Source organism: Tamandua tetradactyla, chromosome 6, assembly GCF_023851605.1.
Source record: "Tamandua tetradactyla isolate mTamTet1 chromosome 6, mTamTet1.pri, whole genome shotgun sequence".
Taxonomy (NCBI): domain Eukaryota; kingdom Metazoa; phylum Chordata; class Mammalia; order Pilosa; family Myrmecophagidae; genus Tamandua; species Tamandua tetradactyla.
The window spans coordinates 107,770,389-107,842,477 of NC_135332.1; the positions used below are offsets into that span (position 1 = coordinate 107,770,389).

General features: G+C 40.6%; 1 pseudogene; it reads left to right on the forward strand.

The window, feature by feature from the left end:
• The first annotated feature begins 17,697 nt into the window (after positions 1–17,697).
• LOC143686792 (52 kDa repressor of the inhibitor of the protein kinase-like) lies at positions 17,698–56,462 on the forward strand (annotated as a pseudogene).
• Positions 56,463–72,089: the final 15,627 nt, after the last annotated feature.

Consider the following 72,089-nt stretch of genomic DNA (forward strand, 5'->3'; position numbering starts at 1 on the left):
CAGTTAGAGTTAGAAAATACGGAGCAGGAGGCAGGCTGGCGGCTCTACGGAATATCACTGAAGGAAATACAAAGATAATCGAGGCGTTAAAGATATTGAAGTTGATGTTCTCCCAGACAAGGGTCTCGGCAAAAAGAAAAATATTTCCGAATTCTTCCTGCAGCAGTAGCCTTGGGTGGGGCGAGGGAGGAGGTGGGTGGTAAGTGTGAGTAAGGGAAGGTCTGTCTCTACTGTCACCCTCGGCCCCCTTCGCTGAGAAAGAACAATGGCTGGGCCTGGGGTTCTTTCAGAAGGAAAAACTGCGGGAAGGCAGAGTTGCTCTTTGTGCCCCAGCCCCTTCAGAGGAGGGAGAGCCATACACACGACCCCCTCCACCCCCTACCCCCTGCTATCCGGCGGTGTCCCCGAGGTCTGAACCCCAAAGAGACTCTGAAAGCTAGAAAGGCGCTGGCCCTGTCGCTCAAGGCCGCTCAGCCACCAGAAGAAGCCCGAGCAAAACAGAGCACCCTCAGAATTCACCAGGGAAGGAGGGCCGGCTGAAAACCCACAGGTTCTCACATGGCACGTCTGCCCCCCACCCCACCCCAACCTCTGATCACGGTTGGTTCTGCTTACCTGTGTATTTCAGATTAAGGATGTGTTTATTTATTTATTTATTTATTTAAGCCTTCAGCTCTTCCCATACCACAAAAAGACTTAATTCCTTCCCAAGGCTAAGGGTTGATAAAAGGCCTCATTGGAAAGCAATTGGGGATCATATGACTGTGACCTTGACGTGTGAAAGGGGGGAGGGGCAGGCAGATTTGGGCTGAAACCCTAGGCCTGTCCTTTTCTGGGGCGGCCTAGGCCTTCACTAAGGATGCTGACAAGAAAAGGTGGGGGGAGGGGGTGGTATTTTCAAAGGTTATCATTAGCAGTTCATTTGCTAAAGTTGGGAACTTGGTATTTTTATATTAGGTGAAATACATGATTTAATTATACTCCAAAAACAAATTAAGGACAGGCCTTCTACACAAATTGGAGGCAGCTAAATGCTCTTTTGTGCCTGCAGCCCTCGGTTGTTAAAGAGGCTGCTGATGCATGAGAAGTAAGTGACTGATTTAACTCATTGGGATGCAGGAAGCGACCTGCCCTCTTTTGAAAAAAAGCAAGAGAGAGAGAGAGAGAGAGAGAGAGAGAGAGAGACTTCGAGCTAGAGAAGAGAGGGAGGGGAGAGGAGGGCGAAGAAGAAGAGAGAAAGAGAGAGAGAGAGAGAACACGCTGGGGGAGGGAGACAGGGAGCGAGACCAAACCCCCTGCTTTACAGCGTTGAAAGCTTCTGAATTTCAAGCAGAAAGTAGAAGGAGCCCCACACGCAAAGCGCTTCTTTCCTTGGGCTGCATGTGCAGAGCCGAGACAATGAAAATCTCCATCCCCCTCCCCCACCCCCGCTAGGCTACAAGATTTTTGTTTTCGTTCCTTCTCAACGCTGGAGGATGTGCAAAATCAAATATATAGAGATGTATAGATTTTTTTTTTTAATGAGGGGGGAGGCCAAGACGCGGATTACCCAAACGCGCACGGGCTGTAAGTACCATCTTTTCCTGGGTAGCGGGGCTCTGTGTCGCCCGAGTGACTGGGAGTGTTCGCTTTGTGAGTCGGGTGGCTGGTTGTGTTTTGGTATTTTTATTCACAGAGGCTTCCTCGAAGCTTGCACTTTTTGCATGTGAGCGGCGGTGTTTCGCCGTTGTGGGCGTGCAGAAGTGGGGAATGGGGCGGCAGGACGTGGCTAGTCTAGGGGTTCCCGTCGCGAGCATCCTTCGGCTCCGCCCGCCCAGCTCGGATCTGCAAGGTTGGTTCTTGGCACTGGATAGAAATCAGGTCACGGACATAGCTAAACTCCAGCCTACTAGACGCGCTTAGCAGTCAGGATGAAATTGGAAGGAAGGGAGAGGACCTGAGCCCCCTCCGGCCTAGAAAGGAGCCCTGGGCGGCCGCGCGCGCGGTCCCTTAGTTTGTCGGGCTTAACCTAGCCAGGGTTAGCTGGCTCTCTAGCATCGCGCCTTCGGTGCGTTCTTTTATCTGTATCGAAAATGCAGGGCCTTCTTGTGACGATTGCTGAGTGAAAGAGGGAGAGAGAGTATGTGTCTCAGAGCTCCCAGGCGGGAGAAATTGCGGTTCTGGGAAGGTCTTTTCTGGCCTCTTGAAAATGTACAAGAATTCCGCGGGCCCACGCTTTCTTTGTGTGCCAGGCAGCGCCAAGCGCTTTGTGCATCATAAGGAGAAAATGGCGAGTCCTATTGTGCTAAGGCCATTTTCTTCCGGTACCAGGGCTTTCCCAAGTTCTAAATGCTTCTTTCGAAAGTAGCCTTCTAGCGCCCGAGAAAGTGTGATTTACAGATGCTGGGCCCCGTGGCCTGGTGTGGGTACTGACCTCAGTTTTGGCAAGAGTCTCTTTTCTTCTCATTGGGTTACTTGTATCGAAATACTGACTAGTTTGTCCAGGTCATTGCCCCCCAAAGATCCGCTTAGGTTCTTAGGGTTTCAGAAAATCAGCGTCTGTTTAAATTTGTCCATAAATGTTTATTTTTGTATTTCCCTCCCCTGGTAATCTGAAGGGAAAACCTCAAAGCTGAAAAACAATTCTGTCTAGAGGGAGGAGGGAGGTTTTTTCCCCTTTATCGTTTCACTCACTTAAGGAAACACCGTGAAAGGTTAAATGTTATTCTGGTGGGTCGGTGTTTTGTTTTTTAACAAAAGGTGAAACATTATTTTACACCGAAGACATTATTAAATAGCCTCAGTCACTCCAGCATATGCCTCCTTTGCTTCACTAAATAAGAATTATAGAGTGCTAGAGAAGAGATTCAGATTAATCCTCTTAGTGCTTGCATGTGTAACTATATATATATATATATATATATATATATATATCTGGTGTGTGTGTGTATTTGGAGAAGGTAAGAGAGTGTTTAGTTAATTTTTTCTTAATTTGTCATTTTTGTAAAAATGTGTACTTGTTAAGCCATCTGTAAGAGTGGACAAAAATAATGCAAGGATGTCTATGTTAATTTTTAAAGAAAAATTGAAAGTTGAAAAATACTGTGTCCTATTTGCTACAATTCTTTGGCCCTTTAAATTTGGTGGCAATTTTGTCAGCTCAAAAATATTGAAATGTGAAGCTTCCCCGTGCAGTTTCAGGACTCTTAATTTGATGACATTAAAGGGAAAAAATGAAATAACTGAGATGGAGGAGAGTACTTAAAGCATCTAGACTTTCCTACCTTTAATATCATCTTAAAATATTAGGGAATCCGATTTGTGCAGAAGCATAGAGATTTCCATTATTTTCAAAATGCACCACCAGCATCTCCCCTTCATGTAGATCAAGACCATGGACAGCGAACTAATATTAAATCATTAAGCAGAAAGGTATCTATTAAAATTTTGTGAAAGAATGGAGGTTTGCATTCCAAATATGTTGGAGAAGCAAAAGCAATCTTTATCTTAATTTTAGAGAAAGTAGGCTCTTCTAAAATGTGTGTCATTCCAAAATTATTCTACCAGATTTCAGAGAAATAATTTACCTGTTCAGTTTTTACCCTTTCTCAAATAGTACTTGTTTTCTATCCAATTAAAATAAAATTAAGTCTACCTCTGTTAGTAGTAAATAAAAAATTTAAATCCATCTTTTTAAGATGTGAGCTGTTGGAAGCAGAGCAAGAATAGAAAATTTTTCTTATTTTAGGCTGGCATTAGCTGAATGACACTAGAGCAAATTAAATTGATTTTTATCAATGGCTGAATTTCAAAATGCACAGAATTGAAAAAATTAAATGCCACTTTGATAGACAGGGATAATATGAATGGAGATATAATCTAGCTATGTCTTTACTCCTGTTCATTTGTTATGGTCAGTGCGATGTCGTGAGCAAACATTTATTTTTTTCCAAGAAAGTTGCTGATTTTTTCATATATGCTGATTTGATTTGGGGCACAGGATTGGTTCAGTGTGGCTCTGTGCTGGAGATCAATTGAGTTTGCTTTGAACATTGTTTGAATTGCCTTTATTCCTTGATTGAACTGAACTTCATTTAAAACATTTTATCTGTGGATTACATAACACCTGCAAAATTGCTTGTTTAAATTTCCAGTTTCATGTTATCATTTGGTTAATTTCATAACTTGACTTTAGTGTGACTTGTAAAGGCCTGGAAAAATCAAATAAATCAAAGATCATAGACAAGCTAGAGAAATTAAAATAGTCTAAATTTATGTTTAAATTTTAAAATGACCTCGATTTAAATAAAGATTGGGGATTATAAAGAAAACAGTTTTTAAAATCTTTATCCATCAAATTTTGGTATAGAATAAAACTGCCATTACCTGAATGGGTAGGTTCTAAACTAGATACTAGATATGTTTTGGACACACTTTTTTTTTTTTTTTTTTAACAACGCCTGCAAAGTACTTGCAGGCATTTTACTGCGTCCTGATCAGGACCACGGTGAGGTCCCCTGGTTCATGGAGTGAGGCCCAGGCTTTGGTCGGGACGCAGATTTCCATAGGGAAAGGGTCATTGTTTAGGAAGGCACATTCATCTGGGATGGCATTCCGGATAAGAGTAAGCCTAAACCTAAACCTAAACCTTGGCCTGGAGAAAGGATGGCCCTCGCGAGGGCAAGAGGAGCTGCTCATATAGCCCTGCTCATGCTGCTTGGACACATAATTAAGAGGCAGACCCTCATCTGAAACGTGAGCTCTGTCCGGCCTACGGTGCTTATTTTGCTGTTTCGTGGCCAACCAAGTGTGAGCAAATAGGAGACCTAGAGCTTGGATGCGGAGATCTAGATGAGGGGTCGAGAGAGTTGGCTCCATTTTAGGGAAAGGCAACCGAGAAGGGTGACTTTAGCTTGCCTTGAGGGAGCCTCGGAATTGAAGTGAGGACTGTGAGGGCAAAAGGCTGGAGAGGCTGGGGGCACAGCGGCGTAGGGGTTGTCTTTGGTCCACTATGGTGCCAGGTTGTTGCGGGCAAGGGCAGGGCTCGCCCTCTGCTGTGGCCAGGCGCAGCTCGTGGGGGATGCGCGCCTTCTGCGGCTCTTTGGTTTCAAGGACACAGCGAGCGGCTCAGGACTTTGGGAGCCAACATCTGTCTGACTGGTGACGTCAGCAGCCCGTGTAATCCTCTTGTGCTGAAGGCAGATGCCTTATTTGTTTGGCTGGAGCGAGCCATTAATCCCTAATTCTGGATCAGCAAGCGAGGGGGAAAGACCGGACCGCTCCGACCCACCCCCGACCCCCCCCCCACCTCCCACCCTAAAGCACCTTATACCACGGAAGCTTCTCATCCTCCTCTTTCCTCCACGAACGCGCTGAGCAGCAATTGAAAACGCTTTGCTCCTTTGCAGGTTTGAACAGGGATGGCAGGTCTTTCTCCTTCGGATTTCTAGGGCTATATGTGTATGTAGTTCTTTCTCTCATCGATTGTTTCGATTTTCTTGCAAAGACTCGCCGATCTTGCAGTTTGCGGGGTCCTAAACCACCAAGAGGTGGGGATTGGAGAATGCGAGTCCAGCGTGTGTTCCGAGGGAGGGGGTGAGAATACGAGGACCGCTGAAGCTGCAGGGGAAGACTGCGAACGCGATAGGACGGTTCCAGCTCTCGCAATCGCTTCTCTGGCTGCGGTGGTGTACGCGGGGTACGGCCCCCTCCTCGAGGTTTCCGCTGCCCGAACCTGCGCGCTCCGGCACCGCGCCGCCCGCCCGGCTGCGGGTCCCGGGCTCTGCGCGCCACGGGTCTTCTCCGCATCCAGCTGAAGCCTGGGGGTGGAGGTCGCGGCCCACCTGCTGGGGTCCTCTCCTCCCGTCACCTCGATTGCTTCCTTGGTTCCTCCCGCCTCCTGGCTTTTCTGCCTAGCCTCCCCCTCCTCCCTCCTGCCTCCCTTTCTAAATCTGTGCTTTGATTTTGTTTTTCAGGGACGCTTTCTGGGTCTCTGGGCAAGATCGGCTCTCGGCGCTCTCTCGGGCCATAGCCAGACCCTGCGCCACCCCGGGGCCGCGGAGGTGTAGGATCCGCGCTTCCTAGGACGCCCGAGCCGGAGCAGAGCTTTCCTTCCCGCCAGACCGCTCCTGAGGGGACGCCGCGAAAAGAGCTGCAGCGCTCGCCTCCTCCGGCCCACTGCGCGGAGAGCCCCGCCGGTAGAGGTCAACTCCCCTCACCCTTTCCTCTCCTGTTCGCCCTCCCTCCGCCCGGCCCCGGCTCTTCCAGCCCCCTGAATGTTGCCGCAGTCTGAGGAGTGCGCGTCCGCTGGGCTGTCCTGAGCAGTAATCCCCAGACCCGCCCGGACCCGAGATCCGCGCTCGCCAGCATTGGGGAAGCTTTAGCCAGCAGCCGCGGCCTTGTCTCTCGCAGCAAATCCATAGCCAGACCAGATGGGCCACCCAGCTCTCCCGGGACTAGGCAGGTGCGGTTGAGTTAATTTTTCCGCATTACAAAGAAAGATGACCCAGCCCGCCCTTCGACTCTCATCTCTTTTCCAAAATCCCCCCCACCAAAACCAAGGTAACGTTATCAGAAATCACAGAGACTAGGCATATCTGCGTGTTTACCTTACAAACACACACGCATCATTGTTTTCTTGTATCATCCCTTTTTGTATGCTAGATCTCACCCCCGACCGCAGCAAGCTATTGGTAAAGCTTTCTTCAGCAGTACGTGCAGTGGCGCGGTTTTTAGAAACCTGTCATTCCTTACAAGTGCATTAGAAGAGACGCAGGGCGAATCAACTCGGTTAATTACCTTCAGTAAAATAACAAGATTGCGAAATTAAATCTGTACCAGAGAGGTAATTAACTCCGATCCACGCCGTTATTTGAAAACTAGATTTATAGGCGTATGTATGTTTTTAGGTGTGCTGTAAATGTCATGCAGATATATGCATACGCATACGCAGACATATGCATCGTCTACGCTTCCACCGAGCAGACTAATTAACAGCGGCTCTGGCAGATGTGGCAGGAAGCGAACTCAGACAGCAGCCGGGTTTATGAGTTACACTCTGGAGGAGTCTTGGGGGGTCCAGAGCTCGCGAGAGAAGGAAGGGCAGGCAAAGAAGTGCTGTGGTCGCAGTAAGTCAGTTTTTCTCCGGATCAAGATTAAGACTCTGCCCTTCGTGTTCACAGCGGACCTTGATTTAATGTCATACAATTAAGGCACGCGGTGAATGCCAAGAGCGGAGCCTGCAGGCTGCGCTTGAAGGACACTAGAACGTCTCAGGGTCAGAAAGGGGAAAGGACAGTGGTAGAATGAAGCCTTCTTTTGTCGCCTAAAGACCTCTAAGCTGATACAGTCTTCCGAAAGCAAAAGGCTCATACTTTTCAGGAAAAACCGCGGAATCCGCAGGCAAATCCCTGAGGGGGATTTTAGGGGAATTTCAGTGACAGCTGCTGGGAGAACAGTAGTTCCCATGTGTGGAAATAATGCTAAAGAGTCGAGCTGTTTAGAAAGCAGTGATTCTCTCAAGAACAGGTAGTATGATTGTTTGCAATCCTGGACCAAGATGGGGAAACAGCGCCGAAGAAAGAAGAATAACATATTCAGTGGCGCTCTGACCGCATTGCCCGAGAGGCCTCGAATGGCTCAATCCCTGCAGGAAGCTCGGAGCAAACAGCCTCGCTCTCGTGACTTCTCCCTTTCTCTTCCTAGGCTCGGGTCGGCCTTGCCTGTCTGTAAGACACCAAGGAAGCTTCCTTGTTTCGGCAAAGTCGCAAAGGCCAAGTCGATCAAAAGAGTAGAACAAGGGAAAAAGGCCAGGTCGGAAACAGTAAGGACACGGGAAATTAATGTATTTAGAAGCCGGTGAGGTGGTCTGTGCTAAGGTAGTAGTTCCGTATCAGGGCTTTGGTGGCAGAAAATGAAAACCCCGGGCTAAGAAAGCGATCCTCGATGGATGGCTTTGTTCTGCCTCGGCCTGCACGGGCTGGAACAAAGGAAAGGAGCTAAGAGAGGATGCGCCAAAGTGGCCGCGCCCTCGGCGCCTGGCGCTGTCCGCGGTGCTGACCACGGCCCTGTTAGCTCCCTGTGATTAAACCAGAAAAGCAATAGGACCACCTCACCCCCACCTAAAAAAATAACGGGATATTAGGTAATTTGAGAACCAAAAATGAAAAGAACGTAAAAGCCGCATACAGCGAAACCTAATATTTTGCCGAAATAATCCACTCTTTAGCTGTTGTCACACTTGGCTGATACTCTTCCGTCCTCACGTAGGAAGGCACATAGTTACTATACGTATATTAGAAAACTATTTCAGTTTATTTAGACAGAAAACAGACTTGAAGCATTGGGTAGGCATTGTAAGAAGGAGAATGCGGAGAATGAGGGATTTCTTCCTAAAATCATCTTCCTTAAATTATGGAAACATAAGGTACTCGGCTCCAGACATTAACAGCGCTGGTTGTGGTCACCAAAGGGCCCCGTGACAGACTCAAATATGGGCCACAAAAAACTTACCAGGAAGGGATGGGACGGGCCCTACTAGGTGAGACAGGACAGAAGCCCACGCAACCTGCCTTCTCCCTCGCGGCTCACAGCCCGGCAGCCTCGGTAGGCGGATCCGGAGAGCCGCGCTTTGCGGAAGGCTCCGGGGCGCCGGAGCCTGCTCGGCTCTTCCCCGCCGGCGGGAGGCACTGCAGGGCCAGGCCGCCTGAAACCCGCACTGCGGAAAACCCACTGCAGCACCATCCTCTTCAAGGTTCCAGCAGTCGGGAAAAAGACAGAGTGATTTACTAAATCCCGGGCAAACAAAGATTCGCTTTGGGAGTCGTGGATGGGTCAGTACTGCTATATCCAAGGAATCTTTGAATCTCTCAACATATTTCATCGTCCTAACCTAGGTATTGAAAGCATTTAAGTAATGAATATCAGAATTTAAAATACCCTAACTAAATAATGAATCAAAGTGACAAAGGAGAGAGAGAAATGGGAAGTCAACTAATTAGTAGCCAGCCAGAGCTCTCGAGCGAAATGTCTACACGTTTCCCTGCGTTTGATTATAAATTCACAGACACAAAGGCTGTTAAAATTAAGAACAGATAAAATAACCTAGATTGGGCAATAGGCGCAGAACCACCGATTTTGATCCAGATACAGAAATGGATCATACATTGACAATGACCTGAAAGAGAATGTTTTCATCAAATTCATTCTTTTACACCTGCATGTTGGAGATCTATCAAATGACCCAGGAAATAACTCGGCAACGCGCAATATCCTCGGCTGGAGGAGACCGCCCCCTCTCCCAGGGCGGATTTTATTTGACCTCGGATTTTAGAACTCTGGGAGTTAAGTCTTCCATATCTGTTTTATGTTTACATTTAATTTTATGCCATTTAGAAGGGGCTCGGCTAAAGCACACTGGAAAGAAATGGCTACCTGTATTACAAAAGGAAGGATTGGGGAATATTCCTCTTGGAGTTGATTAAAGAAGTCATAGGAAACTGAAATGCGTGAAAAGCATTACACCTTATCACGGAGGGCTTGATTTCCTTCCAGTCCTCATCTCCTGCGTCCACACACTCATTTCACAAAGCAACAAGAGCCCATAGCTGCAAAACAGTCCTGCTTGAGTTGTTTATAATTCATATTACGTAATAGACTCACACCTAATCCCCTTCCCCCTAAACCTATCTGTTTAGGACAGTCGCAACTCGTTCTTCAGAAAGCTTAATCAGTTTTAAAAATACTTTCTAAATAGAGATGGAATACGTGATATGAAAGAGAGAGGGTAAAATTAGGAAATAGACAAGTTTGTGGTTACTGTGATTTAATCGAGTGTTCATCGATTGGTAATGCTTCTAGATTTTTAAGACTATTTCTCTTCTATTTCTTTTGCGCATAATCATCTGGTTTAATGCCCCTGTCGAATTTTCCTGCTATGAAATTTTATGTGCAGCAGTTGGAGAATTTCGGCGCATTGTGGAGTGCGGGCCCTTGACAATCACAACTTTCATTTAGTGGTCTGGAGGTAAAACTTCTCAGAATAATTTAGGAACAACTTGGCCGTTTGAGATACTCAACCACTGCCCTCCTGGGAAATAGTATGCTCCCTTGAAGGGAAGAAGATGCTAGCTCACAGCTCTGGAAGGAGTGTTGGGGGGAAGGGGGTGGGGAAGAGGGTATTCGGAGTCAACAATCCCAGAGCGCCCTCTTCTGTCCCCAGGAGGCAGGACAACAGTTACAAAAGCCAGATGGCCCGAGTCACAATAAGCGGAGGAAAACGCTAAACTCTTAAGAAACATTTAATCTGAGGAATTTAAAACCTGACATCATACCGTGCTTTTAAAATGGCCACCGGATATGTTTTGTGTTACTCTTTGGATGGTTTCCTTCTATTCTGAAGGGTAGTGAAAAATCAATGTTTTGAAGTTTTCAGTCCCTCAAGTTATTTCTGTAATCAAGTTACATATCTTCTGCGCCCTTTCTCCATTTTTATATGGAAATGCAAAACAGCAAATCGCAGAGAGAAACCTTTGTGTTGTATAGGTGAATAGAGAAGACTTTTCCTAATATCTCCAGATAGCTAAGATCAAGTAAAAAAGAAAATTCTTAATTAATTAAAATAAAGATAGGAGGCTTTATTTTAAATATGTCATTAAAAAAAACCAAGGTCCTGGTTACGGAATTGTTTTGTTGTTTTGTTTTGACGATTAACCCAGATTTTTCTCAGGCTTTGGGTGCTGGGAATAATGAAGTGAGCTAGAAACTTGAAAAGTTTGCTTATTACTAACATTACCCTATTTTCATCCTTGAAACCTTTCTAATGAAATAATATCCATACTCAACTTGCAAAAACTTCTTTAGAAAAGGTCCCACTCTAAGTTGAAGTGACCAAATATATTAGCAGCAGGGATCAACTCATAAGAAGTGCTATTTTCATTAAAAATTAATTTTTCAGCATGGAATTATCTATTCTCAAATGAAATAGAGGAGATTTTTTTAAAAGTTAAAAAATCATTTATTATTTTTAGGTTTTATAGGGTTTATGTTGATTAAATACATAGCTCTCTTAATTCAGAATTGTGGATTTCAAAATTACAGCCGATTCTAAATACACAAACACATCTTTGCCATGAAAAAATGTTGTAGAGTATACATCAGTGTTGATGTAATAAAATGCTTCTATTAATTATATGGCTATTAAATAAATCTTGTAAAAACAAAGTTCTGCTTATTTTACTGTGTCAGAATGAAATAGCTGCCTAATATCACATATTTTAAACCTAGCTTTTAAGTGAAAATTCTTACAAGAATATTAAACTAAAATTTAAAAATTGTATGATTTGACAATTTGCTATAATAGAAAACATGAACCTTGATTGAATATTAAGTTAAATATTTGACCAAATATGTGTAATTCCATAAAACCACAGGTACATTTTTTTTGGAAATCTCCTTCTCCAAGAATGAATTTACAGATTTATGCCATAATAAGTGAAATAAAGAAAACTGTTAGAGCTATTATGTTTACATTCCAAGCATTCTTTTGCAAAGTTTAAAATATTATTTTCCTTTTTACATAATTTAAATTCAGTTCTATATAAATTCTAATTTTACTCAGAAAAGAATAAACACTGACATAATTTTGCTGTATTCAAAATAGTTACTAAAATAAGTTTAAAAACCACTTCTAAGTATAATTAAATAAAACACATTATGCACACACACTTTTTTTCTATTTTAGAAACCGTTTGCTTTGTTCTTGAGAACCAAAACAAACAGACTGAAGAGAATCAACTAAAAAAGCTTCTGAGATGTCCAAGAGATGCCCCAAGGAGAAAAGCATGCACCGATAATTGCTATTCAAATTTGTGTGTAAAATTAACCTCTACTTTATATTTGTACAAAGGTAATATATTGTAGCTGAAATACTCTTAATTTCTTCTAACTACAGGGAACCTTTTGAAACATTCACTTCTATTCACATAGGAAATATATTTTTGGAAGCACCAACACAACAAAGCAACTAAAGACTGATTTTTTAAAAAGAGTTAATTTATCATACCTTTATGTCCAGTCTTAGATTAAATTAATATAGAATTTAAAATACCTGTGGACCACATAAAAAGCCCTGACTTCAGATTAAAAAGAGCAGGATTTCGCACTCTCGGTATCTTTTTATCCAGCATTCAGACTCTGCTATCATTTCAATTTCCATCAACTGCTGTGAAGTAACTAGCACAATATGAAAGTATGACTGAATAAGAATTGAAAATATAATGTTTTAAGATGGAATAAAATTGGGACATCAGAAAATTGGAATTATCTTTAAGATAAAAGGTCGAGAGTTGCAAAATGCAGGGAAAATATCTACATTGAAGAACAAAGAGCTAGGTAACGAAAGCAGCCCAGGTGTTGAAAGCAGAAGATACTACCAAAGCAAAAATAGGATGAAATGGAATGAAAATTTGTCTTTTGGATACATGTAGAAAGAATGAAGATGAGACCTGTTTTCAGTTTTGTTCTTAATATTTCGGTAGAAGATATTTATGTAGAAAAACCTTAAGGGATTATTAGATATGATCCCCAAGAGCTTTCTTTCTTCTCTGGGATATTTGTCCATCTTGAACTTGTTGAGTTAAAGAAAGACAGGAAAAAAACTGGAAATCAAAAATTACTTTATTATTCAACTCCTATCCTATGGATTGAATGGCAGAATTGGGTTTTTCCTTTCCTAGTTGTTGGTCAGACTTCTTTTAATCATAAAGAAGAGATTATTTTAATGTAATTATATACATGGTATAAATAATAGAATTAATATAATCCAATATTTGTTGAAGAAAAATACCTTCCTTTTGTCAATTGTAATTTGTGTAAACATGAAACAGCGATATATGAAAAAGAAACTTGGTTTAGCAAATCATTTCTTACTGACTTCAATGTCCCAATTAGTAGTCAATATGTTTAGACAGGCAGGATACTTCATTTGAACCCAATGACAATAGTTCCTGGAATTCACAATGCTTCATATTATTGGAAGAAGTGAGAAGACCAGGCTGAAGTGCTAAGCCCTAAAAACTGTGGACAAGATTAACTCAAGGATTACGAAGCATGGATTGCTATGAAATCATGAAGCAGAGAAAGGTGTTCTCTTGCGCAGAGCTGTGTGGGGTTGATTTTGCAGTTCACAGGAACTTCTTTCCCTGGACCTCCTTGGCCTGCCTCTACTCACAGTTCTGAGAACTAGGTTGCAGTAGTCTTCCATTTCAATTGTCCTGACAATATCAGATAATCAAATACAGCCTGGCTGCAAGAACTCTGAGGATAAATACTTTGATGCATGATTTTTACATTCTGGGTATACTTAAAAGAAAGGGATTCTGATTCTATGAGGGAGTTATGATTACCTACATTTTCAATTCAGGAAGCATACATATTTATAAATGCCCACCACGCATAAGGCAGTCGCGCTAGTTGAATATGGAAGGAGGGTTGTGGTGTGCTTATATACATACATATGTATGGAAAGAAAAGCTAATACTTAGGAATACTTATATTAGAGATGGCAGTTAACATTGAAAACATGATTGTGGAAAAAAAAAACCAAAATCGGGATTAGCTGTGACGTGGATCCATCTCTCCTGCAGTTATTGTTTCACTATCAGATAATTGACTTGCTGGGACAGGAGGCTTATGAATAAAAAATCATCAAAATTGGCCCATTCTTTCAGACCATTTCTCCACATTTATTGCTATAACTTTCTGCAGTAATTAATATTCTCTAAATTCATTAATGTATTTTCAGTGAGTGAAATCTTTTTACATTATCTTCCCCCTTCTCCTTCTCTACTTCTTTTTATCATAATTGAATGATAGAACCCAGTTAAGCATGCCATTAGACCAGTAACAGTGAAGATGTCATCAATCATAGATGTAAAACCCAAACTCATACCATAGAATCATACATTCAAATAGATGTGATTATCATTTCAACCTCCCCTTTTTTAAATGTTAAACACCTAAACTCTCTAAGATTTCCAAAGATTCATTCATCCATTCATTCATTTATTTAATATTTGAATTCTTACTAGGTGTCAAGCCCTGTTCTCTGTGTTGAGTACTCAGTGAAGAGTGAAAAAGCAGAATTTCTATTCTTAATAGAATATATTCTTAATAGAATTCTTACAGTTTTACCTGGTAGCCTTCCTAGCAGTAAATTCTTTATTTCAGGTAACTAACTTTCCTTCTGTAATTTAAGTCCTTTTACCTTAAGTGCACCTATGACAATAGCTAGAGTTATCTTCATGGTACGAGAAGATTTGTATTTTGCCTCTCTAAGGCTAAATAACACCGATAAATTCACATTTTCTTTGTAGATCCCATTTTCCTCTCCCTTTGGTAACAATGAATGCTTATCTTAATTTCAAATTTGGAGATCAATTGAATAAAACATTAATAAATTCAAGTTAATATATCAAGTATTAATTATAATATTGTATAACTATGTATAATAATACAGTATTACAATAGATTAATGATTAATATATTAATATAAGCTGCCCTAATGTCTATTTCTGTCTCAATTGTTGCTCACTTGTCATGCTCAGCATTTGTTTTTATTGATTATAAATATTTTATTTCAGTTTGTCACAGATTTTGACTTTCCATGTATTTTTTGGCCACACATATGTCCATTCAAAGTCTTTAAATTGGTCCTTGTTCCTTATTTACACATTTCTGACAAACTATAGCTTTTCTCCTGTTTTTTCCCCTTCTTGTTCATTTCTTTTCTTTCTCCTTTTTTTATGAGCCATTTCTTCAATTACATATATTCTTTTCAAGTTTACCCTATATATTTTAAATATTTTTATTATAAACAATGAACAAACACACAAACATTCTTGACATGGTTATAATCAGTGGTTCACAATATCATCACATAGTTGTGCATTCATCACCATGATCATTTTTTTGTACGTTTGCATCTCTCCATCAAAAGAAAGAAAAAAGAAAAAAAAACATACATGCCATACCTCTTACCACTCCCTTTCATTGACCACTAGTATTTCAATCTACTCAATGTCTTTTCTTTTTCTTTCATGGATAGGCACTGGGAATCGAACTCGGGTCTCTGGCATGCCTGCCGAGTCACTGTGGACTGCACTCTACTCAATTTATTTTAACCTTTGTTACCCCTATTTTTGTATATTTCTTATCCATATTTTTTACTCATCTGTCCATACCATTGATAAAAAGAGCATCAGACACATGTTTTTCACAATCACATAGTCACATTGCAAAAGTTGTATCATTATACAATCATCTTCAAGAAACATTGTTTACCCTGTATTTTTACAGAACCTGTAAATGTAACTAACTCAGATCAACGATATCATCACATTGGTTTTTCTTGGATTTATTTACTGTATATACCAAGTCTAATTTAGTTATTCAGGCAGGTGTAATAACTAGACCAACTTCCTCATTACCTCATTATGTGAAATGCTTAAAATAAACATCAAATCAACTAATCACTCAAAAGTCTATCAAAAGACACTCCCACAGATGCAATTTTCAAGCAGTCCTTTAATCCATATCACCAGTAGTACAGTTTTTAGATTTATGGCTCCAAGATCAAAGGTCATGAACATCTCCCAAGTTAATTGCTCAAAACTGTTCGCTACCACTTTACCAAGTCTGTGAAAATGGCCAGATTTTTCTGTCAGATTTGCCAAGGCAATGGCAGGTGTCATTTGTTGTTAAGGTGGTGGTCAGACATTTTCCCAATAAGTCCTGTACTCAACTCATTGAAAGCTCTGAGGATAGGGAATTCTACAGCTTTGGAGAGCAATTGGTATAATACAGTGTACCAGATAAATACTGAATACGCAGATTATGCAGATGGTGGGAATCTGGAGACTTAGGCTTTCAGCAGAACTCTGCCTCTAAATGGTTGAGTAGTTTTGGATAATTCCCTTTCTTTCCCTGGATTTCACTTCTATGTGAACTGGATCAATGGCTCTCAATAATATGCAATAAGAATTACCTGGGGAATTAGTTTAAAATTTTAAGGTTTTAGGTCCCATCCTCAGAGACTCAGATTCTGTATGTCTGGAGTACATTTAAACAAGAACCACAGCTGATTCTGATATAATTATCTATATTTGCAGAAACTATGTATCAGATCTCTAAGTATTTTCCTACCTATAAACTAAAGGAAATTAATGATTATAAGATAGTGTATCTAAATGTTGTCTACACAGAACCAGATATAATTGATATTTCTGGGAAGTCTTAATTATGACATAGACTCCATAGGGTTTCTCCAAGAAACAAATGCCAAGATAGGCAAGGAATTTATTTGGGGAAATGTCTGTATGAGAGTAAATGGGGAAGGAGCCAGGTAAGCTAGGAGAACTATCAGACTGTAACGAGGGTCTGATCTCCAGTGAAAGGGAGGCAGAGAAGGCAAGTGCAAGCATCTTAGACTGGTATGCAGCCTAAAGAAGATTTGTCAAGGTCCTAGGAGAGTTCTTGAGCTGAAGTTCGTGTTTTCCAAGGATATGCCTGCTGTAGTATGTCTACCATAGTCAGTCACAGGTTGGGAGAAGCCCATGGGAAAAATGGTCTCAGCACAAATGTCATGACATATTTCAGAACACAGGAGTGGGGGCCCTTGGTTAACTACGCATCCTGTAGTTGGAAGCCTGTGAAATGCATTCTCACATTCTCATGGCTGCCACAGAAGCAAATTTTTATTAAAATCACAGCATGTTGCTTGGAAATTTAACCAAGATTTATCTCCACTCCCATAAAAAGAAAAAAACCAGATATGATATGAACGGGATCAGCAATCACTCAAAGAAGCAGAGAACAATTGTCTTCCTCCTGAAATGTATTAGTTAGGATGGGCTAGGTTATGCTACGGTAACAAACCACTCCCAAATCTCACTGGTTAAAAACAATGAAGGGTGTCACGTTGCTCTTATGACGTGTCTAGGATAGAATGGAAGGGGTCCTAGGTTTACACTGGCACCTCAGAAGGTCCAGGTTACTGAGGTTCTACCATTTAAATGCCCTTATTTCAAACACATGGTTTTCTCCAGCGATGTGTTAGGGAAAGAGAGAACTAGATTCAATGACAGGCAAATATTTTGATCCAAAAGTCACAAATATCACTTCCATTCACATTTTATTGATTACAGCCAGTCACCTGGCCATGGAGAGAATTGGAATTATCCATATATCTGGAAGTTGAAGAGAACAGATATATTGACAAATAATAATGTTTACCTAAACAAGACTCTTGGCAAACTCTATCATTTTTTATGTATTGGCTTGGCTATGTCATCCCTAAAGGTCTTAAAATTCAGGAATCTGTTGTGAATAAAACAGAGCCTGCGTTCTGATACTCTGCAATTTTTGAAGACAGCGATATGTGGTGGATAGGGTTTAAACAGGGGGTCAAGAGGCCTACTATAAAATAGCCACTTCCTTTGAATTGCTAGGATTTGGGGTTTACACATTATCTTTCTGGGCCCTTGTTTTCTCATTTGAAAAATGAAAGAAATGAAATAGATAACCAAGATAAATTCCAGAATTTGTTTAATTATGATAATAGCAGAAACAATAATAGCCGCCAATGTAAGATGCCATCTAGCATATGGCATTTCTCAGCAAAGTGCTAAGAAAAGGTCTTCATTTTCATCTCACACAGGAGAAATGGGAGTGTGGCCCTGCGAGTGGATTCTGGAGGTGATCGGTGTCCTTCCAGGTGTCCATGAGTATTTTGAGGGGGCTCCTTGGGATGCGTAGGGGAACACGCCCAGCATTCATGAGTCACAGCCTTGTCTTTGGATAGACGACACTGGGGTACACTCTGCATACCTCCTCCAACGACGCCCACAGAACCAAGCCCATGGTATGACCAACTCATGAATGTGCCCTTGGACCGACTCTCTCCCTCTCTTTCCCAGTTTCACTCTCCCTATCCCCCCTCCCACACTCCAGTCCCCTGAGGCCCCCTCCAAAATAAATTCCCTATTTACCAAAGCCCTTGCCGTAGTCACTGCTCCCTGGAGGGAACCTAGACTAAAACAGAACAGTAATCCCAGACAGATAATAGCACAGAGAATCAAAGATGGCAAGGGAATTAAATACGTTTAGAACCACCCCTCATCCAGTATATAACTCCCCTGCTGTCTCAGAGTCTACTTCCCTAAAATTAGAAAGGGCTATTCATTGGTGTATCTGGATCTTCTCCAGTAACAAGCACAGGTGAAGCGAGAAGCTAGTTTCTTGGGAATGTGGAGAAATCTTTCACAGTCACGGAGCTTCCAGTTAAAACCCTGAGAAATCCCCAAACTCCCGTCTGGTTTTCCTTCTCTCTGGCTGGTGGTGGACATGGATGCAAAAAAAAGGCACTGAAAGGGATCCAGGTTCCTGCAATTCTGCACTGCAATTCTGCATGCTTCAGATGCTAATCTGGTCAATAATAATGTAAGTCAGTGAGCTAAATGATACAGACGCCCCTTAAAAATACAGGCACCTCTAAACTCCTGTGTTAGTAAATAGAGAAGTAAATAATAGTCCTCAAGCGTACATGAACTTTATGGTGTTTGCTGATCAAGTAAGGGAACTATTAAACACAAGCTATGGCCTTCTTCCCAGTCACCCGAGACATAAGCTGGTTCCAGGCCGCTGTTGTGCCGGTGCTATTGAAGGAGAGAGCACTTGGTCTCCACTGAGAGTCTCCAGGCTTCACTGAGAAATAGCAAGAACTGAATACATTCAGATGGGACACAAAGAAGCATATCACCCACGAAAGGCTGAGAAAGGGTAGGAAATTCGACACCTGACTCCAAGTGCATTAGCTTCCATTTAGATAGATGCGCATGAAACTTAAATAAATGATTTGTGATCTATCTGGGGAGGCAGTCTTTAACAGTGCATTTATTTAATGTAGCAGGAATATGTTCTTAATAAATCAGAGTATAATCAGCAGATCTAAGATTAACTGGGTCTTGTTGGAATGGTAGATATATCATTCTTTAGTATTTGATTTAGACCTAATTATAAAGCATGATATAAATGCTGTGTAATTTAATTCATAATTAATGTAAAAAAATAAAATATAGCAAATCTTAATAGTGTGCTTCTATCTTCAGGAGAAGATTCTATGAACCTTTGTTCTGGATGGCTAGTACTCAATGATTTTTCAATAAAACAACTGTATGTTGTTTAAAAATTTCTCCAACTGCTTAGTTAGTTAATATGGCATGCAAGATCTGGAACAGAAAAGGGGCTGTGGATTCTTCAGAAGTCTAGTCAAGGTGAGTTAGATTCTCTAATTTGGCCATTAGATTCTCACATATAGCAGAACAAAAACAACAACCCACAGCCAAATAATGCTTTGTTTTAATATAATAACTCCTGGTATTCATTTTCCTAATTCCATTAAGATATGACGCTACTGCAGAAGAATCTGACCCAAATTCGTTAACATGTTTACGTTAATGACACTTGTTAATTTCTTGAGTAACCAGGAGACCAGCTTCCAAGTGACTGATAAATGTAAATTCTTACACATTTCTACCTTTTGAAGCCATCACTCTCTCATGATGCCCCAAAGCATAAAAGGCAGGTGACAACTCACACTGGTGTTTGCTGACACTTTATCTTTGGGTAGTCCCACGGTGTAAAAAACATTAACTCTGGGGTGGCGCAATGGTGGGACAGTGGCAGAATCCTTGCCTGCCATGCCAGAGACCCAGTTCGATTCCCGGAGCCTGCCCATGCCAAAAAAAAAAAAAAGCCAACAACAACATTAACTTATGTCAATATGAACATAACATTAGCTCTCAGGCTGAAAAGTAATTCTTACTAATCTTTAATATGTTTCACAAATCAATCAATAATGGAATTATGCAACAATTGATAAACAGTGTCTTCTAGCAAGTATACTTTCAAAATTCAGCCAAGTATTAAGGCTCATTAAGTTTACCGCCTGTCTGTTTCTTGCCCTCAGCAATCTGCCCGTCATGCATGGGCTAAAGATGCTAGAATTTCCATGGTGGCCTCAAGTGCTAACTCGGGTTCAGTTCGCTTCAGCCCCTTTTAATCACAATAACATTAAGCCTCAATTGTCTAACACTTAATAGTTTGCATACATGGGACTTTACTGTGAAATAGGTGTCATCATTCTCCCTTCGTGCAAATTAGGAAATGGCAGCTCAGAGAAGCGGTGAAAGCCTCAGATCAGGATGGCGGTAGGGCTGGAACCAAAGTCCACATATTCTGCAGCAAGATCTACGGCTCCCTCCTATTCCTGCCCCATGCCAACTTGGACTCTGTCTGGCTTATATCCAGCTGCAAACCATCCTACACTGCCAAGGAACAACAACGAAAGTAACATATTGATGATTGTTCCGTCATGGCTTTTGTATTTGTGAGATAAGTAAAAGATAATCTGGGTTTTGATGAGGTGCTAAATTTTGTTTCATGTGGAAAGTAATCTCCGTAAGAACACCTCAGAAAATATAATTGAGTTCCCCTGGAGCACAATGATATTTTAGAGGTTTATCAGCACACTTCTCCTGAAGGAATATTAATGAGTAGCCTAAGAATTTACACCATAGACATAGATTTCCAAAACCTTTGCCCTTTTAAGGATCAATTTGGGGTTATAGAAAATTGGGAAAGGGTGGGAGGGAAACTCAGTAAATTTCAGGGCATAAGTATTGAGACTCTTCATTTAATTTCATGTGGAGTCATGAGGCAGTGGCAAAATAAACACCCAAACCACTATTTTAGGATTAGTAATCTAGCATTCAAGCCTTGCTCATAGCAGCTTCACAGCTTGCTCCCTGACTCACTAACCTTCACTTCAGAGTAGTCCTTTCTCCATAAAAAGCAAATAAAAGTTACCCGAACTGGGTTTGCCACCATTAAGGTGCATTCAGAAAACAGTAAGGGGTGCTCCTGTGCCCAGGACCTGGGGGACTTATAAAATGTAAATTTTAACACATGGACCTCCTTCCCAAAGGCTCCCTAACTGACCTCTTCAAGCATATTCCACCGACCTTAGTAAAGGGGATCTGATCTGTCTCCTGGAATGCCGTTCTTCTCAGCCCGTTCACAGCCTACCTTTCCATCAGTACTCCTGATCAAATCTCCTTTTTTTCGGTGATGCACTTCCCAGACGACACAGTTAACTTGGTTTTCAGAACCGCAGCATTTAGCGCTGTTAAAACAGATCCTCGCCCTTGCCCTTTACCGGGAATCCGAACCACGTGCCCCGACAGCAGCGCCCAGCACACCGCGTGCACATCGCGGGCGCTCTGGGAGTTCTTTCCAAGACCGGCAAGGAATTCATGGACGTGGGTAATGCTCAGTCTCTTTTACTTGTGGGTATATCCGAAGTGAGAAGAAATATTTATTAACGATTTGTTATATGAAAACAAATACTTTGGGATCCGAGAGTTTTATAAAACTTTCCTGTCGATAGCTGGGAAACAATATTACAGAGTGTCGAAGTGTGAGGCCTCCGCTTTATCCTGCTGGTGAGGGAGGGATGGCCCAGTGCCCGGCACCCGACGCAGGAGAGCTGAGATGGAGAGCAGTCTATGAGCACCAGACTCTCACGGCCTAGAGGAGGTGGGGCGCGGCCCGCCACGGCCACACTGGGACGCCCGTGGGAACAGAGTGAAGGACCATGCACCGCGGGAGGCAGGCTTTGTAGCATCAAGAGGGTGAGGGGCTCCCCCTGGCTCGCGGGATGACGAGGTTGGCTTGCTGAACAATTCCACCAGGCTGTGAGGTAATTAAACCCACTACTCAGGGATAAGCAGGAACAGTGCCAGGTCTCCTCTATAAGAAGGTGTCCCCGAGAGCAGAATGGGGAGGGAACCTTGCCCGTCGGCCATTTGAGCCCTCCTGATTCTACCAGATGTCAAGGCAGCACATAACACTGAACCTTCATCTTAGGCTTGATACCTCAGTGACCAACACAATACCCATTTGCATTCCAAATAGGGCTCACCAAACACTTACTAAACAAGTCTTCACACCACACCCCAGACCCTCCCTAATACCCACAAACTCATTATCTTTACAGAACATGGAAAGGACAGGGAGGTTTGAATAGAAAACCTGGTTTTACTTCCTACTTCCGTCATTTAGTAGCTGCCTGAACTTGAACAACGTACTTGCTGAGTCTCAATGTCATCATCTGTTAAATGGAGTAACAGACCCTCCCACATAGTTTGTGAGAATAAAAGATGGTGTGTTCAGCACCTAAAACGATGCCAGGCATGTATTAAATCCTCAGTAAATGTTGATTTCTGGCTTCACAATGACTCCTTCTCCCTTTTCCCTGGCAGCTTCTTCCATAGCATTTCCCTTTCTATTCTAGTTTAGATTAGTTTTCCTTTTCCTTCCCTAATGCAGTATTCCACTCCGGCAGGGTGACAGTGAAGGTAAGAAGAGAAGACAGTAGGGAAGATTATATAAAGGTTATGGAGGAACTCCACCAGTAGCTGTTTCACCCATGTGCCAGCCTGGTCTGGTTTGATAAAAGCACAGAGGATGCTTTACAAAAAGCCCACTGCTGACAAGTGCCACAAGATTGAGGCTCTCAAGACTTCTACAGGAGAAGGAAATAGAGGTTCTAAATTTATCTTCCCCACCCCCCACAACGATGGTGTTCAAAACCAAAGATGCCAGCATGAAGATATTACAGTTTTAAAGCAGTATGACAGAAAGCTTCAACAATGATATCTAAAAGGAGAGAGAAAATGCCATTCCCAGAGGCAGAACAAGAGATAAAAGACTTGGAAAGTAGAGCGCAGATTAAAGCATCCATGATACACAGTGGACAAATGTTCTGACATCCTATAAAAGGAGCAAAATTAAAAGTTTAACATGCCTTGAGATCTGATTCTAATATGTAATTTGAGTGAAAATCTTAAAGAGAGGCAGAAAAGCAAGGAGTCTAATAGTGACTGGAACCCATGATTTTATATGTGATATTTGTTTCTATAATATTTAGGTGGAATTAGGAAATGGGTAGTTAAGTCATCATTTTGGGAGTGAAGAGAAACTACACTCAGCTTCACACAATGTTCCTAGGTAACCCTATAACTGTTAATAGTTACTGAATGTTAAAGTGACAGTGACTTCTTTTAGCACCTTGCATATATTAACCCATTAACTCATGAGAATGACCCTAAGAGGTGTACACTCATATTTCTTCCTATTTAATTGGTTAGGAAACTGAAGCTCAGAGGATGCATATAGCTGTCCCAGGATCACACATCTAGTAAATGATGAGACTGGCATTCAAACTCAGGCATCTAGTGTGCTAGATTGAAACTGTTCTATACCCCAGAAAAGCCATGGTCTTTAATCCTGATTCAATATTGTTGGATAGGATCTTTTTGATGAAGTTGTTTCCATGCAGATATGACCTACCCAATTGTGGGTGGGACCTTTCCCACCATTCAAGGTAGGTCACTTACTGGAGTCCTTTAAGAGGGAACCATTTTGGAAAAAGCTTTAGAGCTGACACAGCCAGAGACATTTGGAGATGCAGAAAGAAAACGACCTCTGGGGAAGCTGTTTGAGACCAGAAGCCAAAGGACCAGCAGACACCAGCCAAAAGCCTTCCCAGATCGGCCTTTCTTGAGTCAAGGTAATTTTTTCTGAATGCCTTAGTTTGGACATTCTTATAGCCTTAGAACTTTAAACTTGCAACTTAATAAATTCCTTTTATAAAACCAAACCCATTTCTTGTATACTGCATTTCTGGCAGCATTAACAAACCAAAACATCTAGTCAGACACAAAATACCAAGCTTGATGTACAAACTTGACTTTAAAAAAAATTTATTGAGATATCTTCACACATATACATTCCATCTGGTATACAATAAATGACTCTTAATATCATCACATAGTTGTGTATTCATCACCATGATCATTTTTAGAACATTTGCATCACTCCAGAAAAAGAAATAAAAAGAAAAACTCAGCATACCATACCCCTTACCCCTCCTTCTCATTGACCACTAGTATGTCAATTTACCAAATTTTACCCCTTACCCACCCTCCCATATTATTATTTTTTCTGGCCTTTTTAAAAAAATTCATACATTGGATAAAGGGAGCATCAGACACAAGGTTTTCACAATCATAAGATCACACTGTCAAAGCCATATAGTTATACAATTGTTTTCAAGAATCAAAGCTACTGGAATCCAGCTCAACAGTTTCAGGTACTTTCCCCTCTAGCCACTCCAATACACCATAAACTAAAAAGGGATATCTATATACTGTATAAGAATAATCTCCAGGATAATCTCTTGACTCTGTTTGAAATCGCTCGGCCACTGAAACCTTATTTTGTCTCATTTCTCTCTTCCACCCTTTTGGTCAAGAAGGTTTTCTCAATCCATGATGCCATGTCCTGGCTTATTCTCTGGAGTCTTGTCACATGTTGTCAGGGAGATTTATAACCCTGGGAGTCATGTCCCACATAGGGGGGAGGGCAGTGAGTTCACCTGCCAAGTTGGCTTAGAGAAAGAAGCCACATCTGAGTAACAAAAGAGGTTCTCTGGGAGTGACTCTTACACATAATTAACAAGTAAACTATTTCACCGTTGCAGAAATACAAACTTGGATTTTATTTTGTTCTTGACTGCTCTTCATCTTTCATTTGAGCATGGGCTGAAATTGTTTTATGAATCAGTGAGTATTTTGGTTCTCCATCTTCTTGTCTATCTAAAATTTTTACACATTATTTATCTTCTTTGTAAAGAGCCATGACATCATAACTATTTGTTTTATGTCTTTCTCTACTAGTGGATTGAGAACTCCACTAGAGTAGCTGATATGTAGCGGGTTCTAAAATATTTGTTGATCAGATTAAATGATATTTCTATGTGTGTAATCCCATTTTAAACAGAAGCCACACTCACATTTAAACTTGCCCTAGTTGCAGCAATTAACAAAAATCCTATTTATATCTAGTCCTCCAGTGTCTCGAAGGCAAGATCCGATTTAATGCTCTAGCATACATCTGCATCCCTCTACCCCATACTAGGAATGGGCAGCTGATTTGCCCAGTGTAGGTAGATAAGCAGCAATCCCAGCATACTGACTATCCCTGACATACACGCCTAGTGGTCTGACATTGTCCAGAGGGTCCTAGGGAGGCCAAATAATCCACCTCTTTCCATACATCTAAAGATTTAAGGTTAAGGACACAAAGTTGAAAACACGATTGGAATATTATCTTATGCTTTTTGGCTCCTCTATGAATCAACCTTTGGCTGTGAGGAAGAACTATCCTTAACTGATCAATAGAGACAATGTGTAGCCAATTGCAAATATTCTGGCAGAAATTAACACTACTTGGAGATCCTTAAACAATGCAGGCCACACTTTTGAAAATCACCATATGCGCAATGAGATGTCAACTCTCATCCAACTTACTGGTGAAATTTACAAGGTTTCAGAGTAAAAATGTTGTCAAGGATGTTGCGAAAAGAGACCCATTAATCCACAATCTAGGGAAATATAAATTGCTACAACTATCGTGGAGAAAAGTTGGTCAACGGGCTAAGAATGGTGAAGGTGCACATATGCTGTGTCTCGGAAATTCCAGCCCTAGGGGTCTGTTCTACTCTAATGCATGTGCATGAGGAAACAGGTACGAGAATGTTTATGTGGCTTTAGGTCATTAAAATTGACCTAAATGTCCATCAACAGGAGGAGGGATAAATAAACTGTGGACTATTCATACAATATTTAAAATAAATAAATTATTGCTACTTATTCAAGCCTGCATGAATCTCAAAAGCAGAGAGTTCTGAGAAAAAGCAGGTTGCAGAAGAGCACATACAATATTTATAGAAATACTAAAACCTTGTGAAGCTATATTATATGGTTTATGGATGAATTCATCTGCAGTAAAAGTATAAAGAAATTCATCGGGATGACAGAAAGCAATTCTGAAGAGTGGTTATCTCTGGGGAGAGGAGGAAGGCAAGGGAGGGCAATCCAAAAAGAGTACAAACACACTAAGGAAACAGGTACAAGAGTGTTTATGTGGAAAAATGATGCTTTTAATTGAGGCTGGATGGAAGGTACATCAGTGATCACTGTATTAATTCTTTATACCCTTTTACACACATAGAGATTTTTAAAGGTACAAAGCACCACTAGAGTTCTCAATATTCTGACTAGCAACCAAGAATATGGTTTTAAAAGTGAGCACAATGGACATAGCATATCATAGAGGAAAAAAAAAAAACACCAAAACAACTCGATAAAGGACTATGGAATGAAATATTATGATAAGCCCACTTCCCTTCACATCCAAATATATTCAACCAGGAGTTGGATTTTTACATTTGGTTCCAGAAATTGCCCTTTAGCAATACTGTGAGAAGATTGGAGACCACATGCATGCAATTGTTGAGACAGACATTTCTTTGACTCTCAAGGTTCTGACACAATGGCAGCTTAAAATTTGGGATGAACTCACTAAAAGAAGCATGTAACCAAATCATCTGGGGAGGCATAAAAGCACTCCTCCTCTGCCTGAAAATTAGCTGCAGCTAATTTTAGTCTGCTTGATGCCAGTATCCATTGTGGCAAGACAATTAGCTCCATAGCTTTATTTTGCTTTCTGTTTTGTGTCGTTTTGTTTTTATTTTTATTTTTTTTTTTCAAAATAAGTCTTGGCCCCAGGCTAACTGGAAAAGCAATTTTCTAATTTGGGTGCCAGGAGGGCCCTTAAGCTCTTGGTCCTCCTAGATATAAGGCAGCCTTGAGAAAGGGCTTCCACTCTACTAGAAGTCTCAGGCACATCCGTCACAGCATTCGTTGAGAGTTAAAGACCTGTCATCTTCCTCATGAGTTATAATTACAGAAATTCTCTCAAGGGCTTGAGATGAGCTTTCAAATGACTGTATTCTTTAATATCTTCTAAACAATGTCTTTTTTAACCAGGAAGTCCACAGAGAGCAGCTACGTGAAGAGTAGATTGTTCCCGTATTACACCTGCCTTCATTCTCCATCCCCCAGAATAGGTATTAGAGATGACAGGCCACCAGACAGTCTCTCATGAGGGGCTTCTTTTATGGTCTAGGGTGGTAAAGCATTTTAATCAAAATAGAAATTTAGGAAATATTTATAGTCCTTAGCCTAGCGATATTCTTGAAATCTGATGAGAAATGTTTTCTAAATTTAACAAGTATGGAACTTAAATGAGTCCAGCAACCAGACCAATAAATCCTGATTTTCTCACCAGGGATGTGGAACTCCATTTTCTCACAATTCTCCAGGCTATATTAGCCCTTCAATATTCAACCTAATCATTTAATAATGTCTCATGTGTCTCTCCTATTTCAAATGTCATCAATTTAATTGAGGTTCTCCCATGACCTCGTACATCTCCTCTTTCACATCCCACTGCCTAAGGAAGAGTGCCTGAGATGTTTCTAGGACTGAGTGGCCAATAAAGCATTTCTGGAAAAAAACTGGGAGTTACAAATAGAGGATTTATAACCTGAAACATAATGTGGTTTATCAATTAAAATAAAATGATTATGTTTGTGTTTAGTCACAAAATTCCTGACAGCCTCCAACAAGAACTAAGAGAATTCTTGTATCCTTATCATTTGAAATCAAGTTATAAATCTCCAGCACTTTTGAAATATTATAAGTTATTGTTTTTGAGGGCAAAATGTCTGAAACCTGATTTGTAGAGATCCTGGTAGTTAGGGCTTTAATATCTATACAAGCCCTAACTGGAAAGGTAAGATCTGAAGTTGAACATTTTTAATACGTTTGCCAGAGGATATTTTTTAGTTGTGAAATGTATCAGATGTACAAGTGTTTATATGTACAAATTAAATAATTTTTGAAACAAACTCCTGTCCACCAACCATCCACGTTCATAGAGAAAGTACCTTAAAAAGCCTTCTGTACTTGCCTGCCTGATGCCAGTCTCTTACCTCGCCTTCAGAGGTCACCAACACCTCAACTTTTGTGTTAATCATCCTCTTGCTTTTCTTTATAATCCTATCACCTACATGTATATTCTTAAACAACACATTGCTTAGTTTTTGAAAAACCAAGCAAAACAAGCTCAAACATAGCTGTACAATGAAAGGCTAGTATTGCCACTATCAGAAGAAAGAGAGAAACTGCTCTGAGTCTATGAATCCAGTTTCAGCTTCTCTGACAAGTTACAGGAATCCTTTCTGGGCAAGTCAGTGGGCAAGGTCACAAGAAAGTCCTGGGAATCCCAGGGCTCACCTGTCGGAGCTAAAGTGGGGAGCAGGTTTAGGCTATCAGGCAGGAATCAGGTCAAGAGGGAACAAGCTGCCCTGTAGTCTCTGTTTCTAAGCTCATGAGGGTCTATCTCTTAGGAGAAGGTCGAAGCACATTTCCTTGCAGTGCTGTGTGTCCAGCAAGTAGGGCAGTAAGGCAGGAAGGGAAGAGCAGGAACTTCATAAGCACATGGTCAAAGCAAGTCCAGGTTAAGAGGAGAGGACAGTGGTCCCTGAAATGCTAGTCCCCACGCTGCTCTGATATAGACACCACACTTCCCTCTGGGCTCACACCTGCAATTCTGGGCTCTCTCATCCCCATTCTCCTAGGGATTTTCTTCCTCGCTGAGTCCTGGCTTGGAGTCCTGTTTTCTGTCTCCCTTCTCTGCCATTTTCTTGCTTTCTCTCTTATTAGTGAGTCAGTCCTTCAGCATTTTCTTGAAAAAGTGTTGATGGAAATTTTTTTCAGATCTTTCATGTTTGAAAATGTCTGTAGTCTATTGTCACATGGATTGTTATGTTGGGTATAGAATCCAGGTTGAAAATAAGGTTCCTACAAAATTGTGAAAGTTTTGCTCCATTGTTCTCTTGCTTCCAATGCTATTCAGAAGTCCAAAGCCAGATCCTTATCCCAGATTCTTTGTTTTTGACAATTGTAGAGCCACTTTATTTCCCAAATATTCTTAAATTTTCATAGTGATGATCCTTGATGTGGGTCAATTTTTTTTTCAAATTTTTCAAAATTTGGGAGGATGGAGACTTGATGGACCCTTTCAAATTGTCAACAAATATTCACTTCTGGGATGTTTTCTGGCATTATTTCATTAATGATTTTCTTCCTTCCAATTTCTCTATTCTGTCCTGGAATTCTTATTGTTCAGATATTGGAGTTTCTAGAATGGCCCTTTAACAATCTGATCTTTCTCTTCTATTTTCTATTTCACTATTTTTTGCTCTATTTTCTAGGAGATCTCATCAACTTTCTCTTTTACATTTTGGTATTCATGTTTTTTTTTTTTTTTTTTTAAAGGAAAGACAGAGAGAAGGAAGGAAGGATAGAAGGAAGGAAGGAAGGAAGAAAGGGAAACATCTTTAAACATTTTCTTGTTTTTATTGTATTCTGTTTCTCCGTTTTTGTTACATGGGCTGGGGCCGGGAATCGAACCGAGGTCCTCCGGCATAGCAGGCAAGCACTTTGCCCGCTGAGCCACCGCGGCCCGCCCCGGTATTCATGTTTTTAATTTCAAAGAGTTCTTTTTTCTCTGAATGCTCCCTTTTTAAATAGCATCTTGGTCTTGTTTCATGGATTCAATAGCTTACCTTTTTAGGATGTCAGTTATTAACAACAGGGACTTTAACAATCAACTTTCTTGAAGTATAACTTATATACAATAAAATTCACCCATTTTAAGTGCTTTGATAAATGAGTTTTGACAAATGTAAACACCTGTGTAACCACCACCATAATCAAGTTAAAGAACATCTCCATTATCCTCTAAAAATTATCCTTGCTTTGCTCCAGTCAATTTCTACCTTTACCTCTGTTTTCAGGCAACCAATCCTTTGCTTTCTTTCACTATAGACTAAATTTTTATTTCCATGATTAATGATAGGGCTTTTCTTCCCCAGAATAATTTGCTTCTTCCAAAGTGCTTTTATATTGTTTTGCTTTGTTTTTCTACAGTGAGTTTGTTCTCCCTTTTTCAGGTAGAGGCTTTCAACAGATTCCATCTTTGGTGTTCTGTTCTTGATTAAGAGCAGGGGATTAAAAGGTGGTTGGAAGATTTAAGCACATAGAGCTTTTTGACTTTGAGGTCCACTATATTGTAGATTAAGGTGGGCTGATGCTAGTACTTTAGATCTTGTCCTTCGACTGGCCACCGGAGCTCTCCCACCTCCTCTGTGGATGTAAGGCTGCTGTTATTATGGGACCTGAGCAGAGGAAAGGACTTGTGGTGGGAAATCTTCAGCATTTGTATTCATTACACATAGTGTCAATCAATTTCTCTGCTTTTAGTAGGGTACCCAGCCCTGAAGTTTCAATTGCAGAGACTGTCTCCCTGAGCTCCCCATGCATTTTACTGTCTCCACAGAAAAAAACTTAAAACTTACACTAGGAAAAAAAAAAAAAAGCAACTTACATTAGGATAGAGGGCAAACAGTTTCTCAGTGGCTTGGAGTGGGGGTGCGATTCTAGGAATCTAATTGTTTTCACCAAGTCTTCCTTACTTTAGCCTCCACTTTGATCATTTCCACCTACCCTGTACTGACAGGTTCAGAGACTCTAGAGAATTCCATAAATTAGTTTGGGCCTCAGTTTTCTATACTGACAGTTTCAGATACAACTTATTGGGGTCTGCTGAGTTAATTACCACTTGTCTTTCTGCATTCAAGCTCCCAATATTTTGAAATAAAAATCCCCATTTATGTTGAAAGATATTTATAAAGAGAGTAAAATTAAAAGCATGTGCTTAATCTGATTTTTTAACCAAAACTTCCCACTTTAAAGTATTTCTTATTTGTTCACATGTGACAAAAGAACCAGTCTGTGGATTAATCAAATATATAAACTCTTAATGAACACAGTTTTTCTTTCAATTGCTAAAGAAATTTGACCAGTAGAAAATCATTATAATTTGCTCACAGTTTCAGAGGCTCGAAGTCCAAAATCAAGGCACTGGCAAAGCGATGCTTTCTCCCCACAGCCTGTTCCATTCTGGCGCGGGCTTGCCATCTTCTTCGGGCTTCCTTGGCTTGCACCTCTGTCCCCTGCCACAAGGAGATCTCTTTCTCTCCCTGTGTCCACGCTTCCAGTTTCTGCTGACTCCTGGCTCCTTTCTATGTGGCTTTCTCTGCTGTCTCTTTACAAGGGCCCCAGTAATACAGAGCGAGGCCAGTTGAGTCAGCCCCTAATTTGGCTCAGCCACATCAAGATAAGACTTTAGAAGGTTCTATGCACAAATGTCTCCAACCCCCAGGAATGCAGATTAAGAATATGTCTTCTTGCGGACATGTAATTCAGTCCTCCACAAGGGAGAACTATGAAACAACAACACATTAGGAGATGAACGAGGTAAGAATTTCCAGTTGGAATTTTGAAAGAATGAACTAAGAAGTCCTTCTGATATTGTTACCTTTAGATAAAAGATTGCTATTTCATGTAGAATTTATGTTTATATATGGTAATGATTCCAGACTTCAAGCATCAAGTTTCTTTGAATTAAAATATGGGTGAGAATATCTGAAAAGGCAGCAGGAATGGGCTGTTTTGGGTTTTGGGTTCCATGAACCAGAATACCCGATCGAGGGGTGTTCACTAAAGACAAGGACCCCAAAAGCCATCTGGGAGTAAGGTCTGTGCCTTAGCCCACCAACACTGCATCTGAAAAGGCAGGTTGGGAAAACTTCATTGGGGACTAAAAGGCATAGGCCATTTTGAGTGAGCTGAGGTGTCAGGGAAAGAGTTGCTGGATAAAGTGTAGGAAACTCCACTAAACTTGAATTTTGGATACATATTTAATGTTAAGTATGTCCCATGCAATATATGGACAGACTATGTTAAAAATTATTTTTGGTTTATCTGAAATTAAAATTTAATGGGGGTCCTGGATTCTTATTTGTTAAATTTGGTAACCGAGATCAGGGCCTTCATTCTAGAATCAGAAACTTTAAAAAAGTTGGAGAAAAAAAAAGTTATTGGAAGAACAACTTAGAACTCGAGGTGGCCAAGACAGTGATCAGGAAGCAACGTATCCAGAGTGAAAGAGAGTATGGTGTGTTCCATAAGGTGTAGGCAGGGAGCATTTTGGCTTTCCAGGAAGGCAGAATAGACTCCCCAAGGGTCCCCTAAGGAGATGGTAGGGATTTAAAAGAATGAGATCTCCAGGATGGGCCAGAGGTTACTATATCTTTGCCATCGTCAGCAGCCTGATTATGTTTCCTGGGCAGGTGGGACCTTGAGAGATGAGGTTACACTTAGTGTAAATGGCACAGGAAAAATATTTATGCTAGGGAGTTCTAAGTCTAAAGAAGGCAATGAAAGAGATTTGCAAAAAGAGCTTAGATTGCAATTAAATTATTATATTTTAAATCACACCTGTTTTGATAGGAGCGGATCATTCGGAAACACTTTTATTCCCTCCCTGCAAATCCCAAGCCCTTCTTATCTATCAGTGGCTGTATATGGGATTCAGCATGGATTTTTAGAAGAGTGTTTTAGTTGTTTATTTTTAAAATTTCTTTGATGTTTCTTTTTGAGAACACACACCGTCAGAGCTCATTGTTTCCAGATTACTCTTGCCCACATTCTTTCTCCATTTTCACTCAATACCCCACATCTTTGGGGAGACAGAATTTTCCTAAAACCAGAGGACTGAGGGAATTCTCTAATTGCTGACCCATCACCCTTCCTCCAGATAGGCTTCCACTCACATAACCCCAGAAAGCTGGTTGTCTGCCCTGTGTTTAAAAATTTCTAGGGAAAAAAAATTGTGTAACATCCCTCAGTGGGGTAAATAAAGAGATTTTTTTTTCAGTTCTTTCTGTTATTATTTTGAGACTTCTGTTGACGTGGGATTGAAACTCTAATTTAATTTATTTAAAAAAAGCAATTCTTTTTTTTAAGAAAAAGCAATTACGAGGCTAGAAACATGATCTGTGCTACCCATGCGTGAGTGTCTGACGTATCCAGCTTTACTAGCTCTAAATGGTAGCCTTTGGCTGTCAGGCAGAGGGGTCTCACACCCTCAGTTTCCCTCTTCCTTTCACACTGGGTTCTATATAACTGCCTTTCCCTTTCAGGCATTTTGTGAGCATGGTTATCTGAAACAATGAAAGACAATAATTTTATTTACTGCTAACTGTGTTTTCAGGAATCACTTTTTAAGTTAAAAATTTCTGCATATAAAAACAAATATACATCTACATTTAAGAATAAATACAGCAGATACCTTGTCAATGTTCTCTAAACCTGGTCTGTCAGAAAATCTTAAAGACTATAGCCTTTCTGTGCTTCATTTTGAGCTAAATAACTCCAGGTTTGGATGGTGCTTCATAGTTATGATATTTTGCTGCAATTGGCCCTGCGTAATCAAAAGTTACATAATAATATTGTTCCTCTTGGTGGAATCAACCTTAAAAGTGCTGGTGACTCCTTCAGCTGAACTGGCACCAAGTGATAAAGGGAACGTTTGCTGCCTGACCCCCAAGTCTGGATGATATACTGTAGCAAGCAGTTATTGCCTCTGGAAGAAGGAATCAAGGGGATTGTTCTATGAGAACTGGACAGACTTAATCAGATAAAAAAAAACCTGATGATGAGTATGAGACTGTCCAGACTCAACAATGCACCTGGGTCTGAGTAATCCTTAGGTTTTTGCCTTTTAAGTCCTATGAGTCCCCTGGTCTAAGAGGTGATCTTCACTGGATAGAGACTTTCTCTCCTTTGGAAGAATACATCTCCAGTGATTTAAACTATCTCCAAGATGTCCTTTGCAACTTAATGCAACTATGCCTTTGAGTCTCTATTTGTCTTTTATTAAAAGTAACGACTGAAGAGATCTGGGTCCTTCTGACCACTAAGTAGCATCAGCAACTGGCCCTCAAGTCATTGTCATGCCTAGCGCCCCTTTGATTAAACAGTGACTCTCAACTGCGGGAGATTTTGTCCCCCAAGAGACATCTGGCAATGTCTGGAAACATTTTTGGTTGTCGTGACTGAGGGAAGGAATGCCACTAGAATCTCATCGGTAGAGGCCAGGGATGTTGCTAAATATCTTACAATGCACAAGATGTGTATCCCTCCCTGGACAAAATGTCAATAGAGCCCCTCTTGAGCCATCTTAAATTAAAGCGAGGAAAGGGACTAATCTGGCTGTTCTCCTTCATTATTCTCAGGTGAACTCTCTTTGCTTTTCTCTTTCCATGTTCCTTCTCCAAACTCAGAACTTGGAATCCCCAGCATCTCCAGCTGCTGCAAACCTCTAACTTCTAGTGCAATACCCAGCACAAACCAGGTAGGTGCTAAGGAAATGCTAGTCTCTCCCTGTCCTTTGTCAATTAATCTTATTCAAGCTAAATCCAGTCCTATGTGCACAGCACAGCAGAGAATATGGCAGCTACTCCCCCTCCTCCTTTCTGGGAATCATTTCCATTGCCAGAATAGGGAGCTTTTGAGCAGAGTCTGGGGGCTTATTTTAATGCTTGAAAAGTAATCCATGAGATTAGAAGAGTTGGAAAAAAATGCTACATTAAGCAGTACTTCCTGATAAGTATTCAGTCTGCCCTTCCCATGCCAAATATGATGTTCCCTGCACTTGTGCTAATCCTAAACAGGTTGAACATAGTGGCTGAATTATATTGCTTGATAGTTTGTATTACGAAGTTAGAGTTATCTTGCTATCATTCTTATTTTCTGCTGGCATATAAAATTAGAGACGTTCTGCTTATACATTCAAAATAACATTCAATTCAAACTAGAGAATAAAAAAAGAGACCATGAGAATTGAGACATCTCTCTTGATGTAGTTGTTCTCAGTTAAGTGGGATGAAGTTGTTCTTAGTTTCCTGAGTTCTCCAGGAAAAAGCGCATCCCTGGGGCCAGGCAAGGGAAAGGAAGCAGAATCTGCAGGAGGCTGTTGGAGTGGCTCAGCCAGTTTAGATCCCTCTTTTACTCAGAACTTCACAAAGGCAATTAAAGTTTACTTGGACATGATAAATCATGGTAATAATGAATAGTACCTGACATTTACTGAACTCAGTATATGACAAGCACTATGACAAGTGCTTTATAATATTATCTCATTTATTAGAAGTCATTCAATTTAACATTTATCAAACAGTTTCGATGTATTGGGTATGGCAATGGGGGCTGGAAGCTTACAATCATGTAAAATTATCACAGTTAACTCAAATGCAATTAAACTTGTCAAATAACAAATAATGTAGGGTGCAGTTATGGTGTTAACTAGATTGTTGTGAATCTTTTAGCCAAGTGCTTGATGTAGCTCTAGATCTGAACTCTCCAATACAGTAGTTACTAGCCATAAGTGGCTATTTAAATTTAAATTAATTAACAATACATTAAAATTTTAGAACTGAATTCCTAAGTTGCACCAGCCACATTTCAAGTACTCATAACTATATGTCGAAAGTCGCTATTGCATTAGACAGCACAGGTCTAGAACATTTCCGTCTTTGTAGAAAGAGCTATTGAGCTGCACTGGGTCTAGATTCTTACCTTCGGCCTTCTTTCATTTTCAGTCATTCGCTTTTACACCCCACATTGGGCATTCTCCCATTCCAGTTCACACAGGACTGATGAACTTCTGGTAGTTAAACCTGTCTACAAATTGCAAAAGTTCTGGGTTGATCAACAACAATGTCAAAACTGTCTCTTTACTGGTTTTTCCTCTGAAACTATAAAGAATCCATCAACTGGAAATGCATTCCTTTAGTCATCTCTGTTCTGCTTTATATTATCCAAATCTATACCACAGAGAAAATGCCACTGTATGTCTCTATTCCAGTGGAAGAGCATTCAGTAATGCCGCCTGTAAAGTCTGTTAGGCAAAATACCTGCTAGGAATGCTTTCTGTCACCATAGTAGAATGGTATATGTAAGTCTCCCTGGATGGGAGTGGGAAACTAATATGTTCTGCACTGAACTCTATCTCAAAATTGTCCACATTGTTCAAAATCCCTTTCTTTTAAATTGTTTCCTGTCTCCTACTAACAATAAAACATCTCTTGGGCGGGCCGCGGTGGCTCAGCGGGCAAAGTGCTTGCCTGCTATGCCGGAGGACCTCGGTTCGATTCCCGGCCCCAGCCCATGTAACAAAAACAAAAAAACAAAGTACAATAAAACAAGAAAATGTTTAAAGATGTTTCCCTTTCTTCCTTCCTTCCTTCCTTCTATCCTTCCTTCTCTCTGTCTTTCCTTTAGAAAAAAAAAAAAAAAAACATCTCTCAAGTCTGTCCTCATCCCTCCCTCTCCAGCTTACTAGCTCAAACCAGCATCATCTATTCTGGCTGTTGCTGGAGCCTTCATTTGGTCTCTGTCCTCCTTCCAATCCACTCTTTAGACAGAAGGATCTTTTAAACATGTACATCTGATCGTGAACCCCCAGTTTCTAGCCTGTCCCTACTTAGAACTCTTCCGCTTTCTAAGCCATCTGCAACCCCCCAGTGGTCTGGCTGCCGCTTCTTGGTCGGCCTCATCCTGAAACACACCCCACTCATTCCCATATCCCGGCCACAGAGGCTGTTTCACTCCTGTAGCTACAGCGTCTTTCCAAAGCTACTCTCTCCGCTGAGAATGTTTTCTGTCCCCCTCCTTTCACCAACTAATTACCAAATCACTCATCAGTGACTATTCAGCTCAGAAGTCACTTTTTCAGGAAAGCCTTTCCTCGCCCTCCCCCTGTTAGAGGCTCTCAGAGCACAGTATGCTTTTCGTTCACAGCAGTAATCACCCTGAAACTTTACATTTAGTTGAAATAGTATTTGGATAAAGTCTACTTCTCTCACTACATTGTAAAATGGTAAGAGGGCAGGGCTTTACCTGTTCAGGATCACCACCTAGTCCCCAGAGCTGGGAACATGGCAGACCCTCAATAAATAGTTGTTTAATGAATGAGTGAATCGATCATCGGAAGATTCCCTCAGTGAACTGGAGGAAGAGTGAAGAGCAGGTTGGAGAGTTTGGGTGAAGCCTCAACACAAAACTCAGGGGAATCCTAAGAAAGGGACATTCTAAAAAATGATGATTTTCATGGCAGCGGTAGGTAAGAAGTAGTTACTGAGTTGGCAGGCAGCATTCTGTACTAACTGGGCATGGTGTAGTGGTTGCGGTTACAAGAGCAGTCTGGAGCCAGTCTGGCTGGGTTTGAATTCTGGCTTCCCTACTTGCTAAATGTGGGTGCTTGTGCTCCCAAAGCTGCTCACCTGTTCCTATCCTTTCTTCCTTTTCCTTTTAAGGGAAGAGAGGTCCTTGCTGGTGGGTAAAAACTCCTAGGCACCGTCCCTGTCAATAATCCCTCCTCTCTCCTATATCTTCAACATTTTACTCTATTCTGTCTTCTTCTCAACAGTACTTACATCTAATCAAGTATTTCCCCATCTTTAAAAATGCCTTTCTTCAGTCTTTGTCTCCTTTCCTCTGCCGTCTTCTCTCTTTTCTACATTTAGACATCTTGTCTATGTTCATTATTACTCTCTTCACAACTGCTCTACTGAAATTGCTTTGGCCAAAGTATAAAAATGGGCTTCATTCTTCAAAATCTGGTGGACAACTTTTAGTGTCATCTTTAGTCTCACTGCAGTGTTTGACACCACTGGACACTCCTCTCTCTCTCTCTTTTTCTTTTTTTTTTGTATGCTGTATGGCAGGGTCACATTTCACTATTTTTCCATGTGAGTATCCTGTTATTGCAGTACCATTTGTTAAATTTTTTGTTTGTTTGTTTGTTTGTTTTGCTTGTTTGTTTTCTGGGAAGTGCATGGTCCGGGAAAATTGAACCCGGATCTCCCACAGGTGAGAATTCTACCACAGAACTACCCTTGCACACCGACACTCCTTTTTTTTTAAAACTTTTTCTTTGGTTCCCTTGATAGCACACCCTTGGGATTTCACTCCCATCTCCCCAACTGCCCCTACTCAATTCCTGTATGGAAGAAGCCTCCTCTACTTATCTTTTAACCCCTGTTTTCCTCAAGGCTCTGTCTTTTGCTTTCAGATTGTCTCCTTCCATTGGTTGGCTTCTAATGAAAATTATGAATCCTTTGCCAAGAAAAACATTTATTGATATACACATATACACAATTTATATGTAATTTCATGGAGTTTATAAGCATCTTAAAATCCCCAGGGTTCTATCTATCCTATGTGCTGAAGATTTCCAAATATGCACCTCCATCCCAGACTTCTCTAAGCTTCAATTCACCATCCCCAAATGGCAACTAGGCTCTCCCTACCTGGATATCTTCTCAAGGCACTCCTGATCGCAACACCAAACTAATCACATTTTACCAGCAAATCTATTCTGTAGCCACATCTTTATGTAAGCAAATGAAGAAAAAAACTCCTCCAGTCCAAGCCTTGCTAAAGGAGGACAAAATTCTCCATTCCAAGCCTCGCCAAAAAGACTCATCTCTGAGTCCTTCCAGTTTCTCACCATCACAGACAAAGAGTTTCCATGTCCAGTCCACTCTCTCTCCAGGGTATCTGTAATCCTTCCACCTTTCTGTGGTTCCACGGCTGAAACACTTGCATGGACCTGCCGTCACCCTTGGCGTGGACTACTGCAACTTCCTGCCCACTAGCCTTCTTATCTCCAGTCCCTGCACTTCCTTTTTCATACTTTGAGACAGTGCTTTCCTTCAAAACAGCAACTGTGTCAGTCTCAAGGTTTTCCAGCATCCCTGAGATGAATTTCAAGCTTGTCAATTCTCCACACACCTCTCTTCCCTTTCCAAAAAGAAGCAAACCATACAACGCTATGCCCATTCTCATCTTTACTCAATTACTTCATGTGTCATGATCTTTTTTCCCCTGGACCATTCCACTCCATTTTCTTTGCTAGCCCCAGTTAGCTGACTAACTTCTATCCTGCTTTCAAACCTCTGCTTGTCATACTTTCCCCAGAGAGTTTTTTTTTTTTTTTGTAACTTCCTAGGCTAGAGTAATGATTACAACCTCTGCTTCCCCTAACATCACCCTTTGTGTAAATGACTGCTTTGTGATCAGTTTCCCCATTAGACTATAAGAAGATGGAGGCATATCTGTCTTGTACACTGCTCTGTCCTCATCGTTTAGCACAGTGCTCATAAAATATATATATATTGACTTTTTGACCAGTTTGCTCAACTGTGTATTATAATACAGAATCTAAGTACTATGAGAACCAAGACAAAGGAAAATTATTACATTGATGGATATGAGGCAGGCCTCATGGAAAAGGTGGATCTTGAAGAAACTGCAGTGCTTACATTAACGGATAAAGAGATGAGGGATCCAGGCATGGGGAAGAGCTAAAATAAAGGCAAAAGGCAGAGAGAAGAGAGTGAGTATGGCACCATGAAGAGATGAGACTAACTGAATTAAAGTGCTCAGATGGAGAATATTGGGAGATAAAGCTGAAGTCTATGCTCTGGATATGAATGGTGCATGGTTGATTAATCTCACCTGTGGTGGCAGTTCCCTAAAATAAGAGAGAATATTTTAGATGACAATTGCAGGAACTCTTGGGGAAATGGGAGGTCATTTATGAATATGCAAAGGTTTGGTCTCCTATAGATTTCTAGAAGTGATTAATTCTAGCCTAAGGCCCTCGTATTCATTCGTTAGATAAAATAGATCCTTTTGTCCACAGTGACCAAAGATTGCTTGGAAATAGAAGGGCTGCAGTATTTACACATTGTGCTGTCATCTAAATGTGTGCACAACACAGCCTGCCACGTTTGGGTTCCTCTCCCACCATCAACTTCCTCTTGAAAGGAGATAGAATTCAAATAGTTTCCAAGGTTGAGGAACCAATTTAGGTGGATGGGGAAGATGGAGTCAATACATGAGAACATTTTTGGGCTTGAATTATTTTGAAATTTGTCTTTAGGACTTTGTCAATGAATGGAAATCCTTTTATAGCTGGAGATTCAGCAAATTGTTTGCAAATTGCCTGAGAGCAAGGCAGACTACTCGACATATAAAGAATACCAAAACTAGGTAATATTTAAAAATATATATGCCTATAATTACAACAAAATTCAGATGCATAGTTCTTTCTCCAACTATCAGTGTTTCTTAAAAATAAAAGCCTCAAAGTCACGATAATGACAACCCTTACCAGGGGTTGGCAGTGCATATTTTAACAAAAGGAGATTTTTTATTCACCAGCTTAGCTGCTGGTGCCATCTAGTGACCATTCCAACTGACAAAAATGGGTTCAGAAAATGTATTCAGATGGTTTCATAAAATCCTTTTTTTTTGATATTGCTAATTAATGATGTCACAAAGAAGGAAATGGATATGCATGATATGATACTTGTGCTAGAATATGAAATTCAGCAAAGAGAAAAGTAGAAAAAGACTATTGTATTTCAAGAGAAATGCATTTAAAGCAAAAGTGATAAACTTGAGTTTAAATAGTGATTTATAAACCAAGGAAGCAAAGGTTCTGAAACTATTCTTCTTATACTAAAGATTAAAGATAGAAATAACCACTGATTGTTAAAAGTTCTGTTTACACTTAGAATATTAGAGAAAATGAAAATTTAATGTATTTTTAAATCAAGCTATGGAAACCCAAGCCTTATCTGAACTCAAAATACTTCATCATCATCATCATCATCATCATCATCATCATCAGAAACTAGACTGCCTAAAGTTTCAAATTTGAAAATCCAATACTTTCTTTTCTAGGGACATTTCCCCTTCTGGGTCTTAGGGTGAAATCACAAGTATGTTTTTACATAAAGATCTGGAGAAGTTTCTGTCTCCATATTTTGCTACTTTGTATTATTACTAGCCTAAATCAGCACAGTCTCTTTGGTTAGCACTAAATGATATAAAGAACAAGGGTAAAATACAAAAGATTGTTATGTAAGCACATCTTGAGTTTCTGTGGGGGGACAAAGGCAAGTTCTGAAATGGTCCTGGCTAACATAGCTCTGGGCTTCACAGGAAACTCAGAGCTCCGTGAAGAACCCATCTTCCACAGAGGGACCTCAGCATAAGGTGCTAACTCGTAGTCCATTTTAAGGGAATGCAAGGTTCTTGGCCTCCTTGGTTTCAAGTCACTAGGTTGTTTTTTATTTTTTTTTAAGACCCTATGAGGCTTTGATGAAGTTCATCTAACATGAGAGGATTATATGCATAAGTTTTCAATAAAACAAATGCTTGGCACTGTTTCCCTGAGTGTGGTGGTGAGTCACCACCATTGTCCTGCCATGCTCCTCTTAAGAACAATGGTGTCTCCCAACAGCCAAATGGGGGGATGGCCATAGCCATCTAAGGAGAGCAGGGCTCCCCAAAGCACTTCATCATCCCCACACATTGATTCATAAAGAGCATTAATAGTTAACATCATTTGAGTATTTGTTCACGTATTTAGACAATGATGAGTTCCTTAAATATTTATCATTACGCTCAGGATGTTGAAATCATAATTCTGTTCTCAAGGAGCTACCGGGAGAGAAAGGCAAGAATAGTAGTCACCAATGGAAGGCTAAACAGTAGAAATATAAATAAGGATTCTAGGGTGCATGGGTGGTTCAGTGGCAGAATGCTCGCCTTCCATGTAGGAGACCTGAGTTCGATTCCCAGTCTATGCACACACCCCCAAAAAAGGATTCTAGGCTTTCAGAGGCAAAAGAAAGCACAATAAGTTTTGACGGTTAGGAAAGGAGGGAAGGCATTTAAAAAGTTGTCATTTAACCTAGGCATTAAGGCTGGATTTATTTCAGTAAAGAGAAATGAAAGGGAAGGATATGGTGGACAGTTCACTGAAAGCATGAATAAATGCTGGGTGTCAAATGGGAGACTGATCTGCCCTACAGATCATTTGAAGGGTGAAAGTACTAGAACTTTATTTGATAGAATAAATTTGTTAGATAAATATTTTAGGAAAGTTAATAGCATGGCCACATGTATCTCACCTGTCAGGTAGGCTAGATAGGTAACAAGAGAGAGACTAGAAGTAGGGCAATTAGCAAGGAAGCTATTAAGAATGGAAAAGAAATACTGCAGAGGTAGAATTGGTAGAATATAGAAACTACTTGGATTTGGGGAAAGAAACAAAGAGAAGGGGGTGGGAGTTAAATTCCTAGGTAACTGGGAATATATAAAATTAAGAGAGAAATGAAAGTCAGGAAAGAGCACTAATTTGCAAGAGAAGTATTATCTTGAAAAAAACTGGAATACAAACCCAGTTCACATTATCAAAATCACACCCTGTACTTGAGCATCTGAGATCTGGAAGGGCTCTCATTTCCATTAAGGTAGAACCCCTGCTATAACATTCTTGATACAGGGAGACATTCATCACTTAAATATGTCATTGGGTGGGGAGCTCAGTACATCACCAGCTAGCCATTCTGTCTTTGGATAGCTCTTTTTATTAGAAAATGTTTTCTTAGAGTTCACTAAATCCTATCTCTCTGAGATTTCTCATTTGTTTACTCTGGTCCGGTTTGAAGCATCACCGAGCATTCTCCTTGACATGACATCTTTTCTATCATTTCACAATAGTGTTTCCTCTTTTTCCTCTCAGAGTAACAATGACCAGTTCCTTTAATCTATTCTTCATACAACATTATTTCCACATGCCATGCTCTCCTGATGAACCCTTTCTGGAAGTTCTTCAAAATGTGAACATACTTCAGAAATGTTGACTCTATAATTAGGAAAATCCCCAAGATACTTACTCTGCCTTACTGCAGAGGCCACATTCCTAACCTACATACACACCCTGTCTTGAATCTATGAAAAGATTGAAACCTTCTGTTTAGGAAAGGCCAAAATCGTAGATGTGGAAAGATGATGCTTAATATAATGTCAGCACCTGACTTAAGAGGGAGTTTCCTTGGCTTTTTAGCAATACTTTGTATCCAATTCTAACTGGAGGACCCTGACTTTAGATAGTTAGAAAAAAAAATCCTCTTCAGAAGTCAACCAAGGGTACCCTGGTGTTGGAGAAAGGACATCTGTGACTCACGTTAGGGAAACTTCAGATAGTCTTAGCGCAGCTACTAAGCCTTTAGTGGTTATGGAATAAGGCCTTCGAGTTTCAGTTTCTGTCTTTCTAAAATGAAGTTACAATATGTCTGACGGCTGCATCAGTATCAAAATAAAAACAGAACCATCCAAGTGAGTGTCCTACAACCGTAAAAAATTAAATATTGCAAATGAAGGAACAGAGTCACAAAGAGTTGAGAGTTTCCCCAGATTAGAGAGAGGTCTCCGTGCGTAGTTAGAAAGACTGAATCTGTGCTATAGAGGGGCAGAGGGAGTCTATTCTAGCCATGAAGAAAATTAAAGGGTAATGGGTCCGTGCTCAACCTTAGTGCAGTCAATGAGCCTTATTGCTTTTTGCTCAACCCCCCCACCCCAATATTCTTCTCTCCCTCCCCAGAACAACTGTCCTGATTTATCTCTTTAACTTCCATCCACTGGCTTACTCAATACTGAACAAATGGAGTGTCTACCATGTCCACTTTGCAATGTTAGCCACTGGAAATATAAAAGTGAATAGAATTTGACCCCAGTCCTCTGGAGGCACCATCAGGTATGTACTGCAAAGGATTTTAGTTGTTAAGATGAAAGTATAGAGTCTAGCAGATACAGCAAGGAGGGATTTCAACCTGGGCCTCAGAAGGGTTTATGAAAAAAGTGATACTAGCAGAGTCTCGAAAGATGAATGGGCGTTTGTGGTCTCGATGATCCTTCTCCAATCCCGTAGTCTTGCCGCTGCCACGGTGATCTCTAAACCCCTGAAATGTGATCATTCATGAGAGGGGCACACCGCCATCTTTTTAAGTGGATATATTTAAACTGTAAGTATCAGGTATACTCTTTGGAATGGGTGATCTGCTTTGAACTGAAAATAAATCAGATTATATTACTATCCTGCCTAAAATCACTCAATAGCTCCACATCACCAACATGGTAAAAATTAAACTCCTTGGTATGATCTGGCTTTGTTTAGGACAACATCTACTTCCTCGTTGCCTACAAAAGGTACACACAGAGTTTTAGCTGTCTAAAGCCTGAGACAATGACTTGGATGCAGGTAGTTTAGTTGGGAGGTGATTCTGAGAAGCGAGAGTGAGGGAGAGGAGAGAATGAGGCAAGTTAGGAGAAAGAGCCAATAGAAGGGAGCATCTTCAAGGTTGCAACAGTAGGCTGTGGGGTTGGTTCCAGTAAAACCTCTAAGAAGTGTACAGAATATCTCCCAAAATTGTGTGCCTCAAGGGCAGGAGATTATATCTCATAGACACTAACCAAGAAGGCTCTCAAGGGGTCAGAGAAAGCCTTGAGGCAGAAAGCAGAAGGTTTGGCAATATTTGAGGTGGGAGGATACCAGCTATGGATGAGTCTGAGCTTGCACAGAGCCTTCCACCATGGCTGCAGCAGAAATAGTGTGCCAATAGGGTTGGGCCATGGGATACCAATGGCTTCTGTTTTAAACTTATTTGCTGGGTGAATGGATTTTCCCATTCCTCCATATATACATTTTGTTCCAACTATACTTAATTTCTTGCAGTTCCCTGAAAATGAAAATACTATGCTTTCCCTCCACCCTCGACCACTATCTTTTTGTCTTTAGAAATATCATTTTAGGATTCCCTTCCTCTTTCCATCTCACTGTTGAATTCCCGCTCATACATGAGGATTGTGTTGAAATTTTCCCTTCTCTGGGATGCCTTTCTCTGGTATTCTAATGGCACCAGCACACGGCTCTCTGACAGAATGGTGTTTTCTAACTGGTTATATCTCTCTCCTGTTAGGCTAGTAGTAAAGAACTGGTGGATAGTAAAGGACTCAATAAATACTAAAAGAAGGGCTAAAGGAATATCATGGTGGTTAAATATCACAGTTTTGATTGATGGGTAGGACAGAGATTCTCACACTTTTTAATCTCAAGACCCTTCTACACTCTCAAAAATTGTTGAGTACCCCAAGGAACTCCAGTTTATGTGAATTATATCTATCAAAATTTACCATTAAAAATTGAAACTGTGATATATTAAAATATTTTTATTAATTTATTAAAAAATGTTAAACTCTTGATATATTAGCATGAATAACATATTAATAAAATATAGCTATATTTAGTGAGAAATTTGACATGGTTTTCTATTTTTGCAAATGTCTTTAATGTTTGGCTTAATAGAAGACAGCTGTGTTCTCATCTCTGTTTCTGCATCAATCTGTGGTGAGATGTTACTTTGGTTGAAGTATATGGAAAAAAATCCAGCTTTCCATGGGTATGTAGTTGGAAAAAGAAGGAGGATTTTGATAGCCTTTTGATATAATTGGGAATATTCTTTGAAACTACACAAAAACCCATTGAATGATGATTTCTTAAAGATTGTTTGCAATGTGGAATCCAAAACCATCTTTTAAGATCATGTATTGTCATTTGGAAAATACTGGTTTATTGAGCTATGTCAAATTTTCTAAATGTTGACACATCTTATGTTAAAATATCAAACAAGCATATTTGCTAATATCCTACTACCTATCTCTTGCAGAAAAGTCTCGAAGTATTGGAAAGCTATCATGCTCACAGTGATGGATTCAAGTTCTCCAAAATTCTAATTTTCATTTGAAAGTTCAAATTTGATCATTGACCACAAATGCTGTGAGTTGTTTCCTTAAAATAATAGACTTGCTTTGTTTACTTTTTAAAGAAACTGTCTACCAAATCTCCAAGTTTCAATAAGCAAATAAAAGTGGTGTTCCAGGTACTCAAGTCACATTTAATAGAGTTAATATATTTACTGCTGTATTAAGGACATCTTTAAATGACACTGTTCTAGTTTGCTAGCTGCCGGCATGCAACACACCAGAGACGGATTGGCTTTTAATAAAAGGGGATTTATTTTGTTGGTTCTTCAGAGGAAAGGCAGCTAACTTTCCACTGAGGTTCTTTCTTACGTGGAAGGCACAAGATGGTCTCTGCTGGTCTTCTCTCCAGGCCCCTGGGTTCCAACAACTTTCCCCGGGGGTGACTTCCTTCTGCAGCTCCAAAGGCCTGGGCTGAGCTGCGAGTGCTGAGATGAGGAATGCCGAGCTGCTAGGCTGTGCTACATTGTGTTCTCTCATTTAAGCACCAGCCAATTAAGTCAAACGTCACTCATTGCAGCAGACACGCCTCCTAGCCGACTGAAGATGTAACTGGCAACAGATGAGGTTCATGTACTGTTGGCTTATGTCCGCAGCAACAAGATTAGGTATGCTCACCTGGCCAAGTTGACAACTGAATCTAACTAACACAGACACTGACATTTTCTTTTTTGACTGCCAGTGTGTGGTGGTGAAGAATACAATGCCAAATAAAGAGTACACTTAAATACTATTATCTTGGTGCATGTAGTTTATCCATGGTTGCTTTTGCACCATTAGTGCAAATGTCAATCAAGGAAAAGAGGCCACTTAATGTCTTAGTATTATTATGACAATCGTTTCAGGGCACCCCTGAAACTAAGGGGTCCATAGAGATCTACAAGCCATACTTGGTGAACCAAAATTGAGAGCTACTGTGCCATAAATGATTTCCATTCTTGAAAAGAATTTCAAGAGTTATTAAGTTACCCACATCCAAAAAGGACCCAAACATGATCTGTTGCCACCTAATTACTTAGCCCTTCCTAACGGAGCCTCTTCATCAACTCGGAGTTTTGCTCATTATCTGACATAGAGTCTCCAACAAGACGGTCCCTAAACAATAAACAAAAATGCCCAGGAAGAAGCAGAAGGTCATTCTGGAGCACATAGCTTCATTGTCAATGGATTCAATGCCATAGGATTGAAGACAAGCTCTCCAAGAATTCAGCCTCTTGGAAAACTACAAAAAGGGGACTTAAGAGGCAGGGAGCAGGAATGAGAATGACTTGGAAAAGGGAAGGGCCAAAAGCTAGCATGGAAATTTCTTCTTCCAGTGCTTTCCTTGGAAAAGTCTGCATTTTAAGGTCAAGATAGGTCATGCCTTTTTTACAAAGGACAAAATGAAAGGAAAATGATAGCAATTCAAGTGAAAAATAGCTCAGGAACTTAGCAGGGCCTGGGCTTATTTTCAAGACTGAGTAGGTCAGATGCTTGGGAAAGCCATCTGCTGTGTGCCCTAATTTTCCTCCTGACTCATCTCTTACTGGACCGTGACTGAACTGAGATCTTCATCTCTAAGGCAAATGTTAATATTAGATCTTACAATTTGAATAGAGCTTAGTTTACAAATATTTATTGACCCCCTAACCTTGCCTAGCATATGTATGCTTGTTCATTCATTTAGTAATAGTAACAATTCAATATATTGAGCATGTACTAGGTATTAGTCTTTGTATTAAGCAGTTTGCAGGTATGACTTACATTGAGACTTAGCCATCAGAATAAGGCTTGTTATTGCCTTGTTTGAATATTCCCAGCAATCTTTCAGGTAGGGCTAGTATTATTTCCATTTAATGCTGAGAAAACTGTCCTCTGAGAAGTTAAGTCAATTGTTGTAGAACTCGGGTCCATTTGACTGAAGCCAAGGTTCTTCACAATTATATTGTTTCATTTGTTGGAAGTGTGATAGCCTTTAAGAGAAAGGAAGCATTTATTTACTCATCATCAAAGGCATTTTTCTTCAGTGTTAATTTTTTCTTTCTTTTTCTTTTTTTTTTTTTTTTTGTTACTGTCCTAATAACTAGACAACAGAAGAAAAGCATGCCATCCCTTATCAGGCTCTGTGGCAGGTTAGAAGTTAGGTTCCAGGGAGGGGCACTGTCCTACTTTGCTAGCTGACAGAATGCAATATACCAGAAACGGAGCAGCTTTTAAAAGGGGGAATTTAGTAAGTTGCTAGTTTACAGTTCTAGGCCGAGAAAATGTTTAATTGAAACAAACCTATAGAAACGTCCAATCTAAGGCATCCAAGGAGAAGATACCTTGGTTCAAGAAGGCCAATGAAGTTCAGGGTTTCTCTCTCAAGTGAGGAGGCATATAACAAACATAGTCAGGGCTTTTCTCTCATCTGGAAAGGCACATGGCGAACATGGCATCATCTGCTAGCTTTCTCTCCTGGTTTCCTGTTTCATGAAGCTTCCTGAGAGGCATTTTCCTTCTTCATCTCCAAAGGTTGCTGGCTGGTAGACTACTTCTCATGACTATGTCATTCTGCTTTCTCAGGATCTCTTGCTTTCTTCAAAATGTTTCCTCTTTTATAGGATTCCAGTAAACTAATCAAGCCCCACCTGGAACGGGTGGAGACACGTCTCTATCTAATCCAATTTAACAACCACTCTTGATTGAGTCATATCTCCAGGGAGATGATCTAATTAAAGTTTCAAACATACAGTACTGAATAGGAGTAGAAGAAATGGCTGCCTTTACAAAATGGGATTAGGATTAAACATGGCTTTTCTAGGGTACATACATCCTTTCAAACTGGCACAGACATTAACTCCAAGGATCTAACTTTAGCACTGACTCCTCAAATATTGAGAACTAAGTGGGGCTCCAGCTAAAGGGCTGAACTTCATCAACGTAAGCCAGTGCCTCTGGATTTGTCTCCCCTCCTGCTGGCTCTAAATGAATGGTGACAATATTGCTCACTGCTCCTAGGACAGCCATGGATCTTGGGTGACCGCAGTTTGCACACCTCTTCCCTGGGAGGTAAATGGGGTCCCTGAAGAGGGCAAGCTATTTTTTCAGGCCACAAGGGAATCTTCACTCACTGTAGCACTAATGTGTGAACTCCAGCCAATGGGCTCAGTTACTCCCTTCCTGTGCTAATGAGCCTAGTCAGGTTTCAATTCCTGCAGGAATCAGTTGGCTCTGCATGGGGCAAAGTCTGCGCTGCTGATTCATTTCTGCTGGATGGCACTAGGGCCATCTTTCCCAGGGACTGGGCACTATTCAGAGAAGGGAATGAGAACAGAAGGCAGAGGAATCACTATGGAGGCAAAAGAAGAGTCTAGGATGACTGGTTCTTTTCTTCCAAAGATCTTTATGAAGATCTGTTCATAATGAAAAGAGAAGGGGCAGGGGAGTCTCAGGATTAAAAAGCATCCTTTTCTTCACAGGACCTCAGATAGGATGGGAAGTCGAACTGGATCAGTTTCAAGGGCGTTAGCAATCAGTGGGTCATAAAGCAGTCCTTTTAAGAGTTCTGATTCTTAGATTTCTTATATTTCCTCTTGGGGATTTTATTTTGTTATTAGTTTTATTTTGCTATTAGTAGATAACCAATTATTCTTAAAGATATCACCCTGTTTTATATGTTGCAAGAGAAACTAAAGAAAGAGAAGTTTGGTCATGCTCTAATTTAACTTTGGTCTCAGTCACTCCTGAGAATGAGTTGGCGTGGGCAGTAAAAATCAGACTGACTCTGAGAAAAAAGGTAGAACTCACGGAGAGAAGTAAATGGGCTTCCTATGTTGTCCTGAGCGGGGCGTTCTCCTCTAAGAAGAAAGACCAGGCAAGGCCAGAATGGCAGGAAAAGATTGATAGCCATTCAGATGAAAACCAGAAGGATTTTGGTTGGCAAAATGTTCAGTTAAGCTCACAATTTGATGTACCTTCGAACAATTGCAGGCTACATCCAAAGAAATAGGATATACAATTTACAGAAAGAAGTAGCCTTCCTCTTCTTTGCTTTTTCACCATAAATGCCTGGAAGTTAAAATATTTAGAAACCCTTAAAAAGTGGATGGGAAAACTGGAGAGGTTGGTTAAATAGATGACAAATAGCGATTAATCTTGGGGGGGCGGGGTGTCTGAGGCATAGGAGCGATTTTGGCTGGCATGTCCAGACACCTTCCCCATTTTCAGTCTTGTAATCATTCTGTTCCACATTCAAATTTCAGCTTGGGTCACACTCATCATGTATATCCACCAGAGGAAAGGTAAATCCCCAAAAGGAAATCTTGTATCATTAATTAAAGAAAGTGGGATAGCTAAAAACAAACAACAACAAATACAAATAATTAAAAAATTTTAAAACCAGTTAAAGGTCTAATATTTTTAGTAAGATCTTTTGCTGTGAACATTCAAATACAACCATTCAGGTTATAATTGGCATTTACTAATGTGGGAACTGATTGAAACCACATTCTTAAATCACACTGGTGCTTTGTTTTATTCAAAGAGCCCAAGAAACCAGTCACGTAATTATTATATTGGCCACTAGATGGCAGTCCTGAGGGTTAGGCTCATTCAAAAGTAAGTTAACAGCAAAATTCCTTAGGATTTTCAGCTCTTTAACATTTGCTATCTCATTTGCTTTACATAGTAGTTCTGTGATATTGAAATTGTAATTCCAAACTTTTTAAACCTTTATGAGTTCTTTATGCATTTTTTGTAGTGCGTTCTTATTTATATAAATAATTTGATTTTTTTTTTGCATGGGCAGGCACCGGGAATCAAACCCAGGTCTCCCATATGGCAGGCAAGAACTCTGCCTGCTGAGCCACCGTAGCCTGCCCTCATTCCAGATCTTTACATGTGAGAAAACGAATACTCAGAGAAGCTCACTGACTTGCTCCATACCTAGAGTTTAAGAATTCATTCAGCGCCTGTTCTGTGCCTTTTCTACTACACCTTACTAAATTCTTCATGCATAAAGAGTTTCAAGGAGTCTAAATTTCCAAGCTTAGAAACTGAGAGGGACTTTTAAAATCATCTAATCTGTTAATTTTTCAGGTGAGTAAGCAGAGTCCCAAAGAGCCTCTAAGTGCAAGGGGTCTTTTTTAGCAAAACATACTTCTTTTTCATACACCAAGTTGCACCCTAAGTGCACTCCCTTACCAAACTTCACTTAACAAGATAATGCCCGTAGACTTGAATCAAAGTCTTTGGTAAATTGTCCTTAAGAAATATGCACAGCAGTGTTAAGGGTTCAAAGAACATAATGTATACATTCTACACTCAAGTGTTCGAAAAATGAGTTGATAAATAGACAGACAGTTGGATGGATAGAGCGATGGATAGAATGATATGGCATAGTGACAAAATGTTAAAATCAGTGTGTCTGTGTATCTCTGGGGATAAGGGTATGTTGGAGTTCTCTGTATGGGGTTTGCATTATTTTTGTAACAATCTTGTAAATTTCAAAATATATTAAAAGAAATTTTAAAAATGTAAAAAGTTATTAAAAATTTTAAGAAGTTTTTGTGTGTTGGGGGTAAAAGGATAGTTCAGTGGTAGAATTCTCGCCTGCCACGCAGGAGACCCACGTTCCATTCCTGGTCCATACACTTCCCCCAAAAACAACAAACAAGCAAAATAAACAAACAGAATAAAATGACAAAATAGTGCTGCAATAAGAGGGTACTCACATGGAAAGATAATGAAATGTGACCCTGCCATACAGCATACAAAAAAAAAAAAAACCCCCAAAAACAAACCTAGAATATAAACAGTCTCTGTGTGTTGAACTTGGGTATACAATTTGGCAAAATCTCCAATTCTGAGGATGACCGTGAACCCTTCAGCCATCTTAACTGATAAACAAAGCAGAGTATACCTGTCTCAGAGTATAGAATTTAGCGTTTCAAGTCCTCTCTTCTGGCTGTAGGACAGCCGCTGTAATGAGGCAGGGTTTTTTGTGGCTTGCCTGCTAAATGCTATGCTCTCAAGTAGTGAATTAGGCAGAATATTGCAGAAGATAGCCCAAATAAATAAAAGAAACATCCATGCTGCCAAAGAGGAGCTAAGGCCTACAGCATCCATGTAAGATCTATGGTCTCTCCAGGAGCAATTGGCAATATTGTCACCATTCATTATGGAAATAGCCTTGAGCTAATGGCCAGCTGAGAGGCTATTGTTCACACTGATAAAGAGTCCCACTCCTGCTGCTCTCTTTACCTCTTCCATGCCAGTCCACCACATACAAACCCTGAGAATTGGAATCTATTCACCTTGGTCGATTTTTTAGTTCAACACATAATGAAACTTTTCGACATTCCTAAATGCCACTCTTCCATGTGTCCTAATTCTACATCAAAACATTCTTTATGAGCTCGCAATGATATACCATGAAACCTTTAACCAAATATACAGCATTCTTCTAACCATCTGGAACATTTTTGTTTATATGTAGTAAAAGGCAACATGGTGTAGTAAAAAGAGCTCATCAGGCAGAGAACTTTGGCGAGACTATTAGCTAGACTAGTAAGCAACAGAGAGGTTTTTGTTTGATATTTCTGGAATCTGCAGTGTGTTAGGTCACCCTAATCTTTCTGAGGTTTAGTGTCCTTACTTATAAAACTAGAGTAAGTTATATCTTTTGCACATGGTATTTGTTGGGAATATTTATTTGCAAGTAACAGAAACTGTCAAAAACTACTTTGGAAAAAAAAGTTTGTTAAGGAAACTTGGTTGCATTAAATCCAAAAGTGGGCAACAAGCAAGATCTCAGGAACAGTCTAGAACCAGAAATTGGAAATATGAAACATTTCCTTATTTCCCATCTCTCGTTTCTGAATCTTCTTCAATCTTCTCTACCTCTTGGCACACACTAATCTTCTCTGCTTCTCTGTCCATTTGATGGAAGAGAGTATGGCAATATGGCTAAAAGTTGACTAGCTTTGTAATAGTAGACATGCTATAAAACCTAGAAAAATCCAAGAGTTCTTCAAATTGGAGACTTTTGTAAATTTATAGCAAAATTGGTGTCAAAACATGACCTAAATTGACTTGATGCAGTCAAAGCCTTTTATTTACTTGACTTTATTTACTTTACTTGGACTTGCTTTCTAAAATCCAAAAATTCTGAATTCTGAAACAGATCTGGTCCCAAGGACCTTGGACAAGGGATTGGGGACTTGTATTACTATTACCGAATTGTGTAATTATGGACTGAGCTTTTAGATGGTATGCTATGAATATGTTAAAGTCAATATTTGTACTCTATTAGCATAGCAAACTTTCTCACTGAATTTCAGTCTTAAGGTGATTCTAAGTGTTTTTTCTTGCCAACCCAAAGTAATTTTATTTCTTCAACTACAGAAACAGCAATAACAGTGCAGTGGTAGCCAGTTGTCTGACTACTTCAAGCAAGAGGTATGTTATTCCATTATTCATTCATTCATTCATTCATTCAGGTTTCTGTTGAACACCTGCCATGCCCAACTATACCAGATTCTAATAATACTAGGTCAAGGGAGGCAGATATGTCAGGGACATCTTCTTTGCTTCCTTTTTCTCTGTTACTACTAGCAAGCACTTGGAGGAAAGTTGATGCAAAGAACAAGTGCTAGCTTGCGATTTCCCACAGGGAGCTCTCTTCTACAGTGGAATATTGAGTTTCAACAGTGAAATCTGGAGCTTCCTTACAGCTTTACTTCTGCAGCACTGACTTGGCCCTACAGGACTGGGCCATGTGACTGCACCTCATGTCTTTGCAGTATGTTTCATCCCCAGAAACTTGATTTTTGAGGTCAGCTTTTTGGCTGAGGAACCAAGCAAAATGGATTTTGGTCTCATTGTGTCTGCTCATTGTAATGCAATGGCCATGGCCTCCCAAGGATCTTTCCCAGAACCTTGCCTGTACAGCCAACTCCATTTGGCAAGCGACGTCTCTGACAAAGCAAAGAGCCTGGGCTCGTTCATGTGCTTTCCTCGAGGTCTGCTGTGTTCCTGCTTTCACTCCATGGGGCTCAACTTCTTTGGTTTTCCAGGGCTTTGGATACTCAGGGTAGCAGGCAGAGTTGAGAGGCCTGAACACACACCTCCAAGGGGTTTGCAGTGAACTTGCCCAATATCTTTTTACCAGACATCATTTTCTCCAACCACAAAGTAAGGAAGTTATGAATAAGTCAGTGGTTTCAAACTTTTTAATAGCAGCAGAATCATTTCCACCAAAGAAAGCTTAGGAAGGAGTGTATCATGACTACCACTTATAGTTCCCAAATGTCGTCAGGCATTGTATTTTTTGTGCATGTTACTGTCTTTTCAAGGTACATCCCCCATAATATTCAAAACTCAGTTCCAGACACACCAGCCCTGCCAAGCTGGCCAACCGGCCTGGCTCCCCTCCCCTGCTCCGATGGGCTGGTGAACTGCTCTGAGGAGGGGAGAGGGGTACTGGGCCTGCCAAGCACTACAGATGCTGCACTTGTGAATTGCCCTCAGCTGCACATGGAAGAGTGCACAGCCCCACCAGCCCTCTGCAGGTTCCTGTGGCCCTGGTCAGATGCCAGAAATGGGTGGAGAATTGTAGAAGAGCAGACTTGCATGACAAACACTTGATCAGCTAAATAAAAATTCTCAGTTATATGTCAAACACTTTGAGACTCTATCATCTGTAGAGCTATACATTTTGCAAGAGGCATCAGAAAACTAATGAATGATTGGGTTATTTTATTTCTCATAATTAATTGCTGCAGATACTTATGAAGTCACTGGGAGAGACCTCATAGGACAGTTCTTTGGGATAATACTATACCAACAATGTTTGGTCTTACCAGTCATTCACGCAGTGCATGTAGTAGATGCAGAAAACAAATGGCAGAATTGAGTGAAGATGAAATCAGGACACTGAAACAAAAAAAAAAGGTGAAATTTCTGAACTGGACAGAAACATAAACAAAGTAATTCTCAGAATCCAAATGCAGAAGGAGGGAGTGAAGAACAGGATGAAAATATTATGCCTTTAACCCTTGAAGAGAAGGAAAACAAGGAATATCTAAAATCTTTATTTGAAATTTTGATTCTTATGGGAAAACAAAACACACCTCTGGATGGACATGAGGCTGATAAACAACCCGAAAGTCTCTTTAGTTCAAATAACTTTTAAGCACTGCTGGAGTGCTGAATAAATTCTGGTGAAGAGGTTCTGAGAAGGCACTTAGAGACAACAGTAGTTAACATGTTCTGTTCGAAAGCACAGCAGAAACAGATGCTAGAGATATGCAAGAGCTGCGTTCAGGTAGACACTCCTAGGGAAGTGAGAAACTCACAGTTCTTTTCCATTATCACCAATGATGTGGTGGACATGGCGGGGGAAGAGCACATGCCTGTGTTGCTGAGGTCTGTGGATGAGTCTCATAACCTGAGAGAGGAATTTCTAGGCTTCCTGCCTTACGAAGCTGATGCAAAAATTTTGGCTGTGAAATTTCACACTATAATAACTGAGAAGTGGGGACTAAGCATGGAGTGCTGTCATGGACAGACATACATTATGTCCAGGGGATTTTCTTCCAAAATGAAAATAGTTGCTTCTAGACTTCTAGAAAAATATCCCCAAGCATCCACACCCTCTGTTCTTCCTGTGCCTTAAATAGGTGGTTGGCAAAATCAGTACCTGTTGTGGGAGGATTTGTTGCACTGGGAACGATTGAGGAAGTTTCTTCTTTTTTCCATCGATCATCGCAACTACTTTTAGAACTTGACAATGTCATTTTGGTCCTTTTTCAGAGCAATGAAGAGAGGGGTAATGAACCGAAGGAAATTTGCCATTCTCAATGGACGGCCAAGCATGATGTTTTTAGAATTTTAGTGGAACTCTTGAAAGCATTTGTTTTATGTTTAGATGGTATAAATAGTGACACAAATATTAGATGGAAAGACTGTATAGCTGGCGGAGCATTTGTGCTCTGTAGGGCAGTAACAGATTTTGATTTCATTGTTACCACTGTTGTTCTTAAGAATGTCCTATCTTTTATAAGAGCCTTTGGAACAAACCTCCAGGGGCAAACCTCTGATGTCTTCTTTGCAACTAGCAGCTTGACTGCAGTGCGGCATTCACAAAATGAAGTGATGGAAAATACTGAAGTTAATCATGAATTTTGGTTTGCAAAGCCACAAATTTGGCAACCAAAACTGATATCCATATGAAATTCCCTGGCAAACTCTGCAGAACTCAGCAAGGTAACTTGGCATCTCAGTTAACCTCGGAGAGTAACTATAAAGAAATCCTAAGTGTTCCAACAGTGGAGTACATTATTCAGGAGCTTTAAGATAAATCCTCAGAATAGTACCTCAAAGCTCTTGGATGCTTATCTCTGGTACCCTCTGCCATGGGACAGCTCAAATTCAATACGTCGGAGGAACATCATGCCGACACATATAGAAGGGACTTACCCAATATTGACATGCTCTAAGCCAACCTTCATTGTTCAAGAAACAAGTGGAAATACAGAGGGAAAGATATAGAGCTTCCATCCACCATTTATGAAGCCCTCAATCTACCTGACATCAAGTTTTTTATGCTTTGTTGAAGGTCATGTGAATTCTTCCTGCAATGAAGGTTGAGCACAAACATATGAAAATGGATGAAAGTGTTTCAAAACATACCTGAAGAGCACTGTGACAGAACAAAGGTCAAGTGACTTGGCTTTGCTTAGCATAAATTTTGATGTAAAATATGATCTGGATTTAATGGTGGACACATATATCAAACTCTATATAACTAAGTCAGAGCTTCCTATAGGTAATCCAGAAAGCATTTAAAATACTTGAGACCTTTTTGGGGGGGCTTTTTAAAAGGGGAATTTAATAAGTTGCAAGTTAACATTTTTTAGGCTATGGAAATGTCTCAGTTAAAGCAAGATTATAAAAAATGTCCAGATTAAGGCACCCGGAAGAGGTTACCTTCACTCAAGAAAGGCCAATGTGTTCAGCGTTTATCTCTCAACTGGGAAGGCACATGGCAAGCATGGTGACAGTCTGCTAGCTTTCTCTCCTGGCTTCTTGTTTTATGAAGCTCCCATGGGTGCATTCTTCTTTTTCAACTCCAAAGGTTGCTGGCTGATGGACTCTGGTTCTCTCAGTTCTGCTGTGGCTTTCTCGTGGCTCTAAAAAAGGGACTCTCTCCAAAATGCTTCCTCTCTTAAAGGATTAATGGGTGGAGTCACAACTCCATGGAAGCTATCTGATCAGAAGTTACCACCCACAACTGAGTGGGTAAGAGACTTTTAAAATACGTTTTCATCTTACATTTGGAGGAGAAGCTGTGAAGCATATGTAAGCTGCTTAATCACTATCTTTGTTTATAGATCTCCCATTGAATACATTAGTCATTAATAATCTACCTATATAAAGGGCCCCTGTTTGAACTCTCATGCTTTGAAGACCCATCTATTCTTTCAGAAGATAACATTGAAAGTCCCACATTTCCTTTCTCTGTGATTTCTGTAAGTGGCACTCTGGAATTACTTTTAAGTCATAACATTAATCATCACCATGGATCCAATTATCAGGTTATCAGTCCAGTTATCAGTACTTTGAAAGAATAAATTTTGAGGAGGGATGGAAGGAAGGAAGGAAGGAAGGCATTTTGTAAATGTTAAAATGAGGCTCACAGATGACTTTAACTAGCAGAACTTTTAAGTATGCTGTAAAAGTCTGTATTGGACAGTTAAGGGAATGGGAGTTACCAGAGAGTGAGAGAAGCTGAGCTCACCAAACAAGGAACACAGCGTAGATTTTGTCTTTATCAAATTAACCTAAAGGAACAAGTTACAGTTAAAGTTTGAATGCCTTTTTTCCACATCTGGCTGTTGCTATTTACACTCCTTTGCTGTGCCTACACCTTTGTAAGCTTTTTAGCAGGTACGAGTTGAACACTTCTGTTTCATGGTCAAGAGTCAGAGGCCATGGATACTGACAAGTTGAGTTGTCTGTTTCCTTCTGTCTATTTCTACGACTATATCTACTGCCTTACCTTTCACCTTGATTTATTAGCAAACCCTGGAAATCCTACAAAAAGAAGTGTTTTGTGGTTTATCCAGGAATAATATAGAAAATACTGCTGTTATTTTTGGTGTAGAAAATCAATTTTGTATTGCCTATTTCAATATAAATAAAATGTGAATGTTTTTTTAAAAAAACCTCAGTTCTATAATCACCTGCTTTCTGAAGCCTTTTCTGACCTCCACTTCCTTCCCCAACCAGTGCTAATCACTCATTTGCTCATTGATTCATTCAGAAGAGTACACTGAACTCCTCCTGTAGGTACTATGCTAGAAACCAGGAATATGCAAGAGTCTTCAGTAAAGTGGGGTGCATGCAATATTGTGGATTTATAAATGCAGAATAGGGTTAAATACATCCTGCAGAAAGCAGCTGCTAACCAGAATATATCAAAATGTCCTTTTGGACATAGAATGGGGTGTATACACACAATGGAATATTATTTAGCTGTAAAAAAGGAATCCAGTCCTGATGCATGTGACAACATGGATGAACTTGAAAACATCATGTTGAGGGAAATAAGCCAGACACAAAAGGACAACTATTGTCTCATTTTATTTATATGAAATTCCTATTAGCAAGTCAATAGAGACAGAAAATAGAATACAGCTTACCACAGGCAGGGAGGAGGATAATAGGGAATTGTTGCTTAACAGGTACAGAGTTGCTGTTTAAGGTGGTGAAACTGCTTTGGTGATAGATAGTGGTGATGACAGCACAACATTAGAACATGACCAATGCCACCGAATTGTACACTTGAAAGTGGCTTAGAGTGGGGAACTTTGTATGCATATACATTATCACAATAACAGCTTTTTAATGTATGCTATTTATAGCTCTCCCCAACCCCTCAGGTACAACTAGTTTTAATTAATGTGGACTATTTTACTTGGGTTATCCCAAAATCAAATTGTACGAAACTCAACAAAAAGTGTTCATGCTCCAACTCTGGTTTATGTAATCCACAAAAAGTACAAGGTATTTCCCATCTTTCTCAATGGAAGGAACATAATCCTTTTTGCTTTTTATGATAAGATTCAACAAAATAGTCTGATCCCTAAGGCCTTGGTCAAGAGAGTTTTAAAAATAGGCGAATAATGCAAACATATAAGTTAGATCATTGTTCCACTTACTGGAGATGCAGACCATATTTAGTGGGTTTTAAAACCACTCCAAGGTTCTGTGGGTCAGGAATTAGGGTTAAGGCAGAGCAGGAAGAGTGGGGATCTCTTGTGGGAAAACTCAAAGGCTGATGTTGACCTCATCATCCCTGGGGTCTGGGATCATCTTGTGGCCAGGATGGGATGGTGTGGAGTCGAGGGATGCTGGCCACACCCAGCCTTCCCATGACACTTGACTTCCTTGCAGCATGGCAGCCTCAGAATATTTGGATGTCCTACATGGAACTCAAGAAACATACGTGAGCCAGCAAACAAGGCAGAAGATGACCTTTTATGACATACCTAGGAAGTCACATAACATCCCTTCCACTGCGTTATGTGGTTGAAATAGTCACAACCTTGTCAGGGGGTGGAGAATTAGGCTTCTTATCTTGATGGCAGTGTGACAAGGTCACAATGAAGAGAAGCACTATGATGGAAGATGTACTTGGAAATTGTAACTTGCCAAGGCTGTTATAATTTAATGTAGCTGGAATAAAGTTTCCTTTCTCAATATTGTAATTGTTTTAATATTTTCACACCTACTACAAGTCACAGTGTTTAAGATCTCAGACTGCTTATGCAACTGCAGGCATTGGGCTTCTCGAGATGACAGTATGCTTTCTGATTAACTTAAAAAAGAAGTAATAACAGTGAATGGTTTCAGTTCCAGCTGCCTCCAAATGCCACTCTGGGGCAGAAATCAAGAATGGAAAAATCATGTTTACAGCTTAGGTAGGGCACCTACCTCAAAAGGTCTGATCTATCATAATGGTGCTATGTATTTTAAAGAATCTTGCTTTTTAAAATACCTATAAATACATTTTAATGTTGTAGTAATCTGGCATTCTTGTTTGCTTAGTAGCTATTCTAACATTTTGCCCCGTGGAAATGGAGTGAAAATACCACCTATTGATGGAAGAGGACACAGTAGAGGAGGAGTTCCTGTCAGAGAGGAAAAAAGACTGAAAACCTTTCCAGTAGGAGGGAGAAGAGAGAGAGAGAGAGAGCAAGGGAGTGAGAGAGAGCAACAAAGACCAAGAGACTGAGTGTCTAGTTTGAAACTGTTATGTACCCCAGAAAAGCCATGTTCTTCTGATCCAATCTTGAGGGCAGACTTATTGTGGGTGTGATCTTTTGATTCAGTTGGTTCCATGGAAATGTGACCCTGCCCATTCAAGGTGGGCCTTAATCCATTTATCAGAGGCTTTTAAGAGAGCTCACTTGTGGCCAAGAGGAGCCAGAAAGAAATACCTGAGGTGCTAAGCAAGGACTCACAGAAATAGCCAGAACCTTGAGAGAGCCAAGGGAGGCTAAGAGATGAAATCCAGAGTTCCCAGAGAAGCTAAGTGAGGGCCCACCGATGCTTGCAGAGAAGGCCACTGGAATCAGAAGCCGGAAGCAACAAACCTAAGAGCAAGGACCTCAGATGCCAGCCATGTGCCTTCCTTGCTGTGTCCCAGATGCTGGCTGCCTTTCCTCCGAGAAGATATCCTCGGACATTTTCATGGCCTTAGAATTGTAACTTGTAACTTAATAAATCCCCATTATAAAAACCAATCCATTTCTGATCTATTGCATTCTGGAAGCATTAGCAAACCGAAACACCAAGACAGACAGAAAAAGGACTAAAGGGCAATAATTGGGCAAATGAGAGCATTCCATCTTCTCCAGTCTTAGTGCTGAATCTGTCAAGGTGTGTCCTTAGAAATAACCAGAGTTTTGAGGAAAGCCAGAGCAGAAAGCTTGTCCTTACATTATAGAAGCCTACGAAAATTTTCAGCCTCTCAAGAAATTCCCATGTTTGGCAAAAGACGGTGCTGCCTGGGAGGTGGGTCAGAATGACTGTGGAGGACCTCTAGCTGGGTGGGCCTGAGGGCCACCTTCACAGAGCATTTCACATTCTCAGGGTCAGCCTTTTTGTGGGAAAGACCTGGGCTTGGGACTTGAAGACCAGATAATAGGAACAAGCAGGCCTCAGCCACAGCTGTCTCCATGATGCCCAAAGGAGTCACAGCTCAGTGACCAGCATAGGGTACCCAGTGACCAGCAAGGACAGAGAGGACATCACAAATAGAGCATTAGATACTCCTCCCCTCACTACCTCCTCCCAGTCACCTGCCCCCAGCCCCACTTCCAACTTATCAGTCACCTGGAGAGGAAGGCAGGAGAAGGGATAGGGTGAGGAGTGGAGATTCCAGAATGGAGCATTCTCAACTTCCCTAATTAATATTTCTCCAAAATAGACAGTTTACCTTAAAGGCATTGCTTGTACTGAAAGACAGTGAGATATCTTGAGTAAAGAAGTTTAATTTCTTTACTCCACAATCAAGCAGACCCTGGGGAAGGGGTGGGGGTGGCAGGGAGGAGAGGAAAGAACAGGGTGAGATCAGTTTAGAAATAGAGAACATTACTTTGTTTGCACATTGGAATTGTGGTGGATATGTGTGATCATGCCACACACTTATTGCTCTCAGTTTTAATGATCTGTCCCCACAGCCCTTTGCCTGTTAGACTGTGAGCTCCCTGAGGGCAAGGGTCTTCCTCGGTTATCTTTAGATCTTCACGCCTGGACCAGAATAGATGCGTTATCATTTTCTCCTGAAAGACTAGATGGTCCTTAGAGATGCCAATCTACAGAGAGGATTGCAGTCATTGGTTGTTTTTGATCGGTGCAACTAAGCAGGTTTAGATAAATAGCAAAAGTGCCAAAGTTCGAAAACTCATTTCCCAGTACTCTCCTAAGCTTAGCCGTGTGACTTCACCTTGAGTTATGAAATGGTTATATAACTAAGATCCCCACAGAGCACAGCACTTGAAGTTGATTCTGTGTTGTTCAAATGAAACCCAGATTCTCGGTACATAATGACGGCACCCCGGAGCGATCATCAGTGTACATTGTGGCTTTGGTGTTGATAATGAGGACATTCAAGTACATTCCATTCCTCTCTCCATTTTAATCTCAACAACGGCTCTGGCTACAATGCAGGGAGCACAGCCTTATCTTTCCCTCTTCCGTCTGCTTTGCTTCTTATCAACATAATCTTGGGTCAAGGGTGAGCTTCCATTCCTGGTTCTCAGCTGTAACTCACCTGGAACAAACCCTTCTTTGCTTTTCCTCTCTCCAATTGTGCTTTCAGAAAAGACAGGCTTTGGGACTACTCCATGTTCTGTCCTAGAAAATCTCTTTTCACTCAAGTCTGTAAAAGGAATGTTCAAACGTGATAACTATATTCCTTTTGATCACACCCCACCCAGCCATATGTTGTTGTTTTTTCAGCACACTTAGATTTTTTTGCATGGTGGCAATATGTTGTTTTTTTGGGTTGCCGCTTGTTTTGGAGGGCTTTTTTTTTTTTTAAGTCCTGTGGTCGTGAGAAACATGCCGCATTTCTGGGATCAGCCTCCTTGACCAGACCCCACCTTCCATGGGAGTTGGCTGGTGTCCGACAAAAAAATTTCTAGATGGCGGCAGGTGCTTCTTTTTCCTGTCCTGGTAGGTCTCCAGATATGGAACAAGGAGGCAGTTAGCAAAGCAACCGTCATTTTTATTCCTAAAAGTCAAAAAGGGTTTCCAGCCCCACCCACTGCCAAGGTCCTGATGAGATATGTCTGTGGTTTTGTTACTTGACTGAGTTGGTTGGTGTTCCTGCACTCATGTGTGCATGCCTGCGTGTATATGTATGTGTGTGTGTGTGTGTGTGTGTGTAGACAAACCTTCCAGCTTGCGTACCTATTTACATTTTATTTTGACTTTATTTCTATTCTTAGGTATATCCTTAACTAGGGCATACATTTTTCTTCTCTGAGCCTCTTACCTCCCCCACCCCACCCCCGCCCCGCTCCCTGGAATAACCATAGCAGCAACATTTATGGAGACACTGGACGTGCATCTCTCACCCCCTAATTCCTACAAGAGGGGGGCTGAGTAGGATGCAGGCGCTTGCACGGGTCGCAGAGCCATCACGCAGCAATGCTGGGATGCCCCGGGTCTTCCTGTCTCCTGGCTCGGCACTTGACTACCTTGCCGTGTCGTCCCTGTCCCCGTTCCCACCCTTAGCTCTACCCAATTAAATCTGAGATTTCTTCTGCAGCCCACAGTATTCTTCCCCAACAGAGCCTCTCCTCCTTTGAGCCTCAGAGCTGGCAACTCCTCAGATATTTATAATCAGACCCGAGTGGGGACATCCACATGTGTGCTTTTAGCATCCCTTCTGGCACTGATAAGCACTTTAAACACAGGGGACTTTGTCTTATTCTTGGTTTTGTCCTGTGAAGTGGCTAAGATTATGGGTTCTGGAATCAGACCGGCCTGAATTTGAATCCAGAGCAACTTACTCTTACATGTTAAGGTGCGGTTTCCTAGTACGTAACTGGAGATGATAACGTCAACTTTATAACGTACTGGGGGAAATCAAATGAAATAACTGCTTATAAGTTTGGAGTTCTACCTTACTTAGCCCCTTTAAATCCCCCTTTTCCTTTCTTGAGGGAATTCATATGATCCTCCGGTTCTTTCATTTTTGGACCTGCTAATTTTTATCGATTCGATACCTCACCAACATATTTACTTCCCAAGATGAATGCTGGAGCAGCCATGTGCCGGGGTGGCCTGACATCAGACCTGTCAGCCTAGATTGAGCCTTGAGACGCAGGCAGCCTTTGTTCTGACTGGAATACCCTAGAGAAAGATGAAGCACTTTTCGCCTGGAAGTTGTTAACAACAAAATTTAGCTTTTCCACAAATATTTCCAAAGTCCCTTCTGCATGCTGGGCCGTATACTCAATATAACTAAATATTCTAAATATACAATCATTTCATTAACAAACAACTATAACAGTTATTGTTATAGTACTTATTGTATTTGTTGAGTTTTATTGCTGTGTATTCCAAGTAGCTCTGTGGATTTTTCCATCCTCACAACAACTCTATGAAGATGGCACTATTATTATCCCCATTTCACAGCTGAGAAAGCTGAGTCTTAGGGACTTTAACTAAGGAACCTGCAGAAGCTTGCACCTTTAGCAGGAGGTAGAGCTGGAATTTGAATGCAGGTAGTCTGATGTATCCACTATGCAATGCTGACACTTTTACATATTTATAATAAAATTGATTACACCAAGTCTTTGCTAGGTGAGATTAGTTGTATTTTGAGATGCAGAAACTGAGGCTAGGATAGGCTAAGGGTGAGTTTGAACTCACTGGCCTTGAAAGTAACAAGGCTGGGATTTGTCAAATTCCGAGTCTAGTACTCTCTCTTAGTCTATCACTACTCAGATTCTTCTCGAACGGTAAAATAGAGGAACAGCAGGGCAGAAGGAAGGACTCATTTCTTATTCCTCAATCACATGACCAAGGAACAGTTAGTGGTGTCTTTTCAGATGCTTATTAGTTATGGAAGAAACTCATCTACTTTCACTTCAGCTTGACCTGTGAGCCTTAAACATCTCCATCAAAGTTCTGAGGACAAAATGTTGCATGTTACAAACATATGGCAAACATACACATCTATGCACACACATGTATGTGTTTTAGAGTATGCTAAAGAAAAATACCTTGACTAAGACTTGATTTTGATTTCCAATAGCCACATTCCATGTCTTAAAAATACTTTTCATTTTCATGTTCGTAGGCACACAGTGACTTGCAATATCAGCTCCCAAGTTGTGTGGAGCTGTCACAGGCCAGTGCGACAGTTGTCCCTATGGCCAGCAGAAACTCAGCAGTAGTTCCAGACATCGACTTCCTATTTATATCAGAAGATCTTAGGCAGAAAAGTAGAGAATGAATCTGCGATAATCTGCTTTGCTGGTAACTTTCTTTTTCCTTTGTACTTACAAAAAAAAAAAAAACCCAAAACAAAACCGGTCAAGTCATATTTTCTTTGCAATCGGAGATGCTTTCATGCTATTTCCAGGGCCAGCTCTGATGTTCTGTTTTGGAGACAACCTGAGCACAGCTCAGGGGCTCCACCCAGCTGGCCCTCTCCTATCTCATCAGCAGGCTCCAAAGTGCAGAGCTAGGCTTTTATGCTGGCTCCAGGATGACTCTGAGCTTAGTCCTCTGTTCCTCTGTTCTTGTTTTCTCTGATGAACATGTCCTTTCCTATCAATTTTGTTTTACCTTTTGAAGACTCCCTGCTCTTTTAGCCATCAGTAAAATACATAATGATATGGAGAAAAACAAAGCAGGAAAGCAACTCAGAGAATACAAAGGTGGGGATGGGGTTCAGTTTTAATTAAGTGGGTTAGGATGGGCCTCAATGGGAAGGTGATATTTGAGCAAAAGCCAAAAGGAAGTGAGGGACCTGGCAAAGACAACGGGACAATGCTACAGGTGGCGGTGAGCGAGGGTCCACCCAGAGCAGGCTGAGCTGGCGCTTGCAGCAGCAGTAGACAGAGCAGCGTGGCTGAGGTTAGAGAGGATGGGGGGTGGACAGGGCCACATCTTGCAGGGTCTTGTGGACCATTATTAAGAAATTAGTTCTACTCTAAGTGAAATGAAAGTGACTTTTATAATGTTAGAGTTGCCGGTGTAGGTGGGTACTTAGTAGTGGACAGCTTTGCAAGTAGCTACCTCTCTATTATGATTTGAGAAGTGTGCATATCCTACTGTGTTCAAGATGTCTCAACATTGGACCTCCTCAGTGAGAAGATTAACATCATATGAGCCAAAGAGTTAGCTTCCAGTCTCCTCTGTGCCAATAATTGTCTGGGTCTCCTGGAGTTAGCACTTACTCTACTGTTGCTCAGTTTCATCAACTTCAGAGTGGAGAATGTGATATCCTTACATTTATAACAGGGCAAGCTTGAGGAATAAGAGAATGTTCCTGACATGCTTTTAAAATACAAAGCACTATAAAATATTATATTGTTTTCATTCACATAAGAAGGTCTCTAGAGAAATGCAAATGCTTATCTACAATTGTCAACATGTGCAGATAAACTTTGGCTCATCAGATGCTTAGATATTCCCTTAGCCAAGTCCTTGCGGCATATCACCCAGAGAGTTCACTTTGATGAGGTCTAATGAGAAATGTTTCTAGAATATGAACTCTGCTCAGAAGTACATCACAGGGTGGTTCCTGGCAGCAAGAAGCTCCGTGAAGAAAAAAGGCCCACAATAGTGGAGCCACACAAAATACTCAGTACAGAGATCTGCTAAGGGGAGGGAAAGTTGCACACTGATATTTGACTAACTCATATTCACAACTGAAAGGACAGTTCTCAAAGCCTCTTTCTCTAAAAAACTCAAGCTCTCTCTCTCTTCCAACATGAGAAGAGCTCAAAAAGCAAAGACGTAAATAAAAGCTATTCTAGCTCATCTAGTCCTCTGGTTTAGGGCGGATGTTGGAAGTCCCTGTCTTTATCTAAAACAAAGAATTGTGGATGTTAGAGTGAAAAAAACCACAGAAACGATCTAAGTTAACTTTGTCCTTTTAAACCTTAGAGAATTTTTCAAGGGCACACAGCCATTAAAGAACGAGATGAGACACTGAAATCTAGATTCTAGAACTTCTGCACATACTTTCTTCATGACATGCTTTTCTGTTGGACATCCTTGCTTTTTTCCTTCCCCTCTCTTTCTTTAGGTAGGGAATGTTGGATATACAGTATAACCACTAGAAAGGAGTGTTCCCTCCAACCCTTCTTTAATCACCAATTCCTAACTCTTTCGCATCTTTGATATGGATGAGAGGCTCTAAGAGTCAGGTAATGATTTTTTTTTCACAACTTCATACATTTTAATGACGGTTTAGAATCTCCTTTGGAATGGAGATTTGTTTCTGTTTTCTTTGGCCTCAGCAAAGACTTCCATTTTCACATGCTGTTATAAATTCTATCATAGATGTATATTAAAAACGTTATGGGAACATAGCAGAGGCAAGCTAACTTACCCTGGTGGGCTCATGGGAAGCTGGGTAAAATTTATATGTAGGTGGAGCACCAAACACTGAGTGGGAATTATCCCTGTGAATGGAGAGGCTGGTGGGGGTGAGGGAGCTGGTGAGTGGGGGGGATTTCAGGCAGAGGAATAAACCTAAGCAAAGACCTAGGCTCAGAGAGGGTACTGGGTCTTTTGGAACTGGCCTTACAGTTTGGCATGGCTGGAGTGTGAGATGCAGGCATGTGTGCATGGAATGGGGACAGGAAGGAAGAATTGTGGCAAGAGGAGAGAGCTAAGAGAGGTAGACGGGGATGGATCATAGAGGGTCCATGTCTGTCATTCTAAGAAATCTGTGCTTATCCTGAAAGCAATGGGAGGTTCTTGAAATGGCAGGACCAGATTTACATTCTAGAAACTTTTCTCTGGATGTATATAATAAAGGAATTAGAGACAGCAAGACTGAAAAGGGGAAGCCTTTCTGAGAGTTTCATTAGGAAAATGGCAATAACAACTATAATTATGTGTCAGGCATTTTACAGATGAGGAAACTGAGGAGCAGAAAGGTTAAGTAACCAGCCCAAGATGATCCAAATAGTAGGTGTTAGAAACAAGAGAGCACACAGGAAGTCTGGTCCATAACCAGGTCCTAGAAGTTAAAATTTTGGCTTATTTATATGCCTGTAGTGACCACAAATTTACCTTTTGCTGGTCTATAATCAACACTGTCAATTTGGAAAAAATTAAAATAGATTGGAATAAAGGTACTAGCACATTAGTTTTTTAATTCATGGCCTTTCCTATCCCATGTTCATATTTCATTTTGTGTACCATTTACTTCCTGCTGTATTTGCTCCTTTCCTGCACTGATGTCCACCTAAGACAGCAGAAATTGAGAACACCGGGAGGTGTGATGGTTAGGTTTATTTGTCAACTTGGCCAGTTGATGGCGCCCAGTTGTTTGGTCAAGGAAGCACTGGCCTAACCATTAATGCAAATACATTTTGTGGACTTAAATCATCAGTAAGTTTACTGCATCTTTGACTGATTACATGTACAATTAAATAGGGAGAGTGCTTTCAACAATGCAAGGTATTTAATCCAATCAGTCAAACGTTTTATAAGAGGTCAGAAGAGAGAATTTTCATCTCTACTTCAGCCAGCCAGCTTCCTTTGGGAAAGTCACTGAAGACCTTCATCGTAGTTGCCAGTTTGCAGCTTACTCCACAGAATTTGGATTCATGTTTCTCTACAGCTGCATGAGACACTTTTCTAAAATCCCATATTTACAGATATCCCCTATTAGTTCTGTTTCTCTACAGAGTCCTGACTTATACCGAAGCATTCTAATATGTTACAACTATCTAAAAATCTTTCTTAAGGGTTATTAGAAGGATATAAGAATAGGCAAATATTTGGTATCAGAAGCAGCATTTCACTTCCCCCAAAAAAGGGATAAAAAAATATACCTGCATGTTTTGAATCATCTAATATAAAATGTGCAAGGATCAGTGATGGTACAGATTGAAACTCACCTTTCCATTTTCTTCCCCATCAGGACTCATCAAAATTCATCTAATTAAAATAATTAATATATCACCCTCTATTTGGTTGCTTGTTTAGAACAAACATGTACATATTCCAGTTTGGACACTACCCCATGTTCCTACTCCAAAAAAAGGAATCTGGTATTACTAAATGTGATGAGTAATAAAGGTTGGGAAGTAGTAATCTTTTCTTTCTCTCTCTTTACTTCTTTCTTTCTTTTAGCAACATATTTTTTTTAACACTCAAGGTTTTTTTTTTTTTGTTTTTGGTCATGGGCAGGCATCAGAAATCAAACCCGGGTCTCCAGCATGGCAGACGAGAATTCTGCCACTGAGCCAACATCACACCATCCTTAGCAACATCTTTTGACGTATTCATTATGTAATATGCATGTGCTGAAGATAAAAATTCAATAGGAAAAGGTAAAGTGTCATGTAAATGGGGGAAGGGAAAAAAAGACATTTTAGAATTTGCAACCATGGGTAATGGCATAGTATTTGTTCATTGTTCAACAAATATTAATTGATTCTACACTGTGTTCTATGCATCATTTGAATTGGTGGTGATGAAGGAGTAAACAAATCAGGCAAAGTCCCCATCTTCATCCAGCAGAAATTTTAGTAGCAGAAAAAGATAATAAACAAGCTAGCAAATGTATGCATAAGATCAATTTTAGCTGGTAAAATCATGATCCAAGAAGAAGATATATAGCACAATGTGATGGAGAATAACCGAGATAGAGAGAGACCAGTCCATTGTGTTGTCAGGGAGGGCATTTCTGAGCAGGTGATAAGCTGAGTCCAGCACCACACAATGCATTTGGGACAGAACAGAAAATGACCCTAAGATGGGGATGAACACGGCACGTGTGAGGAAAGGAAAACAAGTCAATGTGACTTACATTATTAACTGAGAAGAGAGAAAGCCGATTACGTCAAATATGGAAGCAGGAGTTAAACCACACAGGCCCTTCGAGGCCGTGGTATGGAGATAAGATTTTATTCTGGTAGTGGTGGCATCCACTGGAGGGTTCTAAGCGGAAGGTGACCTGAGCTGACTTGGATTTTGAAAAGATCATTTTGACTGCTGCATGGGAAGTGGATCAGGAAAGGCCAAAAGTAGAGCAGAGAGATCAGTTAGGAAAATTTTCCAGAATTCTGGGCAAGAGATGGTGGTAGTTAGAGCCAGGGAATTGAGAATGAAGGGGGACAGTGAAGGAAGGAACACATTTGAAAGATTTTAGAAGTAAAGCCAACAGGACTTGCTGATGGATTAAGTATTGGGAAATGAATGAATTAAGGATCATTTCTAGGATATTGGCTTAACCAGATGGGTGGAATATGGTGCCTTCTGAGGTTAGAAACACTAGAGTAGAATGAAAAAGGAAATTGGCTTTAGAAATTTTGTGCTAAGTTTGCTTTTACCAACACATGCTATTTATTTGTGAAGGAAAATGTACCTTTTTTTTCTATTCATATTCTGCTTTAAATTTAATAGAGGGGTGGGGATATGGTATGGAGGGCCGCAAGAAATTTCTAGAGATGCTAAGTGCTAAGCTTTACTGAGAAGTGCCAAAAATATAACACTTTATTAGTATTCTCTTCCTTCTCTCCCTGTCTCCCTTAACCTCTCTCCTTCTCCCTCTCCCCTACTCCATCTCCACCTCTACCTCTCCCTCTGTTCCTCCCTCTCTTTCTTTGATGCTGGCATCCACTGCACATAAAGCAAACCAATACTGGATAATTATTGGTTACAACAGTAGCAGCAAACACTGACCTGGGGGTACAGAGGCCCTGGATTTACCTGTTTCCTATGCTCCGAAGGGACTGGTTGGCACCAGGTAACTTACTCTAAATTTGATTTAAAGAGAGATGTTTAGAGGGTATGGCATTCATTGAACAGATGTCTACCGCTGGTATGTGTCAGGCACTGAACTAGCTGACCCATTCTCAGGGAGTCAGTTCTTTATAAGCCAAACTCAGCAGATTGGCAAAAGAGTCAGGGCATGGCAATTAAAAACATTCAGCCAAGTATGCCTATCTCCACCTGCTCCTTTGCATCTTAATATCCAATTCACTTGTGTCTCATGCCAACCCCCAGCCCACTGTTATCAATTAGTAACCTATTTATCATTATAAAACAGTGGATTAATTAGGTATAAGTGGAAAATAAAGTAACCCATTTTCTTCTTTCATCTTTGACAAGTAAAAGAGGACCCTTGGCTAAGAAGTTAATTGAGCCCTTCTGAGGCGTAGTTTTTAAGATAAATCTAGGGATTGAACACGATGTTTCTACAAAAAGGAACAAAGTTGTGAGGCATGCAACGATGTGAATGAACCTGTGGGACATTTGTGAGGCAAAATAAGCCAGAAACAAAACAGTAAATATTGTATTACTTCATTTAGAAAATATTTATCAGAAAACTGAGGCCTAGATTGTAAGCTTTTATAGCACTCATGTTTAGTCTGGAGTGGTTTTTTCTGGATTTTGAGGGGCTGTTTTATGTATGAATTCCCTGGTATTTAGAGATAAGAATGAAGCAGATTGCTTCAGAATACTGGGGAAAGGAAGACATTGCCTGTATTTTAGAACTTCACCTACTCTTTGAGAGTAAAGGAGGAAAGTTTTACTATGTTCAGAACCTAGGTTTTCTGTTGCACATAATCTAACTCAGCTTGTCTGAATAGACCACTTAACCAATCCAAGCACAGGGACTCCAGAATAAGAATGAGAGCCTTTAAGCTTATATTGTATAGCTTAAGTAATGCCTGGATACATCCCAGAGTCTATTAAGCAGATAACCAAAAAGTATTGGCAAAATTTCTTTAGGGATGAGAGAAAAATTAAGAATAATTAAAGTTTACCACCGGGGAACCCCCACATACTGTGCCAAACATTAAGAGACACCCAAATCAATAGGCCAAGCCCTTGATCTTGAGGCTTGCTCTTGTGAAGCTTATGTAGGTAGCAGAGAAGCTTAGCCTACCTATAAGTATGCCTGTGAGTCACCTATGGAGGACCTCTTTTGTTGCTCAGATGTGACCTTTTTCTCTCTAAGCCCAACTCTGCAAGTGAAATCATTGCCCTCCATCCATGGGACATGACATCCAGGGATGAAAGTCTCCCTGGTGGGTGTGGGAGATGACTCCCAGGGATGAGCCTGGCCCTGGCAACATGGGATTAACAATGCCATCCTGACAAAAAGAGGAGAAAGAAGTGTAACAAACAACTGAGAGAGTTAAAACAGAGTCCAGAGGCCAGGTTGGAGGTCACTATTACACATGCTTCAGTTAGACATTGCTACCTAACATAAGTTGACAAATCCCAACCAAACTCATTCCTGCCAACCCTAAAAAATACCTAGGGCATTATATAAGATTCTACAAAGTTTCACGCACTAGGGTAACTCTCCAAAACCTACAACCTCCAGAGGGTTCCTGGACCAGATAAGTCCTGAAATGCAGAGGGGCCAGTTCTTCCAGAACATCAGCTAGTTCCATCCCCCTACCCCATATTATTGACAGCCCCTTCCAACATAAAAAAGTTAGAATGGGTCTAGCCCAAATACCCCTAAAGAGTTGGTGAAAGATCAAAGGTGACGCTGGAGTTATATAGAGATTTGGTTTAACAAATTAGAGTATGAATGCTGAATGAATATACTGATATATCTTTTAGCCTCCAGTACCTTAGAGCAGCTAGAAATAAAAACCTAAAATTTGTGGAATTGTAACCCATACCAAACTCTGAAATCTGTCCTACAACTAATTGTTGTGATGTACTTTGAAATTTAGT